Source organism: Vulpes vulpes, chromosome 4 (assembly GCF_048418805.1).
Source record: "Vulpes vulpes isolate BD-2025 chromosome 4, VulVul3, whole genome shotgun sequence".
Classification (NCBI taxonomy): Eukaryota; Metazoa; Chordata; class Mammalia; order Carnivora; family Canidae; genus Vulpes; species Vulpes vulpes.
Window position 1 is genome coordinate 140269931 of NC_132783.1, and position 72089 is coordinate 140342019.

At 36.7% G+C, this 72089-nt stretch overlaps 1 pseudogene; it reads left to right on the plus strand.

Moving 5' to 3' along the window:
• The first annotated feature begins 28561 nt into the window (after positions 1-28561).
• On the plus strand, positions 28562-29601 carry LOC112925060 (uncharacterized; annotated as a pseudogene).
• Positions 29602-72089: the final 42488 nt, after the last annotated feature.

A 72089-nucleotide genomic window follows, 5' to 3' on the forward strand; every position in this document is an offset into this window, starting at 1 on the left:
AAGGTTAAATATGTTGAATTGTGTAAAGATTTAGCCTGGTGACTGAGACATACAAAGATCATTATTTATTATTAGGATAGTTTGACTCTTGAGTGATTACTGGGAATTTATCCCATAGTAGACCCTGCTATAATTTTGGAAAGGTGCATTCTTCACAGATCCCTTTGAGTTAGCTACAATAATCATCCCTATTTTATGGATGAAACACGAAGCTCACACACTTGTATAGAGATGCACCAGAGTTGAACCCAGCAATCTGTCTTTAACCACTAATCACCAGTTCTTGTTGTTAGAATAAAATATTATTCATTGAAAATTTGCTTTCAGCAACTATTGTATATTTATTGGTATATGCTTACCAATTTAACTATTGAAGTTTATCCGTGTGTAATTTTTATCAGTTGCATACAAGTAACCATGATATATTAGAGTAGGCAATGAATACCTTGTGTGTGGTTTTCTGTATTTTTTAATATTATTATTTTATTATTATGAAGATATTCATTGGTCTAACGTTATAAAATCATAAAGTTTTCAGTTAGGTGACAGGTTACATCTGTGCTAAGTAAGTAACCATGTACAGAGTGTATTGCTGATAGCAACTCATTCATTTGACATAGTATCTGCTTTTCTAAATTTAGACGTCTATTATTCTGAATGAAGAGTTCCTCAGTGTTTTTGAAGGAATGATATATAATTATTATTTTTTACAAGGATTCATGTTTTAATTTTTATCTAGTGTGTTAGAATCCATTAATAACATTATTCTTTTTGATATTCAAATTGTCCCAAATTTGGCCAATGTAAGCTCCTTCCAGCTGGTGCCAGAGTTCTTCTGTCATGTTTCCATCTGGCATTTTCAGAATACTTAGCAGGCTAAATTTGAAATCATGTGGAGAAAAATGATATTTTCCAACACATTTAGTACAGTAAAGAACTCAAAATGTCAAAAAAAACACCACATGATTGCCATAGAAAGTAAGATTCTAAAGTAATTGCCCTAGTTACTATATATTCTTAATATTGCTGCAGTGTTGTGGGTAAAAACATTACTAATGATGATAGAATAATACAAGTTTAGGTTAAGGTTACACTTTTCCATCTAAAAATATTATTATTTCCAACAGAAAATATTGAAACACTCAAGAAATAGTGATGTACTTTTAAAAACCTGAGTTAATGTTTAGGTTAAAATTACTTCTTACAGAAAAAGATTTTTGTAGTCTGCTTTTCCAATAAACTAACGTTGATTATAATAATTATACATTGTCAAATCAGATTATGCTATAAGAAAAATTTCCATTGATAATTTGAAAGAGTGTGTTGTTATTAATACTATTTACCATGGCCATTTTAGGTAAAAAAGGACTTTCGTTTTTGGCCTGCTTGAGAAAATAAATAAATTAAAAGGTCCAAATGGAGTTACAAATATATGTGTATTTCTTTTCTCTATAAAGAATATTAAGTACCGTAAGTAAAATATTCCCAGTATTTTGTTCATTTTCCAAATTTTTGTGAATCCTCTGGAAGACCGTTCTTCCAGAATCATTTACATTCACACATGCAGCCACATTTATCGGGTGAATATGCCGGAGTTGGAGGGTCTAGAATGAGTCACCTCTAACCACCACAAATTATAAAATATAAATGCCAGGGGACAGATTTGTTACATCATCCCCTTCTGTCTCTACACTCCATATTTTTCAACTCCCTGCAGCACATGTTGCACTATATGCAATTCTTACAAAGGAGTAGAGTAAACCCTACAGTGTTTTATCTTCTCTTGCATTGTCCTACTGTGTTTTGTTTTACTGTGTTATGTTTTATTCTGTTATGTTCTATGTCCTTATTAAAAAAACTATTGTAGGTGCAATACAGTAGCTTAGCTTCCTGACTCACTAATGGGCAACAAAAATCCGTTTAGCAATGACATTAAGGAGGTAGACACCTTTCATATTCTTGTATATATCCCCATTGAAGGAGTATGCTACCTTTGAAAAGGCCTGTAGCCATACACGTGTTACAGAAGCCCTGAAGAAAGAACAAAATAGAATATCAGGCAACAGTATGTTCATTTAATGTTATCCTATTTTAAAAGTTCGATTTGATATTGGAGAAAGGGTGAAAAAATTGAAGTACTTCTATGAGGTCATTCACTATTCTATTTCATTATGAGATCCCTATGCAAGTAATTATATGATATCTATATATTGTACAAAACTACCCAATAACTCCCTAACATGTTGATGACCCTCATTTGTCCCTATTTTGTAGGCCTCAACTCTTGTTTGATTCTGCTCAAGGTTCCTCCTAATACCTTATTACAGAGCAGGATCATGTTATGGGTCATGGGACATGTTATTGCATTTCATCCGTTTAGGTAATAAACAGGTTTCTGTATACATATTTCTCTATTGGTGTGCCATAGTCAGATGGAGACAGGTATCCTTTCTTGGTGCTTTCTCAGTGCTTTGACAATCACCTTAATGCCCATTGATTTGATTCCAAGTGTGCAAAAAATTATATATGTATGATTTGGATGAAAAGATTATGCAAAATGTGTTTGCTAATATATCTTATAAACTGATTCCTTAATGTCTTCTGAAAAATTGTATATTTTTCATGCCTTATGTATGACTGCATATTGCTAAAAACATATCTAAAGTTACTTTTATGTATTGTTATTCTTCATAGAATAATAGCTATCCTTTAAAAAAAGAATTAAAGGGGATCCCTGGGTGGTGCAGCGGTTTGGCGCCTGCCTTTGGCCCAGGGCGCGATACTGGAGACCCGGGATCGAGTCCCACATCAGGCTCCCGGTGCATGGAGCCTGCTTCTCCCTCTGCCTGTGTCTCTGCCTCTCTCTCTCTCTCTCTCTGTGTGTGTGTGACTATCATAAAAAATAAAAATAAATAAATAAATAAAAATGTTAAAAAAATAGCTATCCTTTTCTAAATGGAGAATCTACATTTAGAACAGAGAATATAAGTTCTAGAAAAGATTCAAGCCTATCACCAGTCTTTTGTAATTGATGGTGTGATGTTTTGTGATAGATGTTAAGGGGATTTACCAAGTGATGGACTTTGAGATGACCATGGGTATATTATGAAAAAGGAAGGCCCACCAGTGTGTAAACAATAAGAGACAAAAAGTTAAATAACATTTTTATGTATTTCGCATATCTACCTGAAAATATATCTGAAACCATATAAATCATAATTTTTATTAATAGGAATTTGATTAGCTTTTTGTAATCAACTTAACATAGAAAAGGAGTTCTGATCAGTCTGCAGTGGGAAGAAGTACCAGAGTTCTCCTTCTGGGCTCATTTCTCCTAACTTCCTTGCCCATACATTTAAGGGAAAATATGGTGGGGTGTGTGTGTGTGTGTGTGTGTATTGGGGGGGGGGGGTGTTGGTGCTAAGAAGTTGACATCAGGTAAGCTAGTAAGTTAGGCCAGTAAATGAGGGAAACATGGGATCCAATTGTCTCTTATAAAACATGGAATCTAAATTTGAGATCTAAGAGATGCTCATGAGTAGGCAAGGAAATTCACACACACACACACACACACACACACATTTACACATTCATTTCTTTAGGTGGAGTAAATGCATTCATCTCTCCCAAAGATACAGCAGAAATACTTAATATATTTAGCTTAAGATTTAAATTTTCCACACCCAAGCTAAAAAGCCTGAATTTGGAGAAATAATGGACAAAGGAAGAGGAAGTATCATACATAAGTGCCATCCTTTTTTGTAATATATTAAAACTCCTGAATTTTGGACATTTGCCTCATTTCACTTGTTTAGAAATCAGAGGGGGGAAAATGGTAGTTGTTAGCATCACTGAACTCTCAAAGTCTGTCTTGGTTTCTAATAAAAGGAATTGAAATGCTTATTTTTTAAAAATATTTGAATTTTACAGTAATTATATTGATACCAATTTTCTTAGTAGGAAAGAAATGAATAGGCTTTTAACTCTTAAGTAAAATATACCCATTCCTATGATTACTAGAAATACTTCTGAAACTTATTTTGGTAGGTGGGCTACTGAAATCATAGTTAACATGCTATAATTGTAATCAGTAAGGAAGCAGATAATGGTAATTTGCAATTTATCTCTGTGAATGGTACAGGTGTACAAATTTTAATTATAATAATTTGAAGTAATTTAGAACTGAACGTTTGTATATCTTATTATTGCTATGAAATAATTCATATGGAAATTTTTATCTGCTATAAAAATCACAGATTGATCTCATACTTACAACTTCCTTTTCTTTTTAGCAATCAAAAAAAACATTTGTGTGGAGATACATAAAAGTGTTAATTAGTACTTTCACAGTCTGAGAATGAAAGAAATTTATTAGACGGCACAAGAGTTCAGAAGCCAAGCTGATTTTGAAAGCACGTGTGATTTTTAATTGATGACTCTCCAATATCCTTAGCAGAGTGAATTATAAGATTCATAGGAAAGCCCTAAACGTATTATTCTTCAAGGGCTGGGCAGTAAGAAAGAAGGAATACAATTTCTGTGAATGATATTACTGACATCATTTCTAAAAAGATGTTTATTTGTTTATTTGAAAGAAAGAGAGAAAGAGAGAGAGGGAGCAGGGGCAGAGGGAGAGGAAGCAGCAGACTGCCTGCTGAGCAGGGAGCCCAATGTGGGGCTCAACCCTGAGACTCCAGGCTCACAAGCTGAACCAAAGGCAGACACTTAACCAGCTGAGCCACCCAGGTCCCCTAACACCATTTTTTCTAAAGATTGATGATTGATTGATGATTGATTGATTGACTTGAGAGAAAGAGAGAGAAGGTGAGAACAGAGTGGGGTCAAGGACAGAAAGAGAGAGAAAGAATCTCCAGCAAACTCCCCACTGACGTTAGAGCCCAACATGAAGCTGGATCCCACAACCCTGAGATCATGACCTGAGCCAAAATCAACAGTTGGACTCCCAACTGACTAAACCACCCAGGTGCCCAGATACCATTTTTTAAGGGCTTATTTATTTTTATTTTTGAGAGAAAGAAAGCTGGAGCATGCTGGGACAGGGGCAGAGGATGATGGAGAGAAGCAGACTCCCTCCTGAGGACAGAACCAGAGGTGGGATCATCCTGGACCGTGAGATCATGACCTGAGCTGACATCAAGAGTCAACATCTAACCGACTGAACCATCCAGGCTCCCTTGCTGACATCATTTGTATATTGTCTGAGTAGACAGACATGCATAGATTTACAAATCAACACACATATTTGTACTGCCTTCCTTTATGCAGCATTTTTTTCGGAATCCATCCTCTACCAATTCACACAAACAAATCTCCCCATGGATCCTGATGGTTAAAATATCCTCCCTTTGAAGTAAGCCTGGGAATATATGGAAAGTGGAAGAAGAATTCTTGATACACACTGATAGGAAAATAGATGAATTGGGCAGCCCAGGTGGCTCAGCGGTTTAATGCTGCCTTCAGCCTGGGGCATGATCCTGGAGGCCCCAGATCGAGTCCCACGTAGGGCTCCCTGCATGGAGCCTGCTTCTCCCTCTGCCTGTGTCTATGCCTCTCTCTCTCTCTCTCTCTGTATCTCTCATGAATAAATAAATAAAATGTTTTTTTAAAAAAGAAAACAGATGAATTAATAAAAAATGCATGCATTCAGCAAAAAAAGAGAAAAACACAACAATACCATTAAAAATATAGGACATACAGTCAATATACTCATACTAAGACTCTGGGATAAGCATGAAATAAGACTTTTAGAGTTTTTTTTCTAAGTTTTTATTTAAATTCTAGTTAGTTAACACAGTGTAATATTAGCTTCAGGTGCACAACACAGGATTCAACACTTCCTTACACTACCCTGTGTTCATCACAGCAAGTGCATTTTAATCCCCATCTCTTACCCAAAACATCCCCCCACCCACCTGCCCTATTGAGCCTTTGCTTGGTAACCATCAGTTTGTTCTGATGCAAACTATCATTTTATTTGCATCCCTTTGCTTGATTTGTTGTATCCCAAGCAAACCATCCCTTCACGTGGGAACCTTTGCTTGGGAACCATCAGTCTGTTCTCTACAATTAAGAGTCTATTTCCTGGTTTCCCTCTCTCTTTTTTTTTCTTTCCCCTTTGCTCATTTTGTTTCTTAAATTCTGCATATAAGTTAAATCATATGATTTTATCTCTCTCTGACTGACTTATTTCACTCAGCATTACACTCTCTAGCTCCATACATGTCATTGCAAATGGCAAAGTTTCATGATTTCATTCTTTTTTATGGTTTAAATATATACATTTATATATATAATATATATAGCACATCTTTATCAATGATGATAAACTAAGTTTACAATAGTTTAGTTATTGTAAATAATGTTGAAATAAACATAGGAGTGCATGTATCCCTTTGAATTAGTGAAAAAGCTTGTACTTTTGAGTTATGAAACAAACATCTTACTTTGGTCCTTTGCTTGGGAATTGAGAACAGATCTATTCTGAATAACTAGTTTTAGAGGACAGTTAGTACAAGGAACAACAGAAAAAAAACATTTTTTCTTCTGTTTACCCTCTCTTTCCGTTCTTGGTTTGCCCTAAGAGAAAGACCTGTAAAGATTCCCGTCAATGAAGCTTAATTGACCTGCTATAAAAGAAGTTAAGTCTTTATGGTACCCATGCTTCCATCCTGACTTGACAGTGGTTTTAAATCTAAGCAAAATTATTCAAAAGATTTTCTGACATGAAGACAATGGTTATGGAATCCTGATGATGCATTTTTGTGAAGATTCTGCTATGGGATATTTCAGAGTCTTCATATGAATGAAGTAGAACTAGGTGGACTTTTATCATTCACTCATTTAGTCACTCAAGAAATATGTATTGTGCATCTCCACAAAATTTCAGGAGACCGGATATTTGAAAATACTAGACTCTATAAAGTATACTCATGGAAGGTGTTTTTTGTTTTTTTTTAAAGGCAAAAGATAAGAAATAGAGACAGAGGGTGCTGATAAACATTAGGTGGTTATTATAAATCAACCAGTCACAAACCACCAGTTCTTATTCTGACATTGGCCATCAAGACCCAAGCAATTCGGCTCTAGGAAGTCTCAAAAGAGAAATTCCTGGTGGAAATTTCCATGCCTTTTGGTCATGTGGTGAAACTAGGTTTTCTAACTAGTAAGCTAGTTTAAAACTATTAGTAAATCAAACCACGCTAAGCAACAACAAGAACTATTAGCAAACCAACTATTCTAAGGGCGTAGTTGACTTTAAACAGCACATGATAAAGCTCACCACTTTTATTTTGGCCAGGAATTACAGCCAGATATCCAGGACCCCTGAGACATTGATTTCAGCCCTATACATCGACTCTATCTTGCATTCCTACAATGAGCAAGGCACTCTTTTCAACCCAGATGATACAGCAGTAAACAAGCCAAGCATACTTGTCTACCTGGAGAAGACAAAATAAATAAGTTAAACAGATAAATATATATTTATCTAGATAGTAGCAATGCTGCATTTAATAATATAAGAGAGATTAATATGTGTTGTCAGAGGCGATGCAATTGTTATTTTAGACCCAGTGACCAGAAAGCCCTGACTTGCAAACATTATATGGTCTCATTCATTTGGGGAATATAAAAAATAGTGAAAGGGAATAAAGGGGAAAGGAGAAAAAAATGAGTGGGAAATATCAGAAAGGGAGACAGAACATGAGAGACTCCTAACTCTGGGAAACGAACTAGGGGTGGTAGAAAGGGAGGAGGGCAGGGGTAGGGGTGACTGGGTGACGGGCACTGAGAGGGGCACTTGACGGGATGAGCACTGGGTGTTATTCTATATGTTGGCAAATTGAACACCAATAAAAAATAAATTTATTTTAAAAAACAAATAGTGAGAAAAGACATGAGGGAAGTGATGGAGTGCACCTTGCTTTTGTTTGGAGGAAGAGCATTCCAGGCTGAGGAAATAGCAAGAGTAAAGCCCTTGACAGGGGACACACTGGCTTGTTCCAGGAACTGTGAGCAAGACTGTGAAACCAGAAGCACTTGTCCAATCAGGACAACGGGGAGACTTGAAGTAAAAGAGGGAACCAGAGGCAGGCAATGCAGGGCCTTTGCAGACCCTTGTAAAAAACAAACAAACAAACAAGCAACAAACAAACAAACAAAAAAACAGATTTTCCTGAGAGATGGGAAATCACTAGAGGGTTTTGAGTAGAGCAATGTTGTATTTTGACACATATGTTGCTGTGTTTAACAATGAACAGCAGAAGCAGGACAATTTTTATTTGGGAAACTCTAATTCAGATACTGGATAATACTGGTTTGGACTTCTAGCCATCTGTAGATCTCAAAAATAATACAGACAGTACCAAAGTACCTCCCAAAGTACCTCCAGCAGTTTTCAAAATTTAAGTAGCACATTGTGACTCACTAGTAGCCTGTCGTATTTTTACCTTGACCATAACAGAGAATTTTTAAAAATCCATGCTAAAAAAAAAAATCCATGCTGATCGGAAGGATTTATTAAGGCAGGAGAGTTTGATATTATTAAAGTTCAATAATAATTTATAGCTCTTTGTTATACAGTCCAATATCCTATTGGCCAAGACTTTTTCATTACAAATTTCTAATATTATTTTCTCTGCCTTTTCAATGATTAGTAAAGCAGGAAAAGCAAAATTTAAAACAATTATAGATATATATTAATATATATTATATTATTAATATATAATATATCATCCAATGAGGTATTGTTTTAAAGAAATATTTCAGTTAACCAGAGTGTAGCACAAATTAGTTTATAATAATGTACAATCTGGCAATTATTTTAACTTTTTTGATCAGTGTCCTCTTTTCTTCAAAAATGCTTTTTCTTTCTTTTCTTTTTTTTTTTTTTTTTTGCATCTATTGAAGTGATCATGTTTTTTACTTGTCTTTAACTGATGTATCACATAGCTGGAGTGTTGGATATTGAACCACCTTTGCGTCCCAGGATTAAATCCCACTTGATTGTAGTGAATGATTTTTTTAATATATTTTTGGATTGGCTTTGCTAATATCGTGTTGAGGAATTTTGCATCTATGTTCATCAGAAATTTTGGCCTGTAGTTCTCTCTCTTTCTTGCCTTTTTTTTTTTTTTTAAGAATTTATTTATTTATTTATTTATTCATGTGAGACACAGAGAGAGAGAGGCAGAGACACAGGCAGAGGAAGAAGCAGGCTCCACGCAGGGACCCCGAAGTGGGACTCAATCCGGGGTCCCCAGGATCAGGCAGGCCCTGGGCTGAAGGCGACGCTAAACCACTGAGCCACCCCTGCTGCCCTCTCTCTCACTTTCTATTTGTAGTGTCTTTATCTACTTTTGGTATCGGGGTAATACTGGCCTCATAGGATGAGTTTTTTCCTTCCTTTTGTATTTTTTTTTTTTTTTTGGAACAGTTTGAGAAGAATTTCTTTAAATGTTTGGTAGAATTCAGCTGTGAAGCTGTCTGCTCCTGGACTTTTGTTTGATGGGAGTTTTTTGATTACTGATTCAATTTCATTGCTGGTCATCAGTCTGTAATCAGATTTTCTATTTCTTCCTGATTCAGTTTTGGAAGGTTATATATGTTTCTAGGAATTTGCCCATTTCTCCTAGGTTGTCCAATTTGTTGGTATACAGTCTTTCATAATATTCTCTTATAATCTTGTATTTCTGGGAGTGTTAGTTATTTCTCCTCCTGTACTTCTGATTTTTGCTTGAGTTCTCTCTCTCTCTCTCTCTCTCTCTCTCTCTCTCTCTCTCTCCCTCCCTCCCTCCCTTCTTCCCTCTCCCTCTCCCTCTCCCTCTCTGTCCCCTCTCCTTTGATGAATCTGGCTATTGGTTTATCAATTTTGTTGATCTTTTCAAAAAAACAGCTCCTGGTTTCATCGATTCAGTCCATTGTTTTTCTCAGTTTATTTCTGCCCTAATCTTTATTATTTCCTTCTTTCTCCTGGTTTGGGGTTTTGTTCTTCTTTATCTAACATCTTAGGTATTAGTATTCTAGGCTGTTTTAGATTTTTCTTGCTTTTTGAGGTAGGCCTATACCGCCATAAACGTCCCTCTTAGAACAGCTTTTGTTCCATCCCAAAGATTTTGGATCATTGTGTTTTCATTTGTCTCCGTGTATTTTTCTTTTATTTCTTCTTTCATTTCCTGGCTGACCCATTCATTGCTTAGTAGCTTGTTACTTAGCTTCCATTTATTGGTGGAACTTTCCAGACTTTTTATTGTGGTTGTTTGGTTGATTTCTAATTTCATAATGTTATGGTCAGAAAAGATTTATGGTATGACTTAGATCATTTTTTTAAATTTTTTTTTAATTTTTATTTATTTATGATAGTCAAAGAGAGAGAGAGAGGCAGAGACACAGGCAGAGGGAGAAGCAGGCTCCATGCACCGGGAGCCTGATGTGGGATTCAATCCCGGGTCTCCAGGATCGCGCCCTGGGCCAAAGGCAGGCGCCAAACCGCTGCGCCACCCAGGGATCCCCTGACTTAGATCATTTTGAATTTGTTGAGACATATTTTGTGGCTTAATATGTGATCCAATCTGGAGAATGATCCACATGCATTTGAGAAGAATGTGTATTCTGCTGTTTAGAATGAGATGTTCTGAATATATCTGTTAGGTCCATCTTGTCCAATGTATCATTCAAAGCAGTTTCCTTGCTGATATTCTGTTTGCATGATTTATATAAGTGAAATGTCAAAGTCGCTACTATTATCATATCACCATCAATTACGCTCTTTGTGATTGCTATTAGCTACTTTATGTATTTGGGTGCTCCTATGTTGAGTTCATAAATATTCACAATTGTTATTTTTTCTTCTTGGATCATTCCTTTTATGATTATATAGTGTCCTTCTTTGTCTCTTGTTAAGTCTGTAAAATCTATTTAGTCTGATATAAATATTGCTACTCTGGTTTTCTTTTCACTTCCATTTGCATGATGTTTTTCTATCCATTCATTTTCAATCTACATGTGTCCTTAGGTCTGAAATGAGTCTCTTGTAGGCAACATATAGATAGATTTTGCTTTTTTAATCCATTCTGGCACCTTATATATTTTGATTAGAGTGTTTAGTCCATTTACATTCAAAGTAATTATTAATCGGTATGTACCTATTGCTATTTTGTTACTTGTTTTATGATTGTTTCAATAGTTCTCCTTTTCTTTCTTCTCTTGCTCTCTTCTCTCATAGACTGTTGGTTTTCTTTACTGGTATATTTGGATTCTTTTCCCTTTGTTTTTTTGCATATTTATTACTGGCTTTTGATTTGTGGTTACCATTAGTTTTAGTATATAACATATTCTGTACATATCAGTTTATATTAACTTGATGGTCTCTTAAGTTTGAACCCATTTTTTACTCCGCCCCCCCCCCCCCCCCCATGTTTTAGGTAAATGGTGTCATGCTTTACATCCTTTTATTTGGTGAATCCCTTAGGTAGTTTTTAAAAATATACTTATTTTTTACTCCTTTTGTGTTTCCTACTTTTATTATTCTTGCTTATGGTCTTTCCTTTCCACTCAAAGAGTCCTCTTTAACATTTCTTATAGGCCCAGTTTAGTGGTGATGAATCCCTTGAACTTTAGTTGTGTCTGGGAAATTCTTCATCTATCCTTCTATTCTGAATGATAGTCTTGCTGGATGAAGTATTTTTGGCTTCATGTTTTTTGGTTTTTTGTTTGTTTGTTTGTTTGTTTGTTTGTTTCTTTCTTTCTTTCTTTCTTTCTTTCTTTCTTTCTTTCTTTCTTTCAGCACTGTCAATATAGCACGTCACTTTCCTGTAGCCGGAAGTTTGTACTGAAAAATCAGCTGACAGCCTTAGAGGGTTTCCCTTATATATAACGTTTTTTTTTTCTTTCTTTCTTTTTCTCTTTTTCTCTTGCTGCTTTTAAATTCTCTCTTTATCATGACTTTTTGCGATTTTAATCATTATCTGATTAGTATGGCCCTCCTAGAGCTGGTTTTCTTGGGAACTCTCTGTGCAACTTGGATCTAGATTCATCTTTCCTTCCCCAGATTCTGGAAGTTTTCTGCTTTTATTTTGTCAAATACATTTTCCGCCCATATTTATTTATTTTCTTCTGGATCCCTATAATATGAATGTTATTATACTTGATGGTGTCATTGTTTTCCCTAAGTCCATTCTCTTTATTAATTTTTTTTATCCTGTTAAGCTTTATTAATTTACATTACACTGTCCTCCAGGTCACTGGTCTGTTCTTTTGCTTTCTTTAATCTACTAGTTATTCCATCTAGGGTATTTTTAATTTCATTTATTGAGTTCTTTATCTCTGATTTTTTTTTTTTTTTATGTTTTCTATTTCTTTGTTAAGGATCTCTCTGAGGTCCTCCACTTTATCCCCAAGTCCAGTGTGTAGCTTTAAGACCATTACTTTAGGGCAGCCCTGGAGGCTCAGCAGTTTAACACTGCCTTCAGCCCAGGGCGTGATCCTGGAGACCTGAGATTAAGCCCTACATCAAGCTCCCTGCATAGAGCCTGCTTCTCTTCTGCCTGTGTCTCTGCTTCTCTCTCTCTCTCTGTCTCTCTGTCTCTCTCTCTCTAATAAATAAATAAAATCTTTTTTTTTTTTTAAGACCATTACTTTAAAATCCCTATTAGGCAGGGGCACTTGAGTGGCTCAGTCAGTTAAGCAGCCAACTCAAGATTTCAGCTCAAGTCGTGATTTCAAAGTCCTGGGATTGAGCCCGGCATTGGGCTCCATGCTCAGAGGGAGTCTGCCTGAGGATTCTCTCTCTTCCTCTCCTTCTGCCCCTCCCTTTGCTTGTGCTCTCTCTCTCTCTCTCTTTCTCTCTTAAAGAAATACATACTTATTTAAAAAAAAAATCCCTATCAGGTATATTATCTATTTCCATTTTGTTTAAGTATTTTGCTATGATTTTTGTCCTGTTCTTTTGTTTGGGACATATTCCTCTGTCTTCTCATTTGTCAAACTCTCTGTGTCTCTTTTTATGTGTTGGGAAAGTCAGCTTCATCTCCTGCTCTTGAAAGTAGTAGCCTTAAGAAAAAGAGGCCCCGTAGTGCTCTGTAGTATAAAGTCCCTTATTCACCAGAACCTGGCACTTCAGGGCCATCTCCTATGTGTGTTGCATGTGCTCTACTGGTATGCCAGAGCCACTTTTTTAGCCTTTAGTCCATTAGTCTCCAATGGCTCTCTTTGCCTACTGTGAAGCAGAGTCTGATCTCTGTGTTGTTAATGGACCAGTCTGGGGCCACGTTGGGCTTAAGCTGAATCACATCAGGGGGTTGCCAGAGGTGCAGTAGCACAGAAGTGAAGGACAATGAGTGTTAGCAAGGTTTGCATGTGTCTGTTGTATGTGTGTTGGGGGGTGGGAGGGGGGCTGGCACTGAAGCCTGGCTGGAGTGGGTGTCTGTAGGATGTATGGGCAGAGTACACTATTAGCAAAGTTTGCAGGGAGTGCTATTGCCTTGCTGGTTCCCAGAGATGTTTCTGTTTTCATTGTGGGGGATGCAGGAGAGAAATAGCACCTGCCAACTCCTTTGTTCTTGGAGAAGTCTTCCAACAACCCCTGCCCCTCCAGCAAAGGCTCTGATATTAGTAAACAAATCTCTCTCATAAATGTCAGGTGTTTTTCAAACTGCTTCTGGTATGCTATATTTCCCTGGAGCTGTTTGTTGTGCCTTCTCTTCAATGGCAGGGACTCAGCTTCCTATCACCTCGAGGCTCTCCCAGAGCCAAGCCTACTTTTATTTATTTATTTTTTTAAGTTCCAGATTTTAAGTGCACAAATGTAAGAACTTGCAAAATTTGGCCCTCTAGTTTTCAAAGCTAAATGTTATGGGGATTTTTCCTCTGTGTGGGTTCCCTGGTGTGAGAATCTCTTTCTCTTTTCTTTCTGAGCCACTGTCTACCTCCTGCGGACAGTCCCTTAGTCCAATTAGTCATCACATTTCTACCCTTTCTACCCTCTTCAACATAGCTGTTTCCTTTTTTCCTCAAGATTTTATTTATTTATTCATGAGAGACAGAGAGAGACAGAGAGTCACAGAAAGAGAGATAGAGAGAGAAAGAGAGAGAGAGAGGCAGAGACACCAGGCAGAGGGAGAAGCAGGCTCCCTGTGGGAAGCCCAATGTGGGACTCAATCTCGGGACCCAGGGACAATGCTTTGAGCCCAAGGCAGACACTCAATCACTGAGCCACGTAGGCACCCCAACGTAACTTCTTTTATATAGTTAGTTTCAGAGTTTGCTCTGCTAGTTGTTTTCTGGGTTATTTACACCAATGTCACTGTTATGTACAGTTGTCTCGATGGCACAAGTGAGCTTAGGCCCCTCCTATTCTGAAATCTTCCCCAGAAGTCAAATTGTTTCCATTCTTTATTTTAGTAAATATAGGACTAAAATTTGTGTCTATAGAAATTATGTTCTATTGTCTCTCCACCTACTTTTTATATTAAAAAATCACTTTTGATGTCAGAATCATCTCATAATGAGAATTTTATTAATTGGCACACATACACACTGCTTCAACAAACTTATTTATGCATTGAATTTTTATAAATTTATTAACACTTATTACAAATTTATTAAGGCTTATTCCCTTTCTTCTCTGTTACATCATTTTACAGACTAAAACTATCTCGGAATCATATATTTTGGGTGACTATATGCTATGCCTTGTGAGCTTACATGCTTATATTCCACTTGTAATAAAATTGCACATCTAATATCTTCTGGTTTACATGACATGCATCATTACATGGATTTATCTGCTCTGCAACCAGAATCAATTAAAAATAGATACTAGAAAAATAAATAAATCCATAAGAAAGTATGGAAATGGCAAGTGTGGTATAAGTAGACAAAATAAATTATAGGTTTCTTGGAAATAGAGAAAAATAGTAGAAACTAACTTCCAATAATATAATTAAACATAGAACCTCTCAGTCCCAAACAAATTTATGATATGATATATATTTTAAACACTTATTCACTTATTTTAGAGATAGAGCATCCTCAATGTTTAACTGACTGAGCCACCATGCACACCAGGACATAATATTTTTTTAAGTTAGAAGATCCCTTCTCAAAGAAACTGCAAGAGCTCTTCGACTAACAATGATAAGGAAGAGTTATAAAATTAGGTCATGAGATGCTTTACAGAATCATGAGGGATAGCCAAACTGGCCACCCAGTCATCTTCCCCTATGGATTTAAGGCCACTGCTTGCAGAAATTCACCCTGGGGAAGAATTAAGACAAAGAACAGTGATATCTAATTGTCCTTAGCTTTGATAACAGCTCCCAGACAAAACATACTGAAAATAAATCCCTTTGTCTATGTCCTACTGATTCAGATAGAGATAGTCACTGTATTTATTCTTTCAATTATTTACTAAAATATACATATACATTGAGTGTTTACTAAGTGCAGGGTACTCTAAGATCTTGCATGTGTCAGCAAGCAAAACAGTCCTTGCCTCCATGGAGCTCTTGTTTAGCAGGGGACAATAAAAATAATCCAAAAGAAAAACAAGTGAATTTTGTCATGTGTTTGAATATTTAGAATGGTAAATAAAGAAGAAAAAGTAGTGTTTTGAAAGAAGTTTTTGGTCTACAAGAATTGATGGTAGGGTGTCATGTTAAATAAGGTGATCAGATTAGATCTCAGGGAGAATTTGAAACATGATGATGATGGAGGAAACTAAACAGATGGTGTGGTTATGCAAGATTGTAAATGTATTTACTGCCTCTGAATTATATGCTCAAAAATGGTTAAAATGAGTGTATACTGGATATATCTAACCACATTTTTTTTAAATGAGCTATCAAGCCACAAAAAAAGTCACATATAAATCTTACATGCATGTTGATTAATTAACTTGCATAAATTAAAGAAGCCAGTCTGAAAAGGCTACTTACCCTCCGATCCCAATCACATGACATTCTGGAAAAGGCAAAGTTCAAAGGTGGTAGAAAGATAAGTGGTAAGTAGAGGTTTAGGGCAAGGAAGGAGAGAGGATTGAATAGGTGGACATGGGGTTTATTTTAAGGGAGGTAAAACTATTCTATATGATACTATAATTGTTGATGCTTCACACTGCCTTTTTCAGAACACTTTACAGTACAAAGAGCGAATCTTAAGGTACACACATTTTTAAAAATCATTTGGGAGGTTAAAGAAATTCTAGGATGGATTGCAAACTATCGCAAATATATAAAACAATCTCAATGAAGTAAATGGGGAGAAAAGTTGCTGACCTAAGTAACTTTACAAATAAGTGGAATTTAAAACTAAGACTAGAGAAACTGTATATAAGCAATAAAATTGCATCACAAAGGGTATGGGGTAAAAGTGCTGATGCTGCTATGCATGCATATTAGAAGTGAACAATTAAGTGAATGGATAGGGTGGACTGGGAGCCAAGTTTCTTACAGCTTGAGTGGAAGTTCACAGATAAGCAAGGAAAGGAGGCTAGAATGATGTATACAGTAATGGATTAAAGTTGGAGATAGCAGTATGAACTCAGGTCTAGCTTCATATATTTAGAGATAGCTACATATAGATATATTATAGACCATGTATATAATAAGGTTAATATATATACAGATACTTTCTTTCTCTATCAGCAGAGAGGACCTAGAACAAAAACACACCAGTAACAATGAATAAACTTAAGTCCAGTTCATTATTTGTAATAGCATTTTCCAATGATAAGAAGCCAGACTTCATGGACACATGAGTGATACTAAAGTGAAACAGGAAATATGTCAGGTGAGTCTGGACCATCTTTCAGTACCAAAGCAAGAAATTGCTCAAAAAAAAAAAAAAAAAAAAAACAAGCAGGAGTATCTGAGTGGCTCAGTTGGTTAAGCATCTGCCTTCAGCTCAGATCATGATCTCAGGGTCCTGGGATTGAGTCCCACATCAGGCTCCCTGCTCAGCGGAGAGTCTGCTTTTTCCTCTGCCCCTCCCCTGCTCGAGTTCTTCTCTCTCTCTCTCTCTCTCTCTCTCACACACACAAATGAATAAATAAAATATTTAAAAAAGATAAAAATAAACAAGCAAACAAACTATGTTATAGGGATATGTCAAAGAAATACAAGAGTCAACTAAAAGAACTACCAAGGTTCAATTTGAGCAACAGAATAAAAGAAACTTGTATTGAGCTATAAATCAAAGTATAAAATAAATATCTATAAGCCTATAATAATATAAATAAATGATGAATAAGTATATAAGAAAAAGAGAATTCTTCTCTTCAGAAGAATTCCAAAGAATTATTAGACATATTATACCCTTCATCAGAAATTAATATGTCTACCATTGCTTTCAATTTTTTCTTCTATTTTTAAAATTTTTTTTGTCTTTTGTGGTTTGAAAGAGAGAGAGCACAAGCACAGGAGCAGGTGAAAGGGGCAGAGGGAGAGAGAGAATCTTGAGCAGACTCCACGCTCAACATAGAGCCTGACCCACAGCTTGATCTCACAACCCTGAGATCATGACCTGGCTGAAATCAAGAGTCAGACACTAACCTGACTGAGCCCCCAGATGCCCCTGTCTTTTGTGGTTTTATTGAGCATTTTGCATGATTCCATTTTATCTCCTTCTTTAACATACCAGTTGCCTTCAAATTTACAATATACTTTTAAAACTAACCCAAGTCCAATTTAAAATGTCATTATTCTACTTCACAGATAATGCAAGTGACTTATAATAACAAAATAATCCATTTCCTCCCTCTTATCCCTTGTGTCTTTGTTGTCATTTATTTTGCTTATACATAAGCATACCATTATATATACACAAGTAAATATATATTTAGCATACAGATTAAGTATATTGTCATATTTTTTAAAAGAAATGTAGATTTAAATTAATTACCTTAAGAAACATGAAAGTTTCCTTCCTTTGTTTATGTGGATATTTCTGACCTATATCATTTTTTTCTTCCCAAAGAATCTCTTTAATTATTTTTTGCAAGGCATATCTACTGATTTATTCAATTTGAGTAGTAGAATTGGTAGATATCAGATCATATATTAATTTTCAAGTGTAGATGTATAAATAATAATAATCAGCCAAGTAGCAACTAAGTTATACTATCTGATCCCTAATAATTTTCTGTACAAATTTTGATATTACTTTATTTTAAAACAATATAAAAACTGAAAAAAGATTACTTGCAGTATTTGTTTTTCAGATTATACTAATTGGCAATTATGTCACACATCTATAAGAATCTTAATTATAGTTAATATATCCTTCAAATTGTCAAATAATGCATGTAATCCAAAGAAAAATGAAAGCAAAACAAACTTTTGAATATTCAAAGTCTTTTATAAAACCAAAATCTAAATGAAGTTATAAACAAAAGTTAAAACAATACTAACCATAAAACACGTTTCCTAACAATAAGTACCCGACACATTTTTTATTGTTGTTGCTTATGAAAGCACAATGCATTCAAAACAAATAAGACATTTAAAATAAATAATAAATAATGCCACCTTTAAACATATAAATGGAAAATATTTGTTTTACCCAGAGATACTTGAGGAATTTGAGCATGTATGTTTTCTCTTTCAGATCCACAAATACACAAGAATTTATTTAAGTCTGTAGATTGATTAAATGAATAAATTTAGAAATACAGATGCACTAAATCATCACCAAACACATAACCTTAAATCTGAGATAACAGAACAGAAAAACAATTATCTTTTCATTTCCTTAGATATAGTCTTATGTGACAATATAGCCAAAATCTTTACACTAAGTTAGCAAGGCCAAAGGAAATTAAAATGATGACTAGAGGAAACTAATCATGATATATTAAGGATTGTCTTAGATAACCATAACGTGCAGGTCACGAAAAAAATAAAAGTTATTTTCAAATGAGGATAAATAAGACATATACACATTAATTAAAACATGGTTCACAATACTAGAAAATAAATAATTGACCTGAATATTATCCGTCTTTTTTTTTTTTCTTTTTAAGAGAAAAAGAGAATGTACAATAGCAAGGGCAGGGCAGGAGAGGGAAAGAGAGGATCTTCAGCTGAGCATGGATCCCTATGCAGGACTCAATGATCTCATGACCTGAGCCAAAATCAAGAGTCAGACATTTAACTGACTGAGCTGCCAGGGTACCCTAACTGGATATTATCTTTATCTCTTTCTCAGCAAAAAGTTCAACAATACATTAGTAAAATGAAGGAAATTCCTTTGGGAAAGTTTTATCATGGAACTATTGCTCAAATGTTAACATTGAATCAAAAGAAATTCATCTCCCCCTATGTAAATGTGCTTTTTTTTTTTAAGATCAAACTCTCAGTTTGGTAAAGTGATTCATATATAAAATGAAGAACAGATTATCATATCAAACTAATTCACAAGATGGCAACGAGAATAGTCTTTAATAGTTACAGATAATTTAACACTTGCCTCCTTTATTACCTAAGAAATGCTTGTTCTTTGCATGAGTAACATCGGCCATATGTGTCTATAATTAATTACAAATTACCTACTCAATTGATGATACCTGGTACAGCTGGGTTTTTTTCTGAAACTAATGTTTGAGCATTGAAATATTAATTAATTTCTGTAGCCATATGTATGTTCATATTTTTGTAATGCGCTAGTTTAATTACATGTTGAAAATTTATTCCTTGTTAATCATAAGCATTGATATTTAATCTTAATGAAATTTAAATTCTTACACATAAATGCTACAATTGCTGTTGTTTACTATAATAGTTGGAAGATTTCACGCCTATTGCACTTCCTATCTGTGTAGGGCTTGCAAACTTGTTAGGTACATTAATCAAAAAATTTTATGCCAGCAGAGCCAACCTTGAGAGTCAATATTTGCCTTAATATATTTCATTATTTTTTCTTCCCTGAAAAATATGACACTGTGCAGCAGGCACAGTCCCGTGAAGCATGTCACTAGAAATAAAACTTCTCTGATTATTATTAACAAAAAAACTGAAACATGTTTTTCAAAAAGAGAGTTAAAAAGAAGGGAGATTGATTCAATAAGTTGAATAAGATCTAAGTTGGAAAATAGTATGTGTGGAAGCATTGTACTAGAAACACATAAAAGATGGACTTTAAAAATCAACAGGGTGAACTTCTATTAGAAATCATTAAAAAATAAGCCCAAATTCTCCCCTGGTAACAGCATGTGGACTTTCAAGGTGGAAGGCAAACATTTACTAACAAAAGATGTATATATACATATTTCATCATGAATTCAACACATTTTGTGCCTTTCAGAAAATGTTCACCAATGATTACATATTATTTCCGGTAAATAAAATCTTGCTCTTTGGATTATATCATTCATAAAGCAAGGAAAATTATATTTTATACACTTTTGTTACAAACCAAAAACATATTTTCCATGAATATCTAAGTGTATAAGGATCAAATTAGTACTTGTAATAACAAAGACACGTGCAATATATATATATGTGTGTATGTGTGTATAGATATATATTAACATACACACAACTGTGTATCATATAATTAATCAATAAATAAACGTGGATCAAATAATTAATCAATACAATAAGAACTAACTACTTATTGCTTTCGGATCACTAAGGAGTTGACTGTTGAATGGCTGGGCATCCAAGGAAGCTAGTTTTTTGTCTTATAGTTCCTCTGGGATCTTTGGAAGGAATTAAGAAGGTTCAGCATAGATCCGTAAAACTATAATAGAAATTGAATTCTGTATCAAACATCTCCTGATGAAAACAGCAATGATTAGGATTTTTTTTTTAAAGCTACTCTAGGTAGAATGAATGGCACATGTGACAGATTCGACTTTGCAGAAAAGTCCAGTTAACTTGAAAACATAGTAATAGTAACTGTCAAAAATGAAATATGGGGGGACACCAGGGTGGCTCAGTGGTTTAGCACCTGCCTTTGGCTCAGGGTGTCATCCTGGAGTCCCAGGATCTAGTCCCATTTTGGGCTCCCTACATGGGAGCCTGCTTCTCCATCTGCCTATGTCTCTGCTTCTCTCTCTGTCTCATGAATAAATAAATATTTTTAAATGAAATATGGAGAAAATATAGAGAAAGAAGAGGAAAAGGATACAGAAACATAACTGGACACATTGGAGTGAACCAATGTTATTGGAGACATTCAAGGAAAAGAGAAAAAGAAGCAGAAAAACACAGTACGTTTGAAGAAAAAATGGCTGAAAATGTTTTGCATTGATTAAAGTTATAATTTCATTGATTCAATAAGCCCATTGAATTCCAAACAAAAAAAGATATGAAGAAAATAAATATGATCAAATGGATCAAAACTAGCAGTCAACAGAAAATCTTAAAAGCAGATAGAGAAAAAAAAAGGACATATTTAATAGAAAGGAACAGAAATAAGAATGAGAGGGATCCCTGGGTGGCTCAGTGGTTGAGGGCCTGCCTTCGGCCCAGGGCCTGATTCTGGAGTCCCAGGATCGATTCCCACATCAGGCTCCCTGCATGGAGCCTGCTTCTCACTCTGCCTGTGTCTCTGTCTCTCTATGTGTGTGTGTCTCTCATGAATAAGTAAATAAAATCTTAAAAAAAAAAAAAAGAAATAAGAATGAGAGATGTCAGGATGTCAGTTTAGAAAAACACACAAATGAGAGGTCAGTTAGGAGAGGTTATTTAAAATTCTGGAAGTAAAAAAAATAAAACTAGATTTCTGTACCCAGTAAAAATTTCTTTCAAAAAATTTTTGTGTAAAATATAGACATGTTAAATACCAAAAAAAGCTAAAATAATTCTTTACCTGCATACTACGTGGAAAACTAGAAGTAATAATGATGTCAAATGTATCAGATGTAAATATGCACAAAACCAATGGAATTAGAGCACCAAAAATGATAACTGTATAAGAAATACAAGATATTTTTCTACTTATTAACATTTTAGTTTTATAATTCAGATAACAATGCTTAAACAAAATAATAATGTACTTTGAAGTTTATAACACATGCAGAAGTAAAATATATGACAATAGAACAAAATAACAGACTGGAGAATTAGAAGCATGCTATTATGAGTTTTCATAATATACATAAGTAATCTAATGTCACATGAAGTTAGACTTCAGTAAGTTAAAGTTTCATACTACAAATCCTCAAATCACTACTAAAATACAAGCAGTATAGAATTATAATAGCCAAAGAAAGGAGATAAAAGGAAATCCAAAAAATAATCAGTTCAGAAGTAGGCATAAGGAAATGAAAGAAAGTTCGCGGCCTCCCGGAGCAGAAGCAGAGGAGTGTTAGGCCCCACAGAACTGAGCTGTAACTGACAAATGCTGAAGGCTCAGTGTGAACAGCTCTAAGTGTTATAAATGTTAGGCGGACTCAGTCATATGGCAGCCCCTGGAATTTTGTAAGATTCATCTCCAAGAACTCAACCTGATTGCCACAGTAAATATCAGAAAACACAAACAAAAAATAAAACCCTTGTGTTCCCAGCAAGGGAGGGGATGAAGGAACCTTTTCGAAACAAGCCAGACTACCCCACTCTTCTTAACAAAGCCTGCCCTTCGGAGAACTAATTAAGCAGAGCCTAACTTGCTTGTGTATTAATAGAACCTACCTCATGAAGGGAAGGGAAATACCTACCTTCAGTCAGCCCTGCTCATACTCTCTCATGTAAAGATGTGGGAAAACACAGAGAAACACTTGGGAAGTTCAAGTCCAGGGGCACAGGATCACTAAAAACTGAGACTTAATCATAGTTCTTTGGAATGCTTCCCCTGACCTCACACCTCACACCACATTACTAAAGGCCTATTTACAACAGCTCATTTTACACACTAAATCATGCCTGGCTATCAAGAAAAAATTACAAGATACACCAAAAGGCAAAAATAAAAAAAAATAAATGAATAAAACAAACAAACAAATCCTCAATTTGAAGAGATACAGCAAACACCAGATCCAGACATGGCAGGGGATGTTGGCATTATCATCAGATTGAGAATTTAAAACAACTGTGATTAATATGCTAAGTGTTTTAATAGATAATGTAGACTGCATTCAAGACAGATGGGCAATGTAAGCAGAAAGATGGAATTCCAGGAAAGTACCACAAAGAAAAGGTAGAGCTCAAAAACACTGTAACAGAAATGAAGGATTCCTATGGTGGGCAAAGTAGGGTAAACAGCTGAAGAAAGATTCTCTAAGCTTGAGAATATGTCAGTAGAAACCTCTAAAACTGAAAAGCAAATAAAACAAAGACTGAAAACAAAACAAAACAAAATAGAAAACCCAGAATAAAATATCCAAGTAATGTAGGACGATTACAAAAGTTATAACATATGTATAATGGGAATACAGAAGGAGAAGAAAAAAAAGAACAAAAGAAATAATTGAAACAATTATGACTGAGAATTTCCCACAAATTAATGTCAGATACCAACCACAGAGTTTCAGAGAAGCTCAGAGAACACTAAACAAGACAAAGGGGAAAACAAAACAAAGCAAAACAAAAAACACCAAACCACCGCAACAAGAACTATACTTGGGCATATCATTTTTGAACTACAGTCAATCCAAGATAAAGAAAAAAATCCTGAGAATTTCCAGAAGGGTGGAAAAACATTTTATTTATAGAAGAGTAATGTTCCATATTATATCTGACTTCTCAGAAACCATGCAAGCAAGTAGTGAGTGGAGTGAAATATTGAGTGTTGAGAAAAACAAAACAAAAAAACTACCACCCTGGACTGCCGTGTTTTTCAAAATTAGTTTTGACAAGGAGAAATACTTAGACAAAAATCGAATTTGTTGTCAGTAGGCCTACTTTGCATGTAATGTTAAGTTTTTATTTTTTTAAGGAAGTTGTTTAGCGATAAGGGAAATTATCTGCGTTTCTGACCTACATAAGGAAATATACTACAAAAAAAGAAATATACTGCATTAGATAAAGAATGAGTAAAAGTAAAATAATTATTTTTATTCTTAATTGATCTAATAGATAAGTTTGTGCAAAGTCATAATTGCAAAAATGCATTCAATTATGTATATATATGTATTTATATTTGAAATAGGCTACAGCACTCTGTTCTTCTTAACAAGATCCCTTTAGAGGAATTAATTAACCAGAGCCTGACTTACTACCTCACCTAGGAGAAGGGAAATACCCAACTCCAGTCAGCTCGAACCATCTTCTTGCCCCTTAGGTGGGACCATTATTATATCTCTCAGAGCATTAGAAATGAGAAATTAAGTATGTATTTGGGATCTTGTTTGACAAAAATAATTTATTGTTACTTATATTTATTTTATATATATTATATATTTTCTTTTGTTTCTTTTGTTTTCTTTTTTTTTTTTTTTAAACAAACGTAATACCATCTTCTTCCTCGTGACCTCTTGATTTTATCAGACGGCATCGACATCCTGGATCCTTTGTCCCTCTCCACGAAGCAAGTCATGTTCTTTCTTGAGTTCCAACCCATAATGACTTGTTCCAGACACAGAATTTGCTTTTGTCTCTTCTTTGCCCAGCACTTGTAACCAGTTTTATCCCTTTCCCAAAAGTCTCCTTGCCCGATGACAGAAGCTCCATTCTATGGTCAGGGACCCATAGTTCCCTTGTTATCTTTTGAAAAGAACATATTTATGCCCATGTAACCTTAGATTTGTTGCAGCTTTTCAGACCTTTATGAACAGTAATTACCCTGAGAGTATATACATTACAGAATTAGAGCTTCAGATTAAACATGTGAGTCCCATATCACTTTTTTCCTTCACTTTTCAACACAATAAGACATCATCTAAATATCTGGAGAAAAAATATTTGCTCTTTTAAATTGCATCTGTGAGTTCAACTGATGCAATTTATAGTAGAATTTGATATTATAACTAACCACTGGTCAGTATAAATTTGAAAGCAATATGCCTAATCACAGTCTGCACAAACTAGAAATGCTGAAACGCATTCCGTGTTACATGTAAACTTTAAAAAATCAATTTGAAACAAGAGGATAGGGAAAACATTAAGTGATAAATGAGCATTCTCTACATTACCAGGTGGCTAAATAAAGAGATTTCATACTTGGCTGTTATCACGATAAATATGAAAACACTATTTTCGAAGGATATATTATACCAATTTAAGGGAAAGTGATACACCATGGGATAGGATATGAACATTAGATAAGCATGAAAGGCTTTGCTCTTGGAGATAAAGAATATTGGAGGAAGCGCACTGCCCTGGTAATATGGAAGAACTCTATAACATTAAAAAAATAAATGGTAGGTCAATTTGTATGCAGTGACAGTCCTCTAAGGTCATCATCAGATATAGTTTGATGGGAATTTACTTGCTGTATTTATTTGTCACGGACTTATTTTTAAGAAAGAAGAAGAAAGCAATTTTTCTATTACTAGTGGTGTAAGCTGACAACAGGTCCCCTGCAACCTTCATGGTGAATGAGGCAGAAACGCAGCAGCAAACCACTTAAATGATTCACTGAGGGGGATGCATTCTGTTTATATTTATCACTGTTATTTCTCTAAAATGACCTAACTTATTATTCACTGGAGAGAAAGTCCCTAATCAGTTTAAAATTGCCTTGACGTACACGAGTACTTGCTATATGAGCAGCAGGCGTGGAAGTCAGAATGATTGAGAAAATACGTTTCAAAAACAGCAGGAAGAGAAATTAGGTGGCAGGAATCACGCTTAATTTCCTCACCATGCTCATGAAACTGTTTTTTAATGGTTTCAACTAAGGTATGGAAGCTTCGGCTACTAGAAAATGAGCACGAAATGCCTTTTTATACATGGAACTACGAGAAGAACAAAATAAGAAATTCTATGAGGACAGAGGTGCACATTGCCATAGGAGTTCTCGGCAGGCAGTGGTCAGCGAAAGCTAAAGAGAAGGGAGAGCTAACTAGGTTACCAAACTCTGAAGACGCTTTGGCCAACATTGAAAAGTAGGTTGAAGAAATAGCATTTGAAAGGCTAAGCGGGTGAGAGGCAGGCTGGCACACGTAACAAGTCAAAGGTGTTTGGAGGGAGAGGCAGCGAGTCTGCTGGAATGGTGAAGGAGGCTGGCCCTTGAGGACTTGGGATTTTTTTTTTTTTTTAATGAAAGTAACTAGAACTTAGGGAAAGGTTTTCATTTAAAAAAATAGGATTATCATATATATTTTTAAAAGAACCACCTATCTAGCTACCATTAGAAACTAGATTAAAATGGACAAGACCAGGTACAGGGAAACCAAGGAGCGCGTGATTGTAAATCTGGGGACTAAAGAAGTGAGGCCAGTTGGAGAAGGGAACAAAATGTCTGCACAGCATGTGCCTTAGCAGTGCAAGTCACAGCAGAAGGAAATGAGAAGATGAGCAGTTTTGGAGGTCAGGGACAGAGAGAAAAAATGCTAACTAAGTATGTGCTTTGACATGTTTGATTTAGTGTCATTGTCAAATACCTAAATAGAGATAGAAGTAGTTATCTGGTTATGCGGAAGCTCAAGTGTGAGCTCAAAGATGGAGATATAAATTATGATGTCATCATAACAGAGATTAAAAAAAATCCGTGCTGATTGGAAGGATTTATTAAGGCAGGACAGTTTGATATTAATAAAGTTCAGTAATAATTTATACACATGAATAAAATCTCTTCTCTGAAGATTGAAGCGCAGGATGGAATTTTGACAATTAAAATAACTAGTTTAACAGACAAGGGATAAAAAGCACCTGCTCCACAGAAACAGAAGAGCTAAGTAGGAAGGACAAGAATGCATATAAAGCTGTAGCTTAGGTAACAAATAATCCAAGGTGTTTCCACTTGATAGTGTTTAGCTCCTTTATAAAGTCGCGGAAGTCATCTACAACACCAGGAGAGAAGGGAAAATAAATTTGAAGGAAAAAAAAAAAGTAGATGGAGGCTGAAATAAATACATGAAGAAGAAACAAGACAGAATTTACTGTTTTTAGTAATTCCAATCCAAGAGTCATTAAAGACCATGAATCAACTGTGACATTTATCGGTTTTTATTGTCACACCAAAAGGATTTTCTCCAGCAATTCTGAAATACTTGCATGCCGCGGCATAAAAATATGTGAAGTTGTTTTGACAGGAAGGTGTAATGTTAAAAGGGAGTTGAGAATGCTAGCAAGATGGTCCTTGAAGCAAAGGAAATGAAGTTCAGGACAAAGACACAAAAATAGAGAATTCTGAGATAATTGAAGGAAAGATCAGGAAGTTTCTAGAACACTGACTTTCAATTATTCCTTTTTTTTTTTTTCATACATTTGTATCATGCACCCTCACACTTCCCTGACAGACCATTTGGTTACCAAACACTGGTATCTTCAAACGTTCACGTTAAGTCTGCTTTTCCTACTACTGTCTCAACATTTGTAGGTGATTTATTCAAGTCGTTTTGGCAAACAAGCAACAACAATGACATGATAGTAAGATAACACCTTTAACCTACACATTTTTCTCTTATCTCCACCTGTGCCAAACCCTCCCTCTCTTCTTTTTCCACATATAGCTACTCTTCCTTAAACTCTTTTTTTTCCCCTATGGCACAAATTCTGCTTGAAACACAAAATGGTCTTTCATGTTTCGTACTTTCTAATTATACTCTAATTATAGTCCGTGCAATTCTCGCTGGGATTTACTCCTGATAACTATTTCCAGTCATATCATAATGGAGCATTTAGAGGGGTGTGAAGGGTTTCTGGCTAAAACATCACAACCTTGTTGGCACACACATGCTTTCTAGGAATATTATCATGATCATATATTTCAACAGGTTCTAGTACAATTTTGATGTATTTTGTTTGGCAAAATAGTTCTACCCATATATATTTTCAAATGTGATGTGAAGCAATTATGAGTGAATGAATCCGTTTTCTTGTTAGAGAACCGTTATGAACTGATCAGGCTCCCATGACTGGCTTCATTTTTGTGACTAGATCCTTAACGCCCCTTCAGATAGCTGAGGTTCATATGTTTCCTCAGGATGTACATTGAGGGGGGTGGAATAACAGCTTTTAATTAAGACAATCTTGTGTAATTTTCACTAGTCATGCTAAATGTATAAACAACTTTATTGTTGGAACAATGCTTTCTGGAGAGAAAATCTGAAATCTCAGACAAATGCAAATCCATCTGACAAAACGCATATGTCAAACTATATCTTTAATTATCAATGTTTAGCAACAAAACGTATGTGTTTCGAGATCGTTTCTCACACTGAGACAGCTATGTAAAATAGTCTGCTACTTCAAATAATATGGAGATAACCTTGGGATGTTAAGCCTTATTTTAGGAATAAATTTCTGGCTTTGAGGACCTAGAGGGCCTCCTAGGAACAGGAGAGAGAAACTGATCACAATGTTCCAGGTCATCTTATTGGTGCAAAAGGAGAAAAAGTGTGTCACAACTACTAAGTTTAATGCATCCTTGTAACAAAACAAGGAAAGCAAATGTATAAGATATATGAAAATAAAACTTGAGGCGAGAAGGTGAGCGCGAGCAGGGGCTGGGTGGGCACCATGGCCGGGATCACCCCCATCGAAGCTAAGATCCAGGTTCTGCAGCAGCAAGCCCAAGAGGCAGAGGAGAGGGCCGAGCGCCTGCAGCAGGAAGTGGAGGGGGAAAGGTGGGCCCGGGAGCAGGCTGAGGCTGAGGTGGCCTCCTTGAACCGTAGGATCCAGCCGGTTGAAGAGGAGCTGGACCGTGCCCAGGAGCGCCTGGCCACTGCCCTGCAAAAGCTGGAGGAAGTGGAGAAAGCTGCTGATGAGAGTGAGAGAGGTATGAAGGTTATTGAGAAGTGAGCCTTAAAAGATGAAGGAAAGATGGAACTCCAGGAAATCCAACTCAAAGAGGCCAAGCACATTGCAGAAGAGGCAGACCAGGGGTATGAAGAGGTGGCTAGGAGGTTGGTGATCCTAGAGGGGGACTTGGAACGTACAGAGGAACGAGCTGAGCTGGCAGAGTCCCGTTGCCGAGAGATGGATGAGCAGATCAGGCTGATGGACCAGCACCTGAAGTGTCTGAGTGCTGCTGAGGAAAAGTACTCGCAAAAGGAAGACAAGTATGAGGAAGAGATAAAGATTCTCACGGATAAACTCAAGGAGGCCGAGACCCGTGGTGAGTTTGCTGAGAGACAAGTAGCCAAGCTGGAGAAGACAATTGATGATTTGGAAGATCAGCTGAAATGCACCAAAGAGGAGCACCTGTGTACACCAAGGATGCTGGACCAGACTCTGCTGGACCTGAGTGAGATGTAGAGCACCTCAGTCCCACGGGCCGCCGCTCCTCCCTCTGACCCTGACTCTGCCTGAGGCCCAGCCTGCCCCAAGCTGGCCTTGAAACTGAGGGCTGATCTTCAACTGGAAGGCTGCTTTCTCCTTTTGCTGCCTCTCCCACCCCTACCCCTGTGTCTTTTTCACCAAACTGTCTCTGCCTCTCCCTAGAGATTCCAGTTGGGCTTGAGGCCGAGCACCTTTGGGAACAATGTTTAAGGGAATGTGAGCACAATGCAAAGTGTCTTTAAAAGCATGTTGTGATGTACACATTTTGTAATTACCTTTTTCGTTGTAGTTGATGTAGCGACATTTGTAAAACATTCCAAATAATTCCACAGTTCTGAAGCAGCAGTCTAACCCCTTCCTCCCATTTGGAATGATCTTTTCAGCCTAATGAATACTGCCCTCTCCACAGAGGAAGGAGTGGACAGGGCCCTGCCTTACTGAGAGCCAGGGCCCAGAAAGAGACCCACTCTGGGAGCCTCCTTGCTCTGTCCAAAATACCAGCCTAATTAGAAAGGTGATCCCAGAAGTTGGCCAAAAAAAGTGTGGCTAAGGATTTCAGGTTTAAGGTATCTTTGAGCAACATAATGTTTTTTTTTTTTTTTCCATCAGATGTGACCAAACAAAAATTAAGATGGTGAGTCCTCGATCTGAGACCAAATCTCATGACCCTGAGATCATGACCTGAGCCAAAATCAAGAGTCGGCTGCTTAACCAACTGAGCCACCCAGGGGCCTCTAGTTTTATTTAAGGTTAAGTCAGAATGTTTATTCATGATTGAAATACTGAATGAAAATTAAAGTTAAGAGTCTAATGCATAATAAAAACAATAATGTAGCGTTCATAATACATAAAAACCTCATTTATATAAAGAAAAAGTAAGAAGTAGTAGCGGGTCTGAAAAGACATTGAAACATGGAACATTGTGTTGAATCCCAAGTTACGAAAAGTTCTTCCAGTTTGGTTATATGATAATCGGAGAAAGTATTTACATATAGGTGAACTAACACATTTATAATTCTTAATGACTTCATGACCTGATCATAGCTCTCTCGCTAATTCCTACATACCCACTGATTTCTTTTGGAAATGATAAAATTGATTCAACTGTTTTCAGTTGCAGAAATATAATATAGTGACTTCTTCCAACTACATATTTGGTGATATTTCTATGATATACTATGTAATAATTTAATCGGGGCAGTATTAGATGAAATCAACAACTTTCCCTTTGACGCTACTTTTCTACATGTAGCTGAATAGAGGAAAAATATGGGCTAGATTTTTGGTGAATATTGGGAACATTTGAGAGGCTATTACTTAGACTTTCTTTTGACCTTTAAATAAGTGAAATACATGTAATTTAGAACTCTGCTTCTATGTCTATAATTGACTAGAGTTTTAGTGACTGATATCATTAGTTAAAAATAAGGAACAGAGGCTTACCCAGTTCGTTTCATGAGTTACAATAAGCATGTTACATTTATTATCAGAATCAAATTGTAATTTAAGATTATTTTTGAGTAGTAAGTGTTCTTTAATTGAATATGTTTTCTGAAGTCCAAAAGTAACTTTTGCTTTGGTTGCTATTTGAAGCTCTGAAAATTTACAATTTACTGTACCTCCATAACCTGTAAATTTGAAACTAAAAGCAATGTTACTCAAAAAGGGAAAGAATACATTTAAAAACGAGATGGATTATAAGTAAATAAATAAATAAATAAATAAATAAATACATGCGATATGGATTTAAAAAAATATTTTACATGAGCCAATAAATTCTTGATTTTTTTATGAATTTTGTTTCAACATTTTCACTTATCAAAATCTAGTTTATATCATAGTAACTATGATACAAAATAACATAACTTTTAAAGCACATAGATCCATGATCCTAGAAGCAAATAATTACATATTATTTTAGCTAGCATGGTACACCACTCTGCCTTCTGCAAATGTTGTTAGCAATGTCTCTAAATGTAAACACGATGCTACCTTTTTAGTATTCTAAAAATGAAAGTTAAATGTGCAAAGTAAGTAATAATCCCAAATTATATATATGATACTTGAGATACAGCTTGAAATTAAATATGAGTTGTGACATATAACATTTAAATTAATTTACTTTACTGTAAATGGATATAAATATGTTCTGAGCATACATATCTTCTTCACTAATTAAACAGCAGCATTTAGGGTTTTTTTTTCTCAGATTTGTATATTATAATAAAGCTTCTCTGATTTACTTGCCATGACTTGTTCAGATATTCAGAACATAGTACTTAGTAACATGCAACTTAAGAAAACACTCAAAGACAACCTTTTTTGAGAAAATATTTTGTTTCTTCTATATTTTTTAATTTTTTTAAAGATTTTATTTATCCATGAGAGACACAGAGAGAGATAGAGAGAGAGAGGCAGAGACACAGGCAGAGGGAGAAGCTGGCTCCATGCAGGGAGCCTGATGTGGGACTCCATCCCAGGACCCCAGGGCATTAGCCCTGGGCCAAAGGCAGGTGCTAAACCCAGGGATCCCCTATTTTTTAGTTTTAATAGAGGTTTACATTTCTAAAAGAAGTTTATTGTCTCATTAAGGACACAATCATAGCCTTCTAATTTTTCTTCCAGCTTTCGCTTTTTTTTTTTCTCTCTGTACTCAGTCCCTAAATCGGAAGCAACGGGGCTCTTCAAAGAGGTCCACACTCCTTTTGGAGGTACCCAAGGGTCTCCACAGTCAGCTTCCTCACTACCTGAGACCGCATAATTGCTCAGTACACTCTAGCTACCTTCACTTTACTTGTGTTCCTTGAACTGTGGGTGTCTGTATCACCTGCGTGGAATATTCTTTCCCAAATCTTCACAAGGGTGATTAATTCTTGGCTCTTGACCTCAACTCAGAAGATCACAAGAGAGGTTTCCCCTAATGCCCACTATAAACTAGGCCCCCAGCGTGGGCTCTTCACTATGCTCTTTCACATTAGTACTATGCATTTTTCCTCTTATGAAATTTTCCTCACTGAATCTGTCACTATAGGAAATAAATTATTCATTTATCAGTTCTCTACCTCTATCAGAGTAGAAGAAGAATCCACACCTGTGACAGTTCTTGCCATGTAGGAACTTCTCAATAAATATTTCCTGACCAAGTAAATGAAAGCAAATGAAAGGGAGGAGAATTAGAGTGGAAATTAGCTCTGTGTACATATTGGCTCTGTGAATAAGAAGCTGAAGAAAATAATTTAGTCTTGCTTGATTTCTCTTTGCTCCTTTTTTTAAATGAGGGTGGTTTTGAATTAAGTAACTTGAAAGTGACTTCTATATAACTGTCAACATGTCTTGTGTATGTATTCTGCTAAAAGTTTAACATAGACAATTTTAGGCTGGTAATAATGCTTTTAGTCAAAGTACAGCATATGTTATTCCTTCTGTAGAAGGTGGTTGGATGATATAAAAGAAGTATAAAATATTTTTTATAAAAAAGAGAAAATGACTCTGTCTTACACGTAAGGCAGATATGCAGTTCTTACTCAGACAAACATACTAGTTAAGGAATGTTTCAAAGACAATTGTCTCAAGTGGCAGCCATCAGAGAATTTATAGCATTCCTTTACCGATGTAGTTTTAATTAAAATATTTGAAAATATTTGAACTTGTTGAATAGGTAGGTAAAAATCTTTCTTTAGTTGTATTAACTGTCCCTCCCTTTTCATGTGTCATTCATCAGACCTCAACTCTTTCTTTGGTTGAACATACAGAAAAAAAAATCGTATTTGTAAGACACCATTTAAGAGTCATACATATGATTTTAAACAGAAGGAGTTAAATATTATTGGAAAATGTAGGAAAAAGGGAAGGAGATTCTCTAGTTGTTTTTTTTTTTTTTTCCTGTAAAAGACTTGATTGCACATGATGAATTTGGGGTGAGGCCTACCCTCCTGGATGCTTCAAATTTACAGTCTGACATTCATAACTTATGGTTATGAGTATTTATTACTCTATCAAAAGAATAAACTGGAATATAACTGAGTGAGGCTGGAGCCTGCATATCCCCACGTGGTCTAGCCTTCCTTGCCTGCTTATCTTTGTCACTTTGCATATTCATCCCCCTCACTTTTGAGTCTTCTTGCAATTTCTCAGATGCCCCCTATTTTGGTTTTCCAATGCATGGATGATTTCCTCTCTATGTGGAATGTTTCCTACCCTGTCTTCTCACAAAGCAGATTCTCTGAGGAGGCTGTTGTCCAGTCCCAAGTACTGACGAAATATCACTTTCTCTGGGAAGTCATCCTGAACGCTTCTTCCCTCCACGCTGGATCAGGTTCCTTCAGCTATGAACTGTCAACACAATATATGCTCCTCCTTCACAACATTTCGCCCGAGTTTCTTGGGGAAGATGATTTGATTGCTACTGGTTTCCCTGAGTAGAGTACAAGCTATATTAATAGGTCAGAGCCTATGACTCAGTTTTCCATTTATTCCCAAAACCAAAACTAATGCCTGGTACACAGTAAACATTCATAAAACATATGGGAAATGTTGAAACTAAATTAATAAATAAATGACATCCAGTCCTTCTCTGTGTGCAACCATCTAGTTAGTAAGCATTATATTTACTAACCATATAAATGGTTATACAAGCATTTAAAACATGTGATGTTTACATGTCTCCTGTTAAATAAAATACTATTTCTACAAAACATTGACCAAGTGGTTAGCCGTGATGGAAACGTTGATTGTACATTTTCCTTTGTTTTCTACACCTACCTGGTCTCAAATTTCTGTTGATTCCTCTACTTTATGTCTTTTGAGATCACTACCCACCTTTCACCCTCACTTACTCATACTTTAGTGCCTTCGTTCAAATCTTAATTAAAGTAATAATAATCTACTTATCGGTTCATTCAACATGCTCCACAATATGGTATTTGCAATTTAAGCCTTTTGATATTTAGGTCTGGGAATAATTTTTTTTTTCCGTCTTTAGAAGAAATTTCCAGCATTGTCTGACAGGAGAGCTTTAAAAGGGAATGACCTGAAGGATATTTAATATCTTTATGTGCTCCATCTTCTGTGGACACTGTTACTAAAGAGATGAGAAGAACAGTCTTGAATCTCCCTTTCATGACTTGTCTGTTTTTCTTCTCCCAATGAGTGCACTTTGTTTTTGCAAGAATAATGCTTCTAAGACACAGAAAATGGTGATGTGGAAAAACAGAAATCACAGTCAGCTCACTGAGTAGAAAAATTGAGGTAGTGGAAACCTACTCTTATGTGAAACAAAGTCACATAAAAGCAACATGCAAGGCACGTGTGCCACATAATTTTGCACAAATTCACTTAAATGCAGCAGGATATTGATAAAATGCATTCAAATTTGAACTAAAACTTTTCAATTCTTAGAACTTGAACCTCAAATAGGAGGTAGTAACAATTGTCAGTATGAAGGCATGTTTAGGGATCCCTGGGTGGCACAGCAGTTTGGCACCTGCCTTTGGCCCAGGGTAGCGATCCTGGAGACCTGGGATCGAATCCTACATCGGGGTCTCGGTGCATGGAGCCTGCTTCTCCCTCTGCCTCTCTCTCTCTCTCTCTCTCTGTGACTATCATAAATAAATAAATTAAAAATAAATTTTAAAAAAATGAAAGCATGTTTACTCATTTGAAAGAATAAAGTCAATTAACTAAAAGGTTTAATTACCATTTTATTTAAATATATTATTTCTTCTAGTGAGTAGTATGATAGGAATATGATGGTTCCTTTATTTTGTTTCCCCCACAGTCCTTAAAAATAACACTTGATTTATAGCAGGTTCTCACTAAATTGGCATAGAGTTTTCATTTAAAGAGAGATTGAATTTGAATTCACTTTACACTAAAACTTTAAAAAATACTGGAATATTTATGAATTATGATTTGCTTCGATATCAGTGAGCTCAAAATGGTCTATAATTGTAGATACATATGTTCCCCTGTTGGCATGGCCAAAGATAAAAGTAGTTTCCAATAAATTCAGACACATAAATTTGCAGCAAAATAAGATGAAGGCATTTCTTTTATGCTTCCTTGTTTATGGTTATTTTATTTGCAAGCCTCACTCATTTGGATTAATCAACATGATGAATAATCCCCTACTTAAAATCTCTCCCAGATCTCCAGTGGAGCCTGGTGGCCTATCTGACAGCTCGGTCACCAAACAAAATAAATTAGAGCACTGTTCTTTTGCCCTTTTTAACAACATCCATTTTTTTTTCTCACAAAAGCTTATTTATTTACAAAGTGTTACCTCATCTCTATCTCTACACAATGATACCTTTCTTATTGAAAAATCTAATAAAAAAGCAAATTATTTCTTGAAGCCAAAGATATGAGTGCATGTTCTCATCCCCTCATAGCTCATTAAAAGGTGTCAACTAAAGAATGATCTGAATAATCTCGTTCCAGTAATCCCAATGCTGCCTGATGTTAGGGGCCATCTCCCCTTAATCTCTCTAAGACTATATGTATCATAAATAATTTGATTAAGTGCATTAACTTTTATAAATTTGATTATATACTGAGATTGTATGTGTTCAATAAAATTGACATATTTCAACATTGCTAACTTTATAAATTATACTGTAATATTTCTATGTGGAGATATCTACTCAGAAATATGCCATTTTATAATCTGTGTGTAGCATGTCTTTTCCTGCTCTATTTTTTTTTTTTTTTGTCCAGGTAAAATATCACTAGTCAAATGGAGAGTTTGCTGTGTTTCCTGTGTCAACTCTTAGCTCTTAATTTGTGATTTATGGGTCATCCATGGAAAGTAGAAAGTCACTCATTAAAATTAAGTATCATCACTCCTCATTGACTTTTGTCAGATGCATAATGTGTCAGTGAGACAGATTCCTGATTCTTGTCAATGCACATTGGAAAGGTAAGCAATAAATGGAGGCAAAGAGAGGTTATCTCTTAGATAAAAAGCAAATAGAAATTTCTTTTTTTATTTAGATTAATGAAGAATGACAATAACTCCTATAGGTAATCACTATATCCAGCCTCCTAAAACATTTCATCATGCTGAATAACTCACTCCAAGGCGGCTTTTAAAAAATTGTATAATAAGAGATAAAAACAAGATTTTAAAATCTTATTTGAAAAGTTGCCAGTGAGCATAAGTAACCCAGAATTTAATAAAATAATATATAATAATAATTATAATAATAATAATAACAATAATAAAACCCTGTTTCCAAAAGACCTGATCTCCCTTTTCCTCCTTTTTTTATTTTTCTTCATTGTGCTCCAAATATCTAGTACAATAGCTGGCTCATGACAGATTGCAATAAACATTTATCATTGTTTCATGAGTTTATCCCGGATGTTTTCCTGAGAAATCAAATATTCTTTCCTGAATGCAAGCCTCATTTAGACCACAACATACAAAAGACAATATAGAGAAGTCACGTGCCTCCTCTCGCCTCTTTCTCTCCTTTTCTGCTCACTCACTCTCATGTGCATAGTATTTATCATTTCCTTTATTTTCCTTAAATATTAAAAGCAAATGAAAGTATGCTTTTATCCATCTGCCCTTTTAAAATAAAATAGTACCCTATTTAAAATATATATAACCTCATCACTCTGATTATTAATGTATTTTGGTGAATTTTTCTTATCAGTAAAAGAGACCCAGGATAATTTCCCTGTGTCAAGGTCATTAACTTAATCATAACTGCAAAGACCTTTCTCTTTATAAGATGACATTTACAGGTTCCGGTGGTTAAGACCTAAGCTGTTTGGGTCACCATTATTCAACTTACAACATAAAGTGTAATCATGAGTAAAACACAGACAAACCCCAATGCAGGAACATTTTGCCAGTAATCATCAAAGTCATAAATAACAAGTCTGAGAAATTATCACAACCAAGAGGATCAAGGACAGATGACTACTATATGGAATGTGATATCCTGAATGGGATCCAAGTTGGGGCGGGGGGAGAAATTAAGGAATAGCTGAGGAAATTCAAATAAAGTATGGACTTCAGTTAATAATAATGTAGCAGTATTGGCTCATTAGTTATGGCAAATTTACCATAATTAGTTAGATGATTATAATAGGGGAAACCGTATATTGGTTACACAGGAACTATTTATCTTCTCTTTGCAATAATCCTGTAAATCTAAAACTGTCCTTAAAAAACTGTATTAAAATAAAGTTTATAAAAAAGGAGTCATCATTCGTAAGTATCTTGACATTTTTCGCAGGGCTGCTACTCCAAACACTGTGTAGAACTCTAGCATGTCTTAGATGCCCTGCTTCCCTCTTGCCTTCTGACTACTGCACTGGCTCTCAGGTGTGACAGTAGGAGTTGTGGCTATTATAGTCTTACTTTCCTTATATAAACTCATGCGCAGAGGTGAAATGATATGAATAATGACATGGAAAAGAAAAGAGCTGAGAATAAAATCTTCTCAAATTGTTTTTTTTTACTGTTTATTTATTTATGATAGAGAGAGAGAAAGAGAGAGAGAAATCTTATCAAATTGAATTGCCTTGTCAATGAGAAATGGAGAAGTAAGTTTGTTTTTCCTTTGCCATCAATATATATTGTGTGATTATTTTAATATAAGAATTATAAATATACCACATAGAATGAAATCATCAAGTTTAAATGTAAAACTCTTGGTTGCAAGATAGTCATCATGTATTTTACTATGTACATGAGCTAAGAATACATACTGGATTTATTTATTTTTCTCAATGTTATAGAAGTAGAAATTCTAAGTAAACTTTTGTCAAGATTTCTGCAGGAATTGAGTCTTTTTTCCATATTTGCAAACTACAATATACATGATATTGTAGAAAACACTGGATACCTTGGTCAGAGATAAATATATTATTATTCCCTGCATTAGCATGGTATCAGTATTTGTACCAGTTTCACAAGTTCTAATTCCCTGAGTGAGACTTGAAGAGGACTAAATGATACCTGTATACACACAATGAAGAGAATTCGAGGAGAGAATTCTTTTATAATGAGCCACCTATTCATCAGAATTCCCTGTGGAAACAGAGCCAATAGGAGATTAGATACAGATATAGACAGATTGAATTATGATTTTTTATAAAGATTGGCTCACATGATGACGGGCGGCTGACAAATGGCAGGATGTTCAGGGTGTGCCTGCAAGCTCAGGAACCAGGAAAGCCACTGACATAGTCCCACTCGGAAAGGTGGTAGGCTCTAGCATCAAGAGCTGCTAATGCTTCAGTGCCAGCCTAAGGGCAGAAGAAAGTCAAGTCAACGTCACAATTTGAAGGTTTTTAAGCAGGAGAAACTCTTCTTTTGCTTGGGGAAGTATTAGTCTTTTTGCTCTATTCAGGTTTTCTACTAATCAGGTGAGGCCCACCCCTGCTCAAGAGAACAATCTGCTCCATTCAGTCTACTGATTTAAAAGTTTATCTCATCCACAAACACTCTCACAGACACACTCAGAATAATGTTCAACCAAATATTTGGGCATTCGTGGCCCAGTCAAGGTGACACATAAAAGTAACCATTACAAGCCATCAGCCATACATTTTGCTCCTAAGGAGACTGTTTTTATTTCATTTGAAATTGTTATTTGCTTTATTAGGAGACAGTATGTGTATCTTCCAAGACTTCACTCTGAACACCCTGGAAGGACAATCCAGACCAGAGGGAGTTGCTCCCTCCACAAGGAACAGAGGCCATGAAGACCATGGAGACCCAGAGATCGCAGAGAATAGTTCACCAACAAATTTGAAGAGCGTTTGTATCCACATCTGACTTGGAATATTTAAACAAAATGTGTATTCAGATCTTTAATGTATTGCTTTCAGAGTTTGATGTAATGAGACCTGAATTACAAACTTAGGAAAGATTTTGTAAACTGCTGCCTAAATTACACATGCAAATAGAAACAAAAGTTACAAAAGTCTTAAAATGTACCAGTGATCCCATGTATGAATGTGCCTATGGCACTAAGTGAGTTGCTAGGGAAATTCAAATCTTAATTTTGAAACCCAATTTTAGGTGAAATGTTCCCATCCTGTGCTATAAAAACATTTCATCTTCTTTATTTGTATATAGTTTCCATACAGAGTACTCAGTTAATGTTACATAAATGTTTCATGATTCACTTGTATCATATAAATAACAAATTAGATCATGAAAATTCCATGTGGATGAATAGCCATTTCTCCAAGTTCCCTGAAAAAAATAAAAGCACAATAAAATGATATGCGTCTTTCTAATAATGCCCAAATTAAAAATAATGCAGACTATATCCGTTAAGGAACACAAGGTTTGCTACCATCTTTCAACAACTATTGGAAGGTCTAATAGCACAGTCACATTAGAGGAAAATTTTTGTTTGGGTTTATTTGAAAACTTAACTTAGGCAAGATTAAATATCAGCTCTGATTTGCAACTTCATCTTTCATTTTCTTACCTGCAATATGGTTTCCCTCCCAAACCACGAAGATACTTTATTTCCATATAAATATATTCCCCAATACTGTCTTCTTTTTTTTTTCTTAAGATTTTATTTATTTATTCATGAGAAACACACAGAGAGAAACAGAGATATAGGCCAAGGGAGAAGCAGGCTCCCTGCAAGGAGCCCCAAGTGGGACTCGATCCCAGGACCCCAGGGTCATGACCTGAGCCCAAGGCAGCCACCCAAGTTTTTTTTTTTTTTGTAATATCTTATTTATTCTATGTTCGATAAAACTGAATATGCTAAGTATAATGAAGTTGGTTCCTCAAGACATGAAGTCCCAGGTCCCATATTGTGTTTGCACATGAGATGAGTAGTTTTCCATAGTTTCAAGAAAAGCTGTGACAAAATATGAAAAGATGCATGGTGTGTGCTTGAGGGGATGTCGTCCATGTGAGGCTGAACTTGCATGGAACAGACCACTGTCACTACATCTAGAATCAGTTAAGCCAAATGAATATGACTCTGGTGACCAGAAGAAAAAGCTATAGTCCACTCTCACTCTAAATTTACTCCAAATTTAAGTTCACTTTGTCCCTAGGTCTCCAAGACAATAGATAGCTGGGATCTAAGAATACTCTCATAAAAGAAGGTTTGCAGAGCCAAGTTTCTGCTCTCATGAAAATTAGTTGGGAATTGGTGAGTAGCAATCACATCCATATACTCTATGCAGTATGTCACTCTGGTGGTAGGTGAGAATAAACATTCTGCTGAACATACAGCATATAGAGGGGTAGAAAATGATGGTGGTATTGGCTTGGACGGTGGTGAGGCTTTGTACATGTAGCCCTCCTAAGTAGACTGGTCTGCTTAATACTAAACATTTGACCTACTACTCTCTGAATCCTAGGTTTGAGTTGTTCTAGAACAACTGCAAACAAAACTAAGTAATTGCACATGGCATGAAGAGGTTAGGATTTAATGAAACCCACTCGGTACATTTTGAAGGAGGTGCATGTATCTTCTACAAACGCAAAGTGACATTTTCATTTTTAACTTAGAGAATTTATATGTATAGTTTTGGCTAAGGAAAAAAAGCAGAAAATGAGCTACAGTTTTTTCACTTGATCATATAGGATAGCAGAGCTGAGAAAACCTGTATATAGAATAGGTTGGTTGCATATAGAAGTACTCGAGCTCTTCTTATGGCTCCACTCACTTCGTCATAAAACAGAGGAGCTTTGGGGAATTGAAAGATCCCAACTTGCTCTTGGTTACATACTTTCATCATTGATGAAACACTTAGTATTACTAAGCACCCGCATATTTTCCAAACATCTTTTGCTTTACAGTTTGAGACAGACCGTAGGAACGTAGGAACACGTGCCTGTGTTGTGGCCACAGGTGACAAGAGAAAGAGAACAAAGCAGCTAATTATTATCAGTGATTTCTCAGCTGAGTTTCATATGGATGATATCATACATCCTGTCACTACGGAAGAGAACATCTAGAAATCAGTTATAGAACAATGGGTAACCATTTCCTTAACACCCGAAGAGTTTTCAGTGGCATTTTGGGAGGATACTGTTGCCAGGGAACAATGAGGCAGCCATCATCTAGATAACCTTGGGGAGATAATGGTTTCATTGCATATGTAAATCTCCCCCACTTCAATGAATTGTTTTCACACATCTAAGAGATTGCCATTTTTTAAAGAAACAAGGAAATGTCCGTTATCAATTTTATAAGGGAAATCACTCACCTGAAATAAATAATAATTTACATGTAGTGGCAGATAAAGAAGAGGCATTTCAGTTTTGCAATCTGTGTCAGAGTCAAATTAAACACACACACACACACACACACAATGAGAAAAGCAAAGCTCAGAAATAGCACTAAAGCCAAACAATAGATGTAAACGAGGCAATCTAAGAGGATAAATCATACGCGTACCAGCATAGAGGGTGGCTTCGCCCCATCACTTGAAAACAATGTCATTTATTTTTTCTGGCTAACAGAAGGAGGTTAAACTATGATTGGCCAATTCGTGTGGAGAAACATGTATATTAGGATAAGCAGAGAACGAATAAATCTAAAAATTACTAAAATCAGTAAAAAAAAAATCAATTCCTGTGGCTCTTCCTCTAAGCTCACCTACCTGGCTTTATGTTACATCATCATTTTGCATCTCTAGTCTTAGACATTTACAGATCATCCTCTGTGGTTTAGTTTTAACACCATTTTGGACACTGGTACTAGTTTTGAGTGACGATCTTTTCATAGCAAATTGTGCTTTTGTGTTTTAGAGGGTTTCCACCTTTCATATTCATTGGTGTATTATTCAAAGTGATTAGACTCCCAAACTCTTTCTGAAGCTACATACATTTATTTCCACATAACACAACATATAATAGAGGGCATGCGCATCATGTAATTTATATCACATATTTAGGTATGAAATGACCTTGAATTAGGTTTTCCTCTTTCATTCTCTCAACACCGGCTTTTGAGAAAATAGCCTCCATAGAAAAAGTGTGACTAACCTGAGCACACCAGGCTGTAGGAAAAGCCCAGGCCACGGAAAAAGACGTGGGAAATCAGACGCCATGTGGTTAGAGAGATTAACAGATGCCAACGTTCCACCAGGAGAGTGAACATGGACGTGGAAAGTCCCACACTAAGCACTCCAGGTGATGGCAGTTCAGTCAGAGATTAATGACCAAACAGTCCCTTCCTAAATTCTCATATACTGTGCCTCTAATTGAATTAAAGTGCTTAACCTGCAGGCATTTAAATTAGAGGCTAATCTCTGAGTGTGATGGCCAGAAATTTTAGATTCTTTCCTCTCGCTGGACCCAACTTTGGCTGCTCTGGGAACCCTGGCATTGCTAGAGGTCTTCAGTGGCTCAATCTTAACCTCCTTTCTGAGGAAATACTAAGCAAATTGTTGACACACGCTATTCTATGTCAAAAAGTTTGACTTAAATGTTCCAAAGTCATCTAAAATTCACCATGGTCTAAACTGAATGGGCCATCCTTCTAAATCTTCTTACGCTTTTCCAATTTTTGTCTTATCTGCACGTTAAGTGAACTAGGACCAACTCCCTTCAAATCTATTGCCTTGTCTTGATAATCCAATAACTATCAACTTTGTCATCTATTTTTTTCCTCATTGGTTCCCCAGAGCATTCTCTTTTTTCCATTCCCACCATCATTGACTTCGGTCTAGGATGCATCTTTTTATGTTTAAATTGTTAAGTAGATTCATATCTGATCTTCAATAATCCATCATTTCACAGGTATTTACAGCTACAATACTGACAGTGTATTATGTTCTGTATAGATCTATACACCTAATCTAAAACTAAAACTCTAGGATCTAAAATCCCTAATAATTCTTCCTGATATGGAAATTTCATTAAAACAAACAATACAGGCCAAAATAATGTCTAAAAGCATGACTATTGTCATGGTAAGGCCTACAATCTTTAAAATTATTTACCAGGCCCTTTATAATCTTATCCTGGTGGGTTTCATTTTTCTTTTTTTCTTTTTTTATCCTCCTAAACACTTTTCTATTCTAGTTGTTTGCTCAAATCAAAGGGAGCAGTGATTTCTTAATTTTACCGAGTTTGTTCACAACTTCAGACCTTTGCATATCAACTTGCCTTGGACTGAAACACCCCTCCTTCTCCCCACAGTCACATTTTGATTTTCTATGTTTTTATTAATCAGCCTCCATTTATCTCTCGTTGCATTGAGAAAGCTCCTCCAGTTCAACTCTGCATCTCTGTTTCGTGCTCATCCAACATATTACCAGCTGTAAATAATCCCAATAAAGATGAAAGTGACTGCTTATCTGTTAGTCTACGTTTACCATACAGCTTGTGTGGTAAATATTCCAGAAATATTTGCTGAAGCACGGAATAATCAAATTAATTTACTGCCATCTTAATGAATCACATGGTTAATGTTCCAATACATTAACTAATTAATCTACTAATACTTGGAAATCTACAGTACTCAGAAAGTGCCTGCCTGTCTTCTTTAAATGTGGCAATAATTGTCTCTCTCTCTCTTCTTTTTCTTTTTCTTTTCTTTTTCTTTTTCTTTTTTTTTTTTTTCTTTGCAGCTCAAAAAATCTTTAAATCTTTAAGGGATTCAGAAACTTCTATTGTAAAATCACTTCTTATGCCTGGAGAAATTAAATTGTTTGCCTAAGGCCACATAACCGGTAAAAAGCAAATTATCACATTCCGGGAAGATTTGTCTACTGAATAACATGGCTATTTCTGTTTTAAAAAGTGGCCGCATTTCTTTTGTCTGGCTGCATAACAAAGTGCCACCCACTTAACATCTCAGAGCAATATATATTTATTATCTCTCAATTTCCATGACCCTCTGCTCAGGACCTCACAGGACCGTATTCAAGATTTTGGCTGAGTTTGGGTCTCATCCTGGGCTCCGGATCCTCTTTGTTGGCAGAATTTCGTGCCTTGTATGTAGAACTCCTGGTGACCTGGTCTTTCAAGGACAACGGGAAGTTATCTCCATTGCTTCCCTTCTATCTTTTTTGAATGTCTCAACTGATCAGGTCACAGCTGGTAGGGCTGAAAACCCTTTTGATTAATTGATACTGAACCGGTTAGGGACCTAAAGTGCATCTGCAAAATCCCTTTGCAGAGAAGATAACATAATTGTGGGAGTGATGATGGGAGAGCATCCATCACATTCTCAGCTTGCCTCCCCACTCAGGGATCTGAGTTGCGTGTTCCCAGCTGAGGAGGGACAAGGTGGTTTTCAGCCTCCCATTGCAGCTTTAGACTGAGAAGACCAGAGGATGGAGATGGTGGGAAACAAGCAGTGAAGTGCAAGAAGCCCACACTTTGAGGCCTGTTGGAAAGGATTTAAATCCCAACTGCAGCACCTGGTAGCGGAAAGTCGTCAGGGAAGTCACTGATCGTTTCTAGACTTCATTTTTTCTTTGGTAAAACAAAGAAAATAGCGTCTACCAAGATGAATTGTTGTTAGGATGTAAGCTCACAGACTAAGGTATGTGCATGTGTATCTATATGTTGAATATATATGCATATATCTTCTCTATGACAAATAGTTTATTATTCCCTAATGCAGTGCTCATAAAAGCTTTATGTAACATAACTACTGTGAATAACAAGGATCAATTGTAAAAATACTGTATTTTAAAGATTTTATTTATTTATTTATTAGTGAGACAGAGAGGGCATGAGTGGTGGCCGGGGTTGGCAGAGGGAGAGGGAGAAGCAGACTCCCTGCTGAGCAGGGAGCCAAGGCTGGGATGGGGGTCACTGCACGACCCTGGGATCATGACCTGAGCCGAAGGCCAATGCTCAACTGACTTAGTCACCCAAGCACCCCTGAAACTGTAAATACTCTTCATCCAAATTTTTAAATCCCTAGCTTATATTTTTTCTAATATTAATTTTGCAACACTGATTTTTATTGCTTAGTTTTCCTATTATCATGAAATGAGAAAGATCAGCGTACCGTAGCAACGGGTCTGTAAGAGGTCGAATTATTTCAATAATTCTCATCTTCTCAAAGCATATGGAAAAGACTCTGAAAGGAGCTGATAGGAGACATAATTCTTTGCTTAGGCAAGTATAGGTTTTGTTTGTTTATTTAAATACACCATTGTAATCTTTCAGGAGGTCTGGCCACAACATGTTATTAACAAGAATAGTAATTTTTGTAAATAGCTTTTTGCAAATAAGGAAAAAATAAATGTTTTCAGCCAACTTCCAAATAGGCTCAGGACAAAAGCTCCTAGACAAGACTCGTGGGCCACTTTTGAGGAATTTTCCTGAACTAAGAATAAAAATTATATATATTTTCCATCACAAAGCATTCTACAGGTAGTTCTTGGTGCTTCATATGTGCAAAAAGTTTTGTGGTTAAATCCTAATTTAAATCTTTTCTCAAAATTCGTTATTTTTTTCCTTGCATAACTCTTTTCTGTTTTTGTAAATTAATTTGTTTCTGGTTTCATCTCTTCTGAGCATAGACATGTATTTACCTATCAAAGGTATCTACCATTTTAATGAGCAAAATACTTAGATACATTTAAATTCATTGTTATTGCTTATATATTTTTAGATAATCTCCCCATGTTTTATTTTGCTTGTTTATAACGGTTAATATTTGCCAGTTCTTCATTTTTCTTTTTTTTTTTATTTTAAATTTTTATTTATTTATGATATTCACACACACACAGAGAGAGAGAGAGAGAGAGAGGCAGAGACACAGGCAGAGGGAGAAGCAGGCTCCATGCACTGGGAGCCTGACGTGGGACTCGATCCAGGGTCTCCAGGATTGCGCTCTGGGCCAAAGGCAGGCGCTAAACCACTGCGCCACCCACGGATCCCCATTTTTCTTTTTTTTTTATTAAAAAATCAAATTTTCCTATTCTGGTAACTAAGTTATCTGACTTTTTTTCGGATCCTGTCAAGTTAGAAGTTATATTACACTCCTACTTTAAAACTAAAATGCTACTATATATTTTAATACTTATTATTTTGATAATTTGGTTTGCAATATACCCCATGGGGACTGAGGAGGGAGTTCAGGGTCCATTTACAATTACCTGTTGCATTTTTATGTGAAAATTAAATAATATTTATACTTCAAGAAAAATATTGAACATATAGAATATGAAAACTTACAATGACAATGACACTAGAGTTACCTTCTTCCCTGGATGACATATTTTAAATTAAAGCAGCCCTAGATTTTACAGATGACAGAGATGAAGAGTATGATTTAGTTTCTTATCACTTCAATGCCTTTGATAATGGTCTACAAATATTGATGTCTTTCCAATGAGTTGTACAAATGTTAACAATCACTTTTAGAGTCAGAAAGTCATTGGGATTTAACATGAATTGTCATTTCATCATGTAATGCTGTTTTCGTTTCTAGTAGTTTATGCAATTGTTTCTGTCAGCTCTAAGTGTTTAAGGGTTTGTTTTTTTCTGATCTTGGTAGTTAAGAAAAAAATTATTTACACCTTTCAAATAAATCACTAAAGTTATTGAAACCTGGATTATGTAGAATGATTTATATGAAAGTGAAACAATGTAGAAATCCAATCATTTATTAACTGTCAACATAGTTCAATGTAATTCATATCAATAGGAAAAGGGGGAGCATTTGGGAGAACAAATTATTAATAACAAACAGTTGGTAATGAAAAAAAAAACATTTTCTTCAACTTTCTACAATTATTTCAATTCCCCTTCTTTGATTCTAGTAACTTCTGATTTGGAGATTTAATTGGGTTAAAAAGTTGAAAATCAAACACTTCATAGTTATTTTTAAGAAGAATCTCGTAGGCATGTGAGTTCTATCATATAAAATTTGGAAGGTAGTTTCAAAATATTTCAAACTCCATGGGGCACCGGGGTGGCTCAGTTGGTTGAGTATCAGACTCTTGGTCTCAGGGTCCTGGATCCAGCAGGCATCTGGCTACAGGTTCAGTGGGGAATCTGCTGGAGATTCTCTCTCTCCCTCTCCCTCTGACCCTCCCTCTGCATGCTCTCACTTTCTCTCTCTCTTAAATCTCAAAAAAAAAAAAAAAAAAAAACAATAAAGATGATTGAAAGAAATAAATAAAATAAAATAAAATAAAATAAAAAATAAATATTTCAAATTCTACAATCTACTCTTCTTTCCATACTTCAGAAACAAAAACTTACAGCCTTTCCCTTCCTAGACAGCCAGTATTTGAATCTAAAAACCATTCTCACATGTTTCTTTGACAGTTCTAGTGTCTCCTGTGAAATAATTTGTTGCTGCAGATTGTTTATATTTAACATTTACAATATGAACCATTCATTATTTTGTTTCTCGAACCCTCTAATGTGCATATGGTATTCCCCGTTAATGGAAATGTAAAATATTGTACTTCTTCGGACTGATCTCTTAGTGAATTTAAAGACAAAAGAATCCAGTGGATTTTTTTAAAATTGGTGTCCCTAATATTCTTGTCCTACTTAGATATCCTATGTCTCAATGAGATATGTTGATGAAAAATGTCATTATGTAACATTATGTCTTTATAATCTAGAATAATGTAATAACAATATTATATTTATTATTTATCTTTATTGGCTTTTTCTTAGATACACTCACTTTTCTCTGAATCCTCTGTGGGGAAAAGCATTCTAACTTTTTCAAGCAGCATCAGCCCACACATCTTTGCTTGCTCTTAGGGTTCAGTCAAGGGGAGTTACAGATCAGAGACTGTGGGTGAGAACTACCAGAATATTTTCCACTCATTTCTCTCATGCTCCTGCAGGCAAATAGGTGGTACAAAATGCTTTTTATTCTTGATAGGTCCTAGATATTTCAATATTCTCACTGGTCACCTTGAAGCTGCCCAGGCCTCTATGAACAGACACTTCATTAAATGTTATTCAAACTTATACCCAGGTGGACCTTCTAGTCTTTGCCAGAGAACTGATATAATAGATTTGATAGAGCTTTCTGTTACTCCTTCCATCTCCTGTTATCAGGACTAAAATTATCTCCAAGTCTTACGTGCTGGCCTTAGATGTAAATACTTGCATAGTATCTCTTAAAGTTGCTTTTATACTTTGAACAGATTTCAAATCAAATATTCATTTGTGATGCATCAAAAATATTTGAAAATTGATGTGAGTATATTTTGTCATGCCACAATTAGCAAAACTTTGATTAAATGCCTAATTTTGCACTCTGATTGATATGGAGAATACTCATTAATGGCCTATGATATTTCCATAACTTCTCATTCTCTGTTTTCTATTCTTTTTTTTTTTTCTCAATACACACCTGTGATTTCTTATGTGATTATTTCTACAACTGAATAAGTAATGATTATCTAGTCTCTGGGGAAGACAGTAGATCTTGCCGTGTCATTTGTCATTAATTTACCTGTATGAAAACTACAAAACAAAATGAATTGTTCTAACATGATTAACTTGATAAATCACCATGTTTTAAAAGATTGCTTCAAAATACATGTCGTCAAAAAAAAAAAAAAAAACCAAGTGAGACCACTGTTACTCTAGAGAGGGTTTTGGAATGGCATGGAAAGATGGGGTTTCAATTATGTAAAAGAAAAATCTTTTTTAAAAAATGTCTTTTTTGTTTGTTTGTCTGTGTTACTCTCAGCTCAACATATCCCACTGAAAGAAGTTACTGCACAATGCACCAATATGGACATTGGATTTTTATTAAGATGACAGCGTATTATTCCAAAGATAAACAAAAAAGTGGGTCTTTTTCATTCAAAACATAAAGCATCTACCCAAACTCCAGAGAAATACTTGATGCTGTCCTTCCTCAATTCCGCTTCACTGTCAGATTGTTCTCTGAGTCAACACGCTGAAGAGATCACTGTGTTTGAAATTAGACTGTCACAGGTGGTAGCACAGGTGGTACATTAACCTTCATCTCAGCTATACTTAAGAACTCTCTTCAGATTTTGATTTATAAAAATGTATATATATGTATATATATAACATTTTAAAAATATGGTAAAAACATAACATAAAATGTATCATCTTAACCATTTTTAACTGTACAGTTCAGTAGAATTAACTACTATATTTACATTGTTGTTCAACAGATTTGTAGAACTTTTTCACCTTGCAAAACCAGAACTCTACAGCTTTTTTTTTTTAAGGCTTTATTTTTTTTTAAATTTTTTTATTTATTTATGATAGTCAGAGAGAGAGAGAGGCAGAGACATAGGCAGAGGGAGAAGCAGGCTCCATGCACCGGGAGCCCGACGTGGGATTCAATCCCGGGTCTCCAGGATCGCACCCTGGACCAAAGGCAGGCGCCAAACCGCTGCACCACCCAGGGATCCCTCTACAGCTTTTAAACAATTCCCCCCCCCTTTTTTTTTCTTTCTCCCAGGGCCCTGGAAACCACAATTATACTTTCTTTTTTTTATGAGCTTAACTACTTTAGGTGCATGATAGCATCATTCAGAGTAGTTAAGAGGTGGAAGCAGCCCAAATGTCCATAGATGGATGCACACATAAAGAAAATGTGGTCTATAAATACAATGCAATATGATTCAGCCTTTAAAAAAGGAAATCATGTCATATGTTACAACAGAGATGAACCCCGAGGACATTAGGCTAAGTGAAATAAGGCAGTCACAAAAAGACAAATATTGTGTGATTCCATTTATGTGAGACATTAAATTTTGATTTTTCATTATTCTCTAAATTTGCCAACAAACTAAAATAATGCATATAATAAGCCCTTAAAGGGGCTTGGTATATTTCACACACCTAGCATTTACTGAGCATCTACCAGACGCAAGGAATATCACTTCTTGGGACGAGAATTCACAGACAGTGAGATGCAATATTTACTCTTAAACAATTATCACCACATCCTTTTGTCAGTTGTCAAAGGATTACATTTGTGAGCACAAACATTTTAGAAGAGGTGTTTGTATATTTTGCCAGTTACTTAAAATGTTTTAGAAACCTGCTACACTATGCCAAATTAGAATTAGTAAGAAAACTACTACCTCTAATATATTTCCTTACAGCTGAATTCTTATTCCCAAAACATCAACTTTTACTAAAGAAAGAAGCTTATATTAAGATATGTTGCTTTAATATTATCACCAGTCATATGGACAACCCTTCAAGGTGTGTTTTATTGATATTCTCATCTAAGATAAATTTCAAAGAAACAAAGAAGTAACATGATCTTGACCAAAGAACGTTCTGAAACTAAATAAATATGGTTTACTACTAGTTTTATTTAATTATTTTATAACATACATATTTGAATATCTAATATTCTAGCTGACTGATTACTTTAGAGTGGTAACTTGGTACTTGTAATTGGAAAGAAGCAAATATTTTATGGCCTTAGGTTTGTTTTTTTGTTTTCTTGTTTTGTTTTGTTTTTTTTATCAATAGAAAAATATTAGTTCCCCATAAGGCCTGAAATAACTGCAACTACATGTACTCTCAATTATTACATATATATATATGAAAGATATAAATATATATATAGCTGCAGTTACTACATATATGTGAAAAATATAAAAAATCAAATAAAGATTTTTTTGTCTCCTAGTAAAGTAAGAAATAATTAGGATATTTTGTATATTTACTTTCAGTTGAGCTGTAGTAAACACTTCGGCTACAGAATTTTTAGCCAGATGACAGTTTCTCACACTTTTCAGTAAGCAAATGACATTTAGAGAGACACGCAAACATAATTGATCTTTTAACTGTGCCTCTTATTTCTATTTAGCATTAAGAGAAAAAGTCCTTTCATATTATTTACTTGAAAAATCTTCTGAAATGATAAAACTGAGCAAATCAGCCAGTGCCTATGATACAGGCTCTTTGACCTTTCTCCGGTGCTACAAGCTATTATAACAAGACATTCCAAGCAAAGCAGACACATGGGACTTTCCCTAATTCTTAAAATCTTTCATTCTGAACCTGCAGACATGTTTATCTCTCCAAACACAAACTCTTCCAAGCACACAGGCAGAAAAACACTCATGCAAACATCCCCGCCCACAAGACTGACACACACCGACACATCAAAGCCAAACAAAGCAAAGCAATTGCTGAAACCGGTTTCCTCTTCAATATTCTCTCTGCTATGACCTGATTCATCTTTGGACCACCCTATTTTACCCTCAGAGTTCTAACTTCTCCAACAGTGTTGGCCATAAGGACAGCCTACATCAACCTGAACCCGCTCATGTGTGTAGTGTGCCCACAAAACACGTATCTACTGTAGGCTGCTATTTTTTTTCCCAATTGAACCATAAATATAAAAAGATAGAAAGTCATTCATGAGTTTTAAAAACCTTTATATCCATAGCCATAGTATCCATGCCAGTGTCCTGAAGGCATCCTCAAAATACTTTATGGAGGCATCATTGATAATTTGCATAGACAATCATCCTCATCCCAGGGCCTCCTTCACCATGACACATGCCTCTCATTCACATCAGAGGTATTCTCTCTCTACACATGGACACGTGGGCAAGAATTCCCTTTTTCCCTGTTAATGAAATTCTAACTATAATGACAATAAATTTTAGATACGTCACTGAATAAACAAAGATAAACTACTTATAATTAGTATTCATTCTGGAACTAAACTGAAAAACATAAAACAAGTGAGAGGAATAAATAATTTGCTTCATTTAATAGGAATAGTCACATTTTCAGATCCTGGTGAGAGCACGCAAATACAACCTTTCCTGGTAGTCTCAGGAAATTCACTATCCTGCAGGATATATTTCCCTCAGAGGAATATTAAATAAAAGAAAACATGACTAACAGGATAAAAATATTTACTACATAAATGACTGAAATTAGAATAATCTGTAGAACGTGTTGCTATGAAGAATGCAGTCATACTGTCAGGGCACCATTTCCAAATTTCAATTGTTATCCCTTTGAATCCAGCACACAAGCAAGAAGGCATTTAATTTTGGTCAGCACCATTATACAGGATCCCAGGTAAAGAGTGTTGTTTGTGTAGGGTTTTCATGGAAATATGGGTCATCTTTTTTTTTAAGATTTTATTTTTTTTATTCATGAGAGACACAGAGAGAGAGGCAGAGACACAGGCAGAGGGAGAAGCAGACTCCGTGTGGGGAGCCCAATGCGGGACTTGATCCCGGACCCCTGGATCATGACCTGAGCCAAAAGCAGACACTCAACCGCTGAGCCACCCAGGCATCTCTGGGTCACTTTTTTTTTCTTCTTTTTTTTTTTTTTTTTTTAATGTTGTCCAACCTGTGTATTCAGTGGAAGAGAATTTCCAGGTTCAAAAGCAATGTAAGTCTCCTAAGTCTTGCACAACTTCTGTACCTTTCATAGGTTCTAAAATATAGTTGCACTCAAGAGAAGTTAAAAAAAATAGTATTGTTATTATTAAAAGCAAAAATTAATTAAAATTAGAGTGAGTTAAGGGGAAGCAGGATAGCTCAGTCAGTTAAATGTCTGCTTCAGGTCATGATCCTGGGGTCCTAGGATCAAGCCCCATGTCAGGCTCCCTGCCCAGTGGGAAGTTTGCTTCACCCTCTCCCTCTGCTGCTCCCCTCTGCTTGTATTCTCTCTCTCAAAAAAATAAATTAAAAATATTTTTAAAGAATTAAAAAAATAAAGTGAATTAATATTTATGCTTTTATCCCTATAGAAAATAGTATTAATAATTGTTTACGGGGGCACCGGGGTGGCTCAGTCAGTTAAGCTCAGGTCATGATCTCAGGGTCGTGGGACGGAGCCCTGGATGGGTCTCTATGCTCAGTGTGGAGTCTCCTTGAGATTCTCTCCCTGTCCCATTGTCCCTCTCCTGCTCACACGCAGGCTCCCTCTCACATACATACATATATACATAAATTTTAAAATAGTAACTGTTTATGTAAGTTTGATTCTTGTGATGTAAGGATAGTGATCCCTCCATATTCTCCATGGCCCGTCTTTCTAAGTTTACAGAAACTTGAAGTTTCGAGTTGATCACAAGGGCCCCCAGAATAAACATTTTCAATTCCCAGTCTCCGTGGAAGCTAAACATCCCCGAGGGTCCCAGTTCAGTCCAATAAATACAAATCGTGTCATATGGCAGCTTCTGGGAACTGTGAGAGACGACTAAATATACGTATCTTATATTTCTTTTCATGCTGCTACTTGGGATGTGTAGGGGCAACAGTATCTTCCTGAATGACATGGACCATATAGGAAACAAAGAACCCTGGGAATATCTCAGTCCTCAGGACTTTAGAGAGCAGGGCGGCCAGGACAGGCCTGGACATCCTCCTTCCTTTCTCTACATAAGAAATGATTCTAAAGGAAAAAAAAATCCTCTTTTACATTGATGTCTGTTTCTCGTGAGCAAACCTGATTCTAATGATGTTATTATTTAAATGTTTCTTGTGTAGCTTAAACGGTTTTAGAATGTGCTTCTTTCTTCACATGGGCCAGATTGAAAACCACGGAGGATAAAGCATGAACAAATATGTCGGAGACGTGGAATTCACCAGAAGATTCTCAAGAGTTCCTACAGCGCCATATAACCTGGGTGAGATTCCTTTCCAGACTCTGAGCACATCCCTGGGCCAGAGAGGGAAGCTGGAGGGAACCAACCTGTACTTATGCGGGAAGAGATCTGTGTGGAGCATCGTTCAGGAAGCAGTCGCAAGGCACTGATCGGGTCCCCAGCTATGTCATCAAGAATGCAGAGCAGACGCTTGACTTTCCTGATGGAGGAACGAGCCAATGCTCACACTTCATGGAAGAGGTTACCAGAAGCATCCCTTGTATGCAAGAATCTCTCTTGGACATATTGATACAAATATACGCTTACGCTGATTCCACCACTGCATCTGGGCTGGTGAACTTTGCTTAGAAATATCATTTGCCTGTGGATATCTGTGGCACCACCAATGGCTTCAGTTGCACACAGGAGGCCTCTTTGCTTTCCCAGTATATTGACCATATCATGAGTGGAGGTGACCATACCTAAAGGCCCCCTCTCTCTCCAAATGCCTTTTCTCATGGGCTGGAGTCTACAGAAGGAAATGAGGTTGATGACTGATCGGACGAAGATGAGCAAATGAATGCTGGGCCCAAAAAAGTCGCAAGGTGGTCTGGATTAAATTGGTCCATAAAGAAGGATGATGGGAATTAGTGCAGCTAATGAAATTAACGTCCTCTTTAATTAGGAAGGAAGAGGAATCGCCTGTAGGAAATTTGCCTACAGAAACACAGAGATGCTACGTGAGAGAGGAGGAAACCCTGGGGAGTTCTGAGAGTTGGTTAAGATCTTGTATGACTTTCCATTCTCAAAACAAATCCTGTATCTTTATGTAGATGATTTGTTTTTTTCCACTAGGATATTTATTTTTTCCTAAAACTAAAGGAAACACAGAGAAGCTGCCAAACCTAAGGGGGACTTAACCAGAATGGTTACTGTCAGTAAATACGGGCCCTGCTTGCGATGGCCTCAACGTAGGATACGAGCAAGCCTCATCCTCATCTTTAAATGGAAAACTAACTGTAGTTTATAAGTTTATATCAATGACAGAACTAATTAATCAAGTGTTTATTGCTTCAGTCCGGAAAATCATCCTATTGAGGGTGAGAATGGGAAGATTTTTATCTTCTCATAAACACTAAAAGAACAAAGAGTAAAAATACTATGTTTCCTGACTAATTTGCCAAGCATAAGGCAATTTATGGTGAAATGAGGAAACACTGCAGAACAACCTGCCTGCCTAAGAACGCAGGGACATTTCATGCCACCATGTGACATACCAGCGTTCTTTGCTGCAGAACAAAGCCTCATCTAGGAATGTGAGGATAGTACCCGACATCTAGGCATTTGCTGTCGTCATCACCATTCTCGCCACTGTCTACCTTTGTGATACAGGCCTACAGGCCATTCAGTGTGAGGCTCTATGAACATAAGAGAAATCTTGAGATAATCCTTCTTTCAGAGAGCAAAAAAGGCTATCTCCTGGATTCCAGTCATTTCATTGATCAAACAAGTGTTGGCGATACTTTTTTTATAAATATCATCTGGCTATAGCTTTCTTCCAAGTCTTCCACTGAAACCCCTGAAGATGATCTCTATAGATAATCTCATTCACAGAGATTTTCTCCTCTTTTCTGTGAGGCCAAGTATGAATGGGGCAGTGGGATTTGCCCACAGATATGTGGCAGAGACATGGGATATGCCATGTACCAATTACTGCTGGCCAAGTTTCTCCTGGTTTCTTGGCGTGCCACATGCCTTCAACGTCTCCAGCTGGCCCTGTAGATTACTGGTGTATATTTGTAGGAATTGAGTTGCTCAAGACAAACTAAGAACATTCTGCTGTGAGAAACTGCTGTCTGCCAACCAGTGTTGGATTGGTTTCTTCCCACCACCTTGCTGGGACATCCAGTCGCTGATAATGCTGCGTGTGGTTCTGACATCTGCTGCAGAAGCTCCACCTACTTAGTTAATTAATCAGTTTCCTGTGAGCGCTCCTGATTGGTGGGCGACTTCTGAAGCAAACTCTTTATTTCTAGGTTTAATTCCGTAATGTGTTTCTAAGCTGAAGAGTAACCTGGAGATCTTGTTGGAGGCCTCCTGGGAGACCTACCAGTCACACCCACGCTTGTCCTCCAGCTCAAATGCCTCCACCAAGTCCACTAGCATCTCAGCTGCATCCTCTAAGGCAGCAGGTCATGCCATGCTTTTGCCACAGTGGCTCCCCTTGGGCTTCACCAACCCTTTTGTGCTCAGGGGACCCCTCTTTCCCCAGGCTCTGCCTTGGGACACTTCATCTCTTGTCTCAGCCTGGAACTCACCAATTGCAGGTAGTTTTGCAAACCATCTGCCACAGTCAGATTAGACAATGCCAAAGATTAATTGTACCAGAAAAAGTACAGAATAATCTGAATGATCAGAATTTAGGACAAGGAGCTGGGCCACTTTGAGAAGCGATTGAGATCACTGAGTCTCGCAAGGCACAAACTCTTATATGTCACTCCTGTCACTGCCTCCACCTGGGTGGCAAAGGAAGTGAGGGCCTTATTGAGAAAAGAAACACTTAACTTTCCCTTTCTCCGTAATCCCTTTCCTCATAGAGTCTGTCTCATCAACTTTCTGCTTATTCTACAAACCACACTGCAGATTACTAACTGACTTTCACAAGCGAATTTACAATTGAGGTTTGGAAGACCTCCATAACAAATAATAAATTTACACTTTGATTCATATTGGATTGCTCCTTTTTCCATAGAACCATCTCTAAAAATTCATGAAGCAGTGAAGGAACGTGATTTGTAGGAATCCCTGTTTTCTTGGTTTTATTGGTGTCAAATAGCACTAAAACTCTACCACGGGTTGTAATCTATTGTGTAGTCTTGCGCGGAGAGTCAGAGGGACTGTTTGATGGCTGGAGTTCAAAAAATAGGCAGTTGCATGACTAGGAAATGGCTCTTACTGCATAAAACAGGAAGGGGGAGCCTACTTTTGACTGAGATAGAGAAATCTTCCGTTTTAACCTCCTCGGAGAACTTAAATTTCTAGCGCAACACACTTCTTGTGAACTTCACAAAGGACAATTTTGCGAGAGTCTAGAAAACCTCGCCTCAAACATTTTTTTTTATTCTTATAGGGATGGAAATAGAATCACAAAACTGAAAAGAATTTGAGGTGATTTGGGTCCTTTAAATGGTTTGCAATTGGAAAAAGCCTCCACACCTATTTATCTTGACTTGAACAAAATTTTGCTTGTTTTGCCCCCTAACCTGACTTTCATTTGAGTCTAAAAACGATAGGCTTCTGCAGATAAAGTCAGGTCAGAGAAAGGAGAGAAAGCGAGTGGTGTAAACGCATATTTGGAATTAACGTGCAGTCGTGAAGGTTAATTAATATTCAGGGAATTAAAAGCGGAGGGGAGGCAAGATTTTGTCAAGCAGCATATGGCAAAAAGCATGTGACATCCACTGAGTCTCAAAAGAGAGCATCCAGGGAATTCCATTAGCAGCAGAATACAGCTAAAGAAAGCCTCATTGTTTTACTAAACACGCATTCAGTAAAAAGCCTATCATTTAAGTCACAGTTTCTCAACCTTGGCGTCATTGACATTTTGGGTCAAATTGTTTTTGTGGAGGAGCTGTTTTGTGGAGTTTAGGATGTTTAGGCTTCTCTGGCCTCCACCTGCTGGATATCTAGATCACCTTTCCCTATCCCCCGTGTGAGAGCAGGAATCAAAAAATGACTGTAGACATTACCAAATGTCCCTCTGGGGACTAAATCTCCCCTGGATTAAAAGCACCAGTAAAAATTACAAATAATTAGATAGATGGATACATGGATAGATGATAGATAGATAGATAGATAGATAGATAGATAGATAGATAGATGTATATGTATAATTATATACACATATAATTTAAAATATATATATTTTTCTTAGTTGGACGTTTTCATATAGAGAATAATATTAAGCCTTAGCTTTCAGAAAATATGGAAAAAAACCACTTGGCAGCACAACTGACCCGTCCTTTTTATTTTTATAGCCTTTGTGAAAGTATAATCTACATAACAGAAAACTGTACATATTTTCAATGTACAGTTTGATAAATTTTAATACACTGAACACATCTGGAAAATGTGCCCCAAGAACAAGAAATAGAACAGAACACACAGGAATTAACCCTTGTGGCCCGTTCCACACACTACCTTAAAAGGGCAACCCCCGTTCTGAACTCTAATTGCCAGATTGATTTTGTCTGCCTCGATACTTTTGTGAATGAAATCACAGAATCAGTAGTCTTTTATGTCTGTTTTTTTCTCTCTCAATAGTATTTTTATGTGATTTATCCACCTTGCTCCATGCAGTTATAGATTATTTTAATTAATGTTTCTGTCATATTCTATAGATGTAACTCAATTTATCTACACACTACGTCAGCATTTGAGGAGTTTCATTTTCTTGGACTACTGTGAATAAATCTACTGTGGATACTTTTGTACTGTAAGTGTGTGTGTGTGTGTGTGTGTGTGTGTGCGTGAAAATGTGTTGTTGTTTTTTTGTTGTTTTTTTTTTGTTTCTGTTTTTGTTTTTCCTGTACAGTGCCTGCCCAGAGGTAAAATTTCTGGGGGTAGGGAGTGGGGATAAGAGGCAGAATCTTGTTTTTCCTTATCTATATCCTATATATCCAATACCATGTATTAAAAAAACTATCCTTTCTGCACAATAACAGGCTGTTCCCTCGGTTATAAATCAGGTAACCATGCATATATTGTTCTATTCATGATCTTCAATTCCATTCCATTACTCAGTTTGATATTTAATGTTTTAGTCCTTCTGCTTTGTTCTTCTTTCGAACTGCCTTGACTATTTTTTGCCTTCCGAATTACCATAAGAGTTTCACAATCCACTTGTCAAGTTGTGAAAGCTCAGTCATTTAATTTTGGCCTTTCGTTTTCTCTAATTTGAATGTTTATGGCTATAATTTTTCTATAAGCACCCCTTTAGCTTTATCTTATCAATTTTATATGAATATCTTAACTGTCATTCACTTTGAAAATATTTTCTAATTTCCTTTTTCTTTAATTTTTAGCCCATGGTTTATTTAAACATGGGCATTTTTTAATGCAGGCATTATGCCAGCAACACTGTAAATTATAGATTCTAACATTCGTCTTTAGATTCTTTTGGATTGTACATAATACACAATCCTATATTTTGTGAATAAAGACAGTTCTGAACTCCCTTTTCTACTTCTTTTTTTCTTTTTTAAAGATTTTATTTATTCATTCATAAGAGACAGAGAGAGAGGCAGAGACACGGGCAGAGGGAGAAGCAGACTCCTCACAGGGAGCCCCATGTGGGACTCGATCCTGGGACCTGGGATCACACCTTGAGCTGAAGGCAGACACTCAACTGCTGAGCCACCCAGGCATCCCCTCTTTTCCATTTCTAATGTTTTGTTTTTTGCCATTTTCATTCTTTTGTTTTATTTTGTTTTTGTTTTCATTAATTAATTAATTTGCCATTTTCATTCGTATCACAATGGCTAAGTCCTCCATTAGGCAGCATGAGGTCAGATTATGTCCATCCCATCAGACATGAAGCAGGATTAGAAAGGGTGGCAACCTTAGTAAAAGCCCAGCCACCGCCGTCTTGCTCTGTTTTCTCCAGAATATCACCCTCCTAAGACTTTTCACCATGAGTACAAAGTTATCCTTCATCTTGGCCATGAAGGGAGATCCAGTTCTCTGCTTTATCACCCCAAGTCATTACCTTGACCGCATTACATGCTCTTCAAAATCCAAATGTCTGACCTGGGACATAGCAGTGACCATGCAGTAAGCACTAGTCCCAGCAGGTCTTTGTTTTCTAGGCATCTGCTGACTGCAGGAGCTTTTATGCTGCCCTTACGAACTGGCCACTGTGCTGCAGAACTCAGGAAACTACCATTACTAATCCTGGATTGTATACATGAGAGCTGTTGCATTTTCAAGGCTTCCCTCCAGCCCTGCTCAACACTTGGAGATTTGTTGGTTTCTCTTTCCTGTGGCAGTGAACCCGCTGCCTTAGCTGAGCCTTATCTTCAGCTGTTGCCCAGATTTGACCAGTGTCCCAGTTTGGGAAAAATTAGCTAGCAACAGTCAACTCTAACTAAAGAAGTTCTTGTCTGTAATTTTAGTGCAGTGGTGTGCATTCCTTCTGCAGATCTCTGTTAAGTCCCCAAACACATTACTTGTCATGTGTGTGACACCTTTTCCCTCTCGTTCTTGCAGTAATCCATCAGCCTCCAAACACCTGCTCTATCCTACTTATTAGCACAGATTTCCCAATCACTTTTTCCGAAAAAATTTTGGAGGTAAAATTCACCTACCCCAAATTAACCTTTTTAAAAAATTCAATGCAGTGGTATTTAGTATATTTAGAAGGTTATAAAAACATAAATAAAATAAAATATAAAATAAAATAAATAAAAAAAATAATAATAAAATACAATAAAAGAAGGATACACTGCTACCACTTTCACCAAGTCCCCAAAATATTTTAATCACCCCAAAAGAAAACCTCCTATTCATTGAGAAGTCAATCCCACTTTCCCCTTCCAGTCTGCACCTGACAGCTACAGATCTACTTTCTATCTTTATGGATTTACTTATTCAGAACACTTCATTTCAATGTAGTCACAAGTAAGTGACCTTTTTTGCCTGGCTTCTCTCATCTGTCATAATGCATTCGAGGTTTATCAGTGACAAGTATTAGAACTCCATTCCTTTTTAGGTGCCTGGGTGGCTCAGTGGTTGAGCATCTGCCTTTAGCTCAGGGCATGATCCTGGAGTCCTGGGATTGAGTCCCACATTGGGCTCCCCACAGGGAGCCTGTTTCTCCCTCTGCCTATGTCTCTGGCCCTCCCTGTGTATCTCTCATGAGCAAATAGATAAATAAATAAAATCTTAAAAAAAAAAGAACTTCATTCCTTTTCAATGCTGAATCCCATTGCATGTATAGGTCACATTTCATTTTTCTGTTCTCCTGGTGATGGATATTTGGGCTGCTAGCACCTTCCGTCCAGTGTAAATCGTGCTGCTATGAACATCTGTGTACCGGTATTTGTTTGAATATTTGTTTTCAATTCTTCTGTGTTTATACCCAGGCATGCGGTGGCTAGGTCACATGATTATCCTTTGTTCAACTTTTTGAGGAGTCAGCACTTCCATATAACTTTTGGGAGGAAATAGTTGATTTAAAGTCTTCGTTTAAAAATGTTTTTTGGTCTGTGCTTCCTCAGAGACAGTTTCTGTTCATTTCTAATGTGAATAGGCCAGACTTTTCTTTTCTTCATATGTTTTATTTTTTGCTGTTGTTGAAAAACATATACCTTTAAATACCATAATGTTCTAACTATGGAAATCAGAATCTTCCTCTTCTTTTGGTTGGTTTTTTGCTTGCTTGCTTACTTGCTTGCTTGCTCTGGGAAATAGTCGTTTGCCTAGTAACTTTCACAAATTGTGAGGACTGTGGTATCTGTCATTAGATGGTCTCTGAAGTAGTTGGTCTCTGACTTGTAATGTCAACCGTGAGTCCAATCTCTGGACCCGGGTCTTGAGTTCAGCCAAGAAAGAATTCAGAGCCAAACTCTTAGACAAGCAAGGGCTGAATAGCAGTTTGAGTTGAGTACACCTTGAGCTGGGAGTGCAGGCAGGCACAGAGGTAGCAGCTGCAGGGAAGGAAGCTCAGGGCTATGTTTTCTTTCCATGCCTGGATAGGTTATGGATCATAGCCAGGGCGGTGTCTAAGGTTGCAGCCAATCCTCTGAAGGACTCCTCCTTGGGATTGAGGTTGGCCTTAACGTGGTCCTTGTTGGAGTTGTCAGGACAACCATTCCCTGTTGGGTTGGGGAGTCTATGTGGCTAAAATCACAAGTGACTGTGTTATATTAAAGCTGTAGATCATTGTACTGTATTGACCCTATGGTGATGGTCATAGGGATGAACACACGTATCCCCTCGGGCTGTCCAGGCTGTTTGGAACTTGGCCTCTGCCCTTTTGTCAGTCAGAAAGCACTTATCCCCTTGCTCCATCTAGCTACCTACCTACTCGATCAGTTCATGGATAGAGATTTCCTTGAACGCCTAAAACAAAGAATAACAAATAAGAATAGAAAAATAAAATCTCTCTCAGTTTTTGCAGGTTAGCTCTGGGCTGGGACACATTTTCAAAGCCTAGTCTGGCTATTTACAAATCAGCCTCTGCCTTCAATTCCTGCTTATACTTAGCATAAAGATTAGCCACAGACGAAGAATTTAGGGTCTTCTCTGGTGGTTTTTGTTCCTTTTCTTTCTTTCTTCTTCTTCTTCTTTTATTTATTTTTTTTTTTCTGAGCATGCATCCTTTCCTGGGCCATCATTTACACGTGGCTTTCTAGGCTCCTAGAGTACAGAGGTGCTTTACAAACCCTAATACTCCACACAACCTCTATCCACAGGTTCTCCTCCTAGGCTTCCAGCATATTTATTGTTTGCCTCAATTGTAATCTTTGCCCCAGGCAGCAGTGGATTATTCTTTTGCTTTTCACTGTTTTTGAAGAATGCCCTGTGCATAGAAAGCTACTTTTCTACCCTGGGAGACTTCCAAGTTGGATAAAACAAATGCAAGCTCGTTGCTTCAGTCCTTCCGGCAGCCCTGAAACTGGTGAACACAGACTGAGTCAGTTCTTAGAGAGCAAGGTCTGCTCTGCTCCCTCTGGAACCAGAGACCCTGGTCTCAAGCAGGGAAAGCAGGTTGTTGTCTTTGATACATCCACTGCCAACCTGGGAGCAGGATAGGAATAAAGGTAAGTAAGCATGGTGCAAAGCTCTCCTAAGATTTTTAAGCCAAATGATTTCTGATTCAGTACTTGCTGACTTGCTTTAAACCTTTCACTACTTTCCAAATTTGCAACATTTTTAATTTGATCTTTTTAGCTCATTTTTTTTTTTGGGTGGGGTGAGACATAGAAGTGAGGAAATATTTCTGTGGGAGACAAGCTCTTAGAGCCACCAACGCTGCTGTTTTTCACTGATGTTATTAAAACATCCCTAAACACCTACCTGTCCTCTACCCTCACCCCCAGGTAAAGACTTTTGACTAGGAGAGCTCCCATTAACTTTTTTCCTTTGGAAAAAAAAAAAACTTTCCCATAGCCGAATACACACACATATATAGAAATAATGCACATGACTAGTAAGAACAAAGGGAAATGGAATATGCTATATTATCAACTATGTTTTGAAATTTTCCCTAATTAGATGCTATTCTTAGTTGTTCTATTTATTTTATTATTTGGAGCTTTAGAAACTGGGACACGAGAAGGCTTAATTTATAGCGTCTTCAGCAATTCCATTAAACTCTATTTAGTCTCTGAGCTCCTGAAGGAGTTTTGAGTGTCCAAGCTGTAGTAGTCAAGGAAGAAACCCAGATCCGCTCCTCCTTCCTTCCTTCCTTCCTTCCTTCAAAGAAAAGCAACTGAATTTAAACTGCTGAATCCAGGAAGAATACAAAATTGAGGATGCAAAATTTTATATTTCATTTTATTTGGGATTTTGCAAAAAATGGAAGAAAATTTCACATTGATTCATATCTCTATGAGAATGTTAACAATGCGAATGAATTTATATTTATATTTATTTTTTTGAATTTATATTTAATATGAAATATAGCTCAATGTATTACCAGGCTTTGCTATCATGTCGGGATCTCTGCAAGTCTTCTTTCTTAATATGTCTCTACTATGAATGGTTAAATTGTTGAATGTGCCAGAGCATAATCTAAGGAGAGACGCTGAAGAAAACTCTTCATGATATCAATGTATACCAAATTTCATCTGCGATTTTCTAATTTAATGGCATCTACCCAGAAACTCTTATAAACCAACTTTTTAGGAAAGAAATCATGTAGAAATGTCTGTAATTAGTTTAGTTTAGTAGCTTCTTCGCATGACATACAAATGCAAGCCTAAAATTTTAGCAAAAATAATGAATTATCATTACAAGTTCAATATTCAAAAGGTAGAAGTTTCTTTTTAGACCTTAATATTGGAGTATGGAAAGGTAAATTGCTTCAGGTCTCTCAGTTTCTAGATTGCTCTTGTGGTCACTATAATGCAAATATACAAGAAAACTTTTACCTTAGTTGGGTAGAGGTGACATTTGTCTAGCTTTTTCCACATGGAACCATAAACTTGTAAGTTTTATTTTCTTTCTTTTTTGAAGATTTTATTTATTTATTCATGAGACACCCCCCCACACACACACACACAGAGAGAGAGAGAGAGAGAGAGAGAGAGGCAGAGACTCAGGCAGAGGGAGAAGCAGGCTCCATGCAGGGAGCCTGATGTGGGACTCGATCCTGGGTCTCCAGGATCAGGCCTTGGGCCAAAAGCAGCACTAAACCACTGAGCCACCTGGGTTACCATATTTTCTTTCTAATAATAATAAAATTAAATACATAAATTGCCTTCAACTTTTGTACTTAAAGACCATGCCCTTGAAGCAACCCTATAATCTGTAGCTGTGTATCATCTAGAGAAAAAGATGCTCTCAGAAGATTTTCAGAAGCAGATTTAAGATTGTTACAACCACACACTAGAGATTTTTAAATATGCCCTTAAGGTTCTTTGACATTCTTCACATTGAGAGAAGTGTTTATGTCTTTCCCCATGAATCTAGACCTCCAGGACTGGTTGGTCAATGTTTGATAAAAAACACTATTGAAGTTGTCAGTGCCAGTTTTATGTTTTTGTCATTCTTTTCTCGGGGAGGAAGAGATCACTTATTTTTGGGAGAATATTTTAATTTCAGATGAATATTCTTTCCTTGATGTAAGTCTATTCAGATTTTCTATTTTTCCATGAACTTGTTTTGGTAATTGCTGTCTTTCTCAGTAAGACTCAGTATTTGGTGGCAAACCAATAAAGCCTGCTGCTCCTACATTAGAATTCCACTCTGGAGTAGCCCTGAGAGTTGAAAGTTAAGGGAGAAAAGAAATTATCCCAAATAAGCAAAACTTTGGTCATCCACTCTACGTGGAAAGAAGCACACCAGTGAAATAATACAGAATCATGAGCAAATAGCTTAGCAACTTTGTCAGGAGCCTGCTTCTCCTCACTACCTTCCAATCCCCCCCCCCCCCCCCCGCCAAAAAAAAAGAATCAGGGACAAGGCTATCTGGGAATATATATATGTCAATATAACTATGGGAATGGGTGTACTATATAACCTTGGTAGTATAGAATGATAACAGCCAACAAAAGACATGCACCATTGACGGTGCACTGAACAACCAGGTAGATGGAATTATATCAGACATTTGACATCAGACAGCCTCTCTCATTGATTACTCTAGTGCTGGAATTATGACTGCAAAAATGGAATAGCTAAGGTGACAGAGGTAGAGGCTAAGAAAGGACCCAATGACATAACCTCCAAGCAATTAAGGAAGACCTAGCTACTACTGCAAGCACCAAAGCCCAACAATGAACTTCTAATACGACATCATCTATGAAGAGACCATCTGGCCTCTAGACAAATCAATTACAATTAATTCTACCCTAGAAGAGGAAACAAGTCTTCTTGACTGGAATCAGAGCTTTATTCCAGGTACTGTTCCTGCCAGGAGGACTTCAATCAGCACTGTTCCTCAAGGACTTATAAAGTGATATGAGATTGGCTCAGAACACAGTTTAGAACAAAGCAATGTGTCAGTGCTTGGTTTACTGTGGAATCAACTGCTCCCATCACACACACACACACACACACACACTCACACACACACACACACACACACACAAGCATATACCCATGTACATATCACCCAGAAGCTGCTGACTTAATACAGCAGCTTATAAAACAGCTTATGGAAGCTAAATGTAACAGCTTACGGAAGGTTCAACTAATGTGCCAATCCAAAGATAATAGCCTTCTAGCATCAGAGCACTATCCTCCTGCATGTGATTATTCCCTAAATCAACAACCCTTCTAGGGTACTGTGATCCCCAAAAGTTCAATATATGGATCTAAGAACTGAGGTTAACACCAGAGTTAAAACTTATTCTTACTTCCAATGACCAGTTAGGGATTTTTGCTTATTTCTCTGTCTGTCTGTCTCTCTCTCTCTCTCTCTTTAACTTTGGAGATCTGAGTTTCCTGAGGGAGAAACCTTTTACCAGGATATGCAGCAAGAGTCCCTTTAAACTTTAGGCTAAAATCAAGCAAAGGTGTCATCATCTCTACAGGAGGCCTTGATCTTGATCATCTGGAGGAGGTTGGAATACTATTATGCAAGGATGGAAAACAACCTGCTTGGAAGCCACATGATGATGCTCTGTGGTACTTCTTGTTTTGTTTTGTTTTGTTTTGTTTTGTTTTTTGTTTTAACCCAATGTTGATTCTCAAATGCATAGGTCCACGAGGCTGGGAGGCGCAAGTTGACCAGGAGTTTGGATCTCTCTAGGAATTTCTGGGTCAAAATACCAGCTAAGTCCCTAAGACAGTGGAGATACTTGTCAAAAGTGAGGAGAATCTAGAATTAATTTTAAAAAAAGGAGGCAATTGGTTTTAGACGCATCTTCATGACCAGCTGCAGAAGTGAGGCTAAAGCTTATTCAACTAAACCTCCTGTTCCAATTTAGCCCAGGAAATGTGACCAACACAAATCCTAGAGGTAGAGTTTTCCCAATTTAGTACGTAAAGTATGTGGAACTGAGGACAACCAAAGATGGACTGTAATGGCTGTGCTGTTGTGCTACCAAAATTTACCTGTCAGTTGTGAAGCTCTTACTTATCTAACCACAGAATGTTTTGATGACTGATACCTTTTTCTGAGTCCCACCTTTTGAAACTGTCCTTTGCCAAAGAAAGCTGTCTTACCCAAGGAAATACTCCTTCCTTGGGACACAGAGCATCAAATGACTGGCTGGTGTGATGGTGTAAATGCCTGACCCCTACCTCCAAGGAGGGATATTCTGAAGAGCTCAGCAATCCTGCAGAGCTGCCCACCGGATGGGCAAACGCTTCCATCTGAGATGACATCACAGTTCGAATCCTCCCTTTGATCAATCCTAATTCCCTCCTGCCTCTGTCGTTAATCCCTACCACACCTCTCAACAAAATTCTTACATTCAAACTTCAGTCTCTCCATGTCTGTTTCCTCTAAAATTCTTTATAATAGATGGACAACCTGAGTTTTCATGCAGAAAACAAAACTTGACCGAAATATCACCCTGTTGTAACCAATTACACAAGCCCTGAGAATTGAGTATTTTCCCTACTTCTGTACCAGATAAGGTGCGAATGTACATGAAGCAATGAATGTGGGCATCACAATATGACAGACTGGATGGTTAATCACTCCAGAGTAAGGGGCGTGATTGACATGCGATTCTGTTACCTTTATTTGCCTCATCATGCAACTCAGTGATGTTGTTGGTCACAGGACTCTCACATAAGAGTAAGCAGCATGTGGCTCATTTTCATTGCCACTACTAAAAAAAAAAAAAAAAGAAGAAGAAAAGAAAAGAAAAGAAAAGAAAAAAAGAAAAGAAGAAAAGAAAAAGTTATCTGTGGTGGTTTCTGACTTATGGAAAAGTGGCACACACATCTGTGGAGAACTTAAAGGGGAAAATTGTGAAAATATTTTAAGAAATAGAAATATTGGGGTGCCTGGGTGGCTCAGTCAGTTAAGCATCTGCTTTCTGCACAGATTAGGGTACTGGAGTCTAGAATGAGACAGCCTGGGGCTCTGTGCTCAGTGGGGAGTCTACTCCTCCCTCTTTCCTGCTCCCTCCCTGCCCTCCTCTTGCTTGGGAGTGCTCTCCTTTGCACTCACTCTCTCTCAAATAAATAAGTGAATGAATGAATAAATAAATAAATAAATAAATACAAATAAAATCTTGAAAAAAAAAGAAGCAAATACTCTTAGAAGTACAAGTTACAAAAAAAATATTTTAAAATAGAACAAAAACTACAAATTTTTCTTCACCTTATTTAATAGCAACCCAACGTCTTTGTAAGTACACTAGGCCTGTCCAGTTATCTAACCCTTTGTGTCCCATTTCCTGGAAGAAAAAGAAAAAAGTAAAAAAGGAAGAAAGAAATTAGAGCATTTAGTTCAGGTTTTCTTAAAATAATTCTCCCAGCCAATTTCTAGGGGATTAGTGTAGTCAAAAGATATTACTCAAAAATAATTGTAAATCTGATAAAATTGGAGATAATTATATCCCCCTCCTGTTCTTCTTGAATAACTAAATATAAAAAAAAACCATATATCTGCTAACTGTAACTTACTGCTCTTGGTTTTTACAAATGGAAAGTTTTCAGATTGTGCTTTCTTAAAAAAAATGCACAATATTGACATTATCCTTATGAATTTATGAATACTGGAACTCAAATCCTTCATTTAGCAATTAGTAATAAATACACTCTACAGATTTGATACAGGAAATGCCACCCAAGTTATCCTGGAAGAAAAAGAAAAAGAAAAAGAAACAAAACCAAAACCAAAAACCAAAAACCTTGAGATAATTAGGATTGGATTATGGGGGCTTGAGATAATTAGAGTGGAACTGGCAGAGCAGGAGATGATGCCTGAACTTCAAGCCTCCTGGCAGCAGAGCACAGATTGGACAGCTGCTGGCCAGGATCCAGAAGGTCAGAAGCAGCCAGCTGCATCTTTAACCAGCAGTGCCGAGTGGTGCTCCTTTTCCCCAAGCACAAAGGACAACAAGAGGTTAGGAAGTCTTCTCTTTTCAACTGAAATACATGCAGAAATTTCCCCAGTAGACGCTGTCTTCCACTAGATGTTAAACCTTAGGGCAGGCAGATGGTCATTCTGTTAAAGAGCTTGCACGAGGGAATCCATTCTTTTGAGAAAAAGCACAAACTGAAATCTTCGAGACATAGAGCACGGTCTAGGTTACCACTATTTTAAGTGATGCATAACTTAGACATGTTTTATGTCAAAACATTTTTTAAAATAAAACCATAAATTACACATCTTGTTGGAAATAATTTGGAGACACTGTTTCTGAGGATTATGGTAATTGAATGAAAACAACTAGGTTAGCAGATGCATTGAAATAGATTTTCTTTCTGGCAGGTATCTTGAGATAATCAGAGAAAAGCCCTAGTCTGTCATTTAATGATTATTTCCATATTTATCACATCGCTGAGACAGTAACAAAAGATTCTTAAACACCTATGAAATAGGGGAAGAAGTAGGCTTGGTCAGTGGGAGTCGTTGGACTGCAAAGCAGTGATGTATTTGCAGCCAAGGCCACGGTTGGTCTAGGGACTCTGCAGGATGAATGGTCCTTCAGAATTATCCTGCCTTGAGTCATATGCTGAGTGTCTAAACTTCTCTTCCTTCAGTCACCGGTTGTGGGCAGTTGCCTAGAAATGAGCAAGAAGCTGGGTGAGGGAATTTTCTGGAGAGGATTCCCTCGGAGAGCTGTCAGTTCGCAGGGGTCCCAATGTGCCTTTACTATAATTCACCTTTATGCAGACCCAGAATCCACCTTTCCTCTTCCAACTCACTTTGGAATGCAAAATGAAGGATGAAGGACCATCTACGTTTTTAGACACGCATTTGAGACAGCTCTCTCAGACCATGCAGTACAGGTATTTTACAATTCAAAAATAATTACTTTTTGTTCTATTTTTGAAGGCTTTTTTGTGAGAGTTTGTTCAATGTAATGGGTAAGAACAAAATGATTGCCTGTTTCCTTCAATACCAACAATCTACTTCTCATTACATTAGTAGAATATTTTTGGTGCTCGTGTGTTTGTGATCTATGGATGTAATGATTTTTGGGGCTGACATCTCTAGTGTTAATGGAGTATAAAGGCGACTTAGAGTGGAGTGTAGGGAATTAGATAAGAACATTTTGGGGGCGATTTAAGTGTACAGTAATAAACTCAGGATGTAGTTTTTATTTATTTATATTTATTATTATTATTTTTTTAGGATGTAGTTTTTAATAGTAACAAAAAGATATATATACAGCAAATAGTTTTTGGTTAGAATCGACAAGAAGCTGAAAGAAAGGAGAAGCAAAAAAAATGCATTTGAAATGTCTGGTTTGGGTGCCTAGGTATGTTGTGGTTTTTCTAACTGACACCTAGTGGGGATAAACAAAAGGGTTCAGACGTTTGAGGTAGAAGAATTTAGCAGGATCTTTCAAATGACGTGGAAGGCCACATAGCAAAATGGTAATCAGTATTGGAAATAAATCTTGAGGTGTGATAACAGAACCCATGAGAACAAATACTCAACACAATGAAAAAAGATTGTATTCCAGGGGTCTGGTGGACATTCCCTGGCTGGTGAAGGAAAAGTAAAACAAAACAAAACAAAACAAAACTTCCCATGAAAAACAGCAACAAAGAAAATTGGGCAAATATGTGGCTGAATAGATATAATTAAATTAGGAAAAAAGTTGTTTTGCAAAAAACCAAGAGAGTAGGAAGTATGTAGGAAAGAGTTTATCAAGATGGTATCAAACAATACTATGAAGTCAATAGAATCTTTAGTGCCAAAAAAGCCCTTAAAAATTTGATTTACAAAGACAGTCACCCCCAAATAGATAGAGTTGTTCTTCAGGTGGCAGTGCTGCCCGAAGAAAGGCTAAAGGGAAAGATGTCCAGGACTTCTGTGAACATCTCGGGCGAGGGAGATGGAACCCAGAAAGCACCCTTGCACACCCACATTCAACAAGTTTCACTATGATCCCTGTGAATGTTGCTATAATGAATATCATGCCCACAGATATGTCACTTTACAGGCCCACAGGGACTCGGCAGATGTCATTAAGTTTACAATCAGCTGATTTAAGATGGAAGTAATTGCCCTTGGCCCGATGCAATCCAGAGTTTTTTCAAAGTAGAGTATTTTCTCCGGCAGGTAGCAGAAGGGGGACTGCAAGGGATTGAAGTGTGGGGGAGACCCAACCCACAGGGACTGGCTTGGAAGATGGAGGGGGCCACCTGAGACCAGACCAGGTGACCTCCAGGGGCCCAGAGCCATGTCTGGCTGATAGTCAGCAGGGAAGGTGGGACTGGATTCTGCCACCAGCTTGAATGAGCCTGGAAGCAGATTTTTTTTTTCCCCCAGATCCTCCTGATAATTGCTTAGTCTGGTCAAGACCTTCATGGCAGCTTTATGATTCTCTGAATACAGAACCCAGTTGACAGCACCCTCCAAGCCGCCAGATTTTAAGATCTACAGAACTGTGAGCTAATAACTGAATGCGGTTTGAAACCACCACATTTTTGATAATTTTGTTAACAACAATAGAAAATGAAGACACCCTGCCTACTTGAGGGGAGGGGGGGACCCTGCCACACTCATGGAGTCGCATCCCAACTAACACAAACACTATTCCTCCAGAAGTAGACATTACAGAGTTATTCTCAGCCCTGAATCATGAACCCGTTCTTAATGAGACCCAGGTATGTGATCACTAAAGTCAGCACAGGTGTAACGTAGGGATGGGCTGCGTCACATTCGGAACTATTGCTCTGGATCAGTATTTGCACCCATATGTCCCTAAGCACATCGACATTCAAAGTCTACATTCTTACTCATTTCTCACATTCAAGATTAGTGTTATCCCTCACTCCTGCAATTTAACCTGCATTTATTTCCTTTTTGTTGTTGTTGTTATTTTCTGTTATACTTTCTACCAGTTTATTTAAGTAGAGTTCTGAACCTGGATTCAAATTCCAGCTTCAACAGTATTAACTGTATACACTTGAAGTTACTATTTGGTATCATTGTTGTATGTCAATTTGCTTATATTCGTTGAGGATAATGGTATATGGTGCAAAGGGTTGTGGATCCAAATAAATGAGTCAGTGTGTCTTAGATCACTTGGTCTAGTATCCAACGCGCGGGGCATGCAATAGTCAGTAGTGGAATCTGAATCTTGCCAAAGATCACGGTGTTGATGCAGTCATTTCTGATTCCTCCCCAGCACTTTTCAGACTTTGAATAATTCATATTTAATTTCAGTGATTTTTCGCAAAGGTCTTTTGTTTTCTCAACATGTTTGACAAACATAATTCTCTTACAAAATTGCATATAAGATAAATTACCATAAATGTGCTAAAGTCTGTAAGCAATATCCACCTAATAATTTCTTACATATTTTAAAATATAGTTTATTCTAAAGTTTTGAAGACTAAAAAGACTTGACAACTAAACATGTGTGGATTC